Here is a 70,451-nt window from a genome sequence, read left to right on the forward strand (position 1 = left end):
TAGCGGTAAATCAGTAAGAGACATCATAGATCGCACCATATCTAGTAAAGTACGATTACGACGTTCGGACACACCATTACGCTGTGGTGTTCCGGGTGGCGTGAGTTGCGAAACTATTCCACAGTTTTTCAAATGTACACCAAACTCATAACTCAAATATTCTCCTCCACGATCAGATCGTAGAAACTTTATTTTCTTGTTACGATGATTTTCAACTTCACTCTAAAATTCTTTGAACTTTTCAAATGTTTCAGATTTATGTTTCATTAAGTAGATATATCCATATCTTCTTAAATCATCTATGAAGGTGAGAAAATAACGATATCCGCCACGAGCCTCAATATTCATCGGACCACATACATCGGTATGTATGATTTCCAACAAATCCGTTGCTCTCTCCATAGTACCGGAGAACGGTGTTTTAGTCATCTTGCCCATGAGGCACGGTTCGCAAGTACCAAGTGATTCATAATCAAGTGGTTCCAAAAGTCCATCAGTATGGAGTTTCTTCATGCGCTTTACACCGATATGACCTAAACGACAGTGCCACAAATAAGTTGCACTTTCATTATCAACTCTGCATCTTTTGGCTTCAACATTATGAATATGTGTATTACTACTATCGAGATTCAATAAAAATAGACCACTCTTCAAGGGTGCATGACCATAAAAGATATTACTCATATAAATAGAACAACCATTATTCTCTGATTTAAATGAATAACTGTCTCGCATTAAACAAGATCCAGATATAATGTTCATGCTCAACGCTGGCACCAAATAACAATTATTTAGGTCTAATATTAATCCCGAAGGTAGATGTAGAGGTAGCGTGCCGACCGCGATCACATCGACTTTGGAACCGTTTCCCACGCGCATCGTCACCTCGTCCTTAGCCAATCTTCGCTTAATCCGTAGCCCCTGTTTCGAGTTGCAAATATTAGCAACAGAACCAGTATCAAATACCCAGGTGCTACTGTGATCATTAGTAAGGTACACATCAATAACATGTATATCACATATACCTTTGTTCACCTTGCCATCCTTCTTATCCGCCAAATAATTGGGGCAGTTCCGCTTCCAGTGACCAGTCTGCTTGCAGTAGAAGCACTCAGTTTCAGGCTTAGGTCCAGACTTGGGTTTCTTCTCTTGAGCAGCAACTTGCTTGCCGTTCTTCTTGAAGTTCCCCTTCTTCTTCCCTTTGCCCTTTTTCTTGAAACTAGTGGTTTTGTTAACCATCAACACTTGATGCTCCTTTTTGATTTCTACCTCCGCAGCTTTCAGCATTGCGAAGAGCTCGGGAATAGTCTTGTTCATCCCTTGCATATTATAGTTCATCGCGAAGCTCTTGTAGCTTGGTGGCAGTGATTGGAGAATTCTGTCAATGACGCAATCATCTGGAAGATTAACTCCCAATTGAATCAAGTGATTATTATACCCAGACATTTTGAGTATATGCTCACTGACAGAACTGTTCTCCTCCATCTTGCAGCTATAGAACTTATTGGAGACTTCATATCTCTCAATCCGGGCATTTGCTTGAAATATCAACTTCAACTCCTGGAACATCTCATATGCTCCATGACGTTCAAAACGTCGTTGAAGTCCCGATTCTAAGCCGTAAAGCATGGCACACTGAACTATCGAGTAGTCATCAACTTTGCTCTGCCAGACGTTCATAACATCTGGTGTTGCTCCAGCAGCAGGCCTGGCACCCAGCGGTGCTTCCAGGACGTAATTCTTCTGTGCAGCAATGAGGATAATCCTCAAGTTACGGACCCAGTCCGTGTAATTGCTACCATCATCTTTCAACTTTGCTTTCTCAAGGAACGCATTAAAATTCAACGGAACAACATCACGAGCCATCTATCTACAATCAACATAAACAAGCAAGATACTATCAGGTACTAAGTTCATGATAAATTTAAGTTCAATTAATCATATTACTGAAGAACTCCCACTTAGATAGACATCCCTCTAATCCTCTAAGTGATCACGTGATCCAAATCAACTAAACCATGTCCGATCATCACGTGAGATGGAGTAGTTTCATCGGTGAACATCATTATGTTGATCATATCTACTATATGATTCACGCTCGACCTTTCGGTCTCCATGTTCCGAGGCCATATCTGTATATGCTTGGCTCGTCAAGTATAACCTGAGTATTCCGCGTGTGCAACTGTTTTGCACCCGTTGTATTTGAACGTAGAGCCTATCACACCCGATCATCACGTGGTGTCTCGGCACGAAGAACTTTCGCAACGGTGCATACTTAGGGAGAACACTTCTTGAGAATTTAGTGAGAGATCATCTTATAATGCTACCGTCAATCAAAGCAAGATAAGATGCATAAAAAGATAAACATCACATGCAATCAATATAAGTGATATGATATGGCCATCATCATCTTGTGCTTGTGATCTCCATCTCCGAAGCACCGTCATGATCACCAACGTCACCGGCGCGACACCTTGATCTCCATCGTAGCATCGTTGTCGTCTCGCCAATCTTATGCTTCCACGACTATCACTACCGTTTAGTAATAAAGTAAAGCATTACATCGCGATTGCATTGCATACAATAAAGCGACAACCATATGGCTCCTGCCAGTTGCCGATAACTTGGTTACAAAACATGATCATCTCATACAATAAAATTCAGCATCATGCCTTGACCATATCACATCACAACATGCCCTGCAAAAACAAGTTAGACGTCCTCTACTTTGTTGTTGCAAGTTTTACGTGGCTGCTACGGGCTTAAGTAAGAACCAATCTCACCTACGCATCAAAACCACAATGATAGTTTGTCAAATAGACTCCGTTTTAACCTTCGCAAGGACCGGGCGTAGCCATACTTGGTTCAACTAAAGTTGAAGAGACAGTCGCCCGCAAGCCACCTGTGTGCAAAGCACGTCGGGAGAACCGGTCTCGCGTAAGCGTACGCGTAATGTTGGTCCGGGTCGTCTCGTCCAACAATACCGCCGAACCAAAGTATGACATGCTGGTAGGCAGTATGACTTGTATCGTCCACAACTCACTTGTGTTCTACTCGTGCATATAACATCAACATAAATAACCAGGCTCGGATGCCACTGTTGGGTTTCGTAGTAATTTCAAAAAATTTCCTACGCACACGCAAGATCATGTGATGCATAGCAACGAGGGGGAGAGTGTTGTCTACGTACCCAACGCAGACCGACTGCGGAAGCGATGACACGACGTAGAGGAAGTAGTCGTACGTCTTCACGATCCAACCGATCAAGCACCGAAACTACGGCACCTCCGAGTTCGAGCACACGTTCAGCTCGATGACGATCCCCGGACTCCGATCCAGCAAAGTGTCGGGGAAGAGTTCCGTCAGCACGACGGCGTGGTGACGATCTTGATGTACTACAGCAGCAGGGCTTCGCCTAAACTCCGCTACAGTATTATCGAGGTATATGGTGGCAGGGGGCACCGCACACGGCTAAGGAATAGATCACGTGGATCAACTTGTGTGTCTAGAGGTGTCCCCTGCCTCCGTATATAAAGGAGTAGAGGGGGGAGGCTGGCCGGCCAAGGAGGGAGGCGCAGGAGGAGTCCTACTCCTTCCGGGAGTAGGACTCCCCTCCAATCCTATTCCAGCTAGGATTCCCCAAAGGGGGAAAGAGGGAGAGGGGGGCCGGCCACCTTCTCCTAGTCCTAATAGGACTAGGGGAGGGGGAAGTGGCGCAGACACCTTGGGCTGCCCCTTTCTCCTTTCCACTAAGGCCCATGAAGGCCCATATGGCTCCCGGGGGGTTCCGGCAACCTCCCGGTAACCCGGTAAAATCCCGATTTCACCCGGAACACTTCCGATGTCCAAACATAGGCTTCCAATATATCAATCTTTACGTCTCGACCATTTCGAGACTCCTCGTCATGTCCGTGATCACATCCGGGACTCCGAACAACCTTCGGTACATCAAAATGCATAAACTCATAATATAACTGTCATCGTAACCTTAAGCGTGCGGACCCTACGGGTTCGAGAACAATGTAGACATGACCGAGACATGTCTCCGGTCAATAACCAATAGCGGGACCTGGATGCCCATATTGGCTCCTACATATTCTACGAAGATCTTTATCGGTCAGACCGCATAACAACATACGTTGTTCCCTTTGTCATCGGTATGTTACTTGCCCGAGATTCGATCGTCGGTATCCAATACCTAGTTCAATCTCGTTACCGGCAAGTCTCTTTACTCGTTCCGTAATACATCATCTCACAACTAACATATTAGTTGTAATGCTTGCAAGGCTTATGTGATGTGTATTACCGAGAGGGCCCAGAGATACCTCTCCGACAATCGGAGTGACAAATCCTAATCTCGAAATACGCCAACCCAACATGTACCTTTGGAGACACCTGTAATGCTCCTTTATAATCACCCAGTTACGTTGTGACGTTTGGTAGCACCCAAAGTGTTCCTCCGGCAAACGGGAGTTGCATAATCTCATAGTCATAGGAACATGTATAAGTCATGAAGAAAGCAACAGCAACATACTAAACGATCGGGTGCTAAGCTAATGGAATGGGTCGTGTCAATCAGATCATTCAACTAATGATGTGACCTCGTTAATCAAATAACTACTCATTGTTCATGGTTAGGAAACATAACCATCTTTGATTAACGAGCTAGTCAAGTAGAGGCATACTAGTGACACTTTGTTTGTCTATGTATTCACACATGTATTATGTTTCCGGTTAATACAATTCTAGCATGAATAATAAACATTTATCATGATTATAAGGAAATAAATAATAACTTTATTATTGCCTCTAGGGCATATTTCCTTCATCTTGGCCACCTGCCGGAGTATCCAACATGCTCTAAGGCAGTGAGTTGGTGTGGCGTCCTCTGTATTGTGAATTTTACAGGGTCCGTTAAGCCATCCTTCCAGTACGGTTCCATGCCCTATAGAGAGTTTTTGCTTTTTGGTATCTGACCTGGGTGTCTGGTTATGCTGCACCCTTTTATTTCGGACTGGGTTTGTATTTAGGGCCGGATTGTCCCAAAATTTTATTTTGGTTTTCCAGGCGCTTTCCATCGCACAATACTTTCGTACAATGGACGCCAAGTCAGTGAAGTGTGTGATATCACGGCGACTTATGGCGTTGAGTATTCCCTTGTCCGTGCAATTATTGCAGAAGATTAAGATTGCGTCTTCCTCGTGGCAGTCCCTTAGCCTGTTCTTAACCAGGAGGAATCTAGCCCAGTAATGATGTACTGTTTCGTCGGGCTCTTGCCTGATTTTGGATAGATCGCATATGTTGGGGTGGGTGGGTGGAGTTAAATCCGAAGCCTCACCCCGTCTGCGGCTAAGAGGCCAAGGAATTTATGAACTCGAAAATTTGGATCCCTGGGTGTTGTCCAATGAATCCAGCTCGTCGCCTGACTCTAAGTTCAGGTCTTGAGTGATATCCTCCCCTCCGCGGGTATCCGGCTTGGAGGGATCGGGAATCCGGAAGTAGCGAGTCCTTAAGATAGACGAGGGGCCGCCGCACCGTCCCTCTACCACGGCAACGTGATGGGTGACTTGGGGAGAGTTAATCTCTCTCAGATCGGTTCTAGGCCCAATCTGGTCGTAATCCGTAGCGACTCCCAGGGCGGCGAAGCGATCCAAGAGCTCGTTTACGGAGGAAAGCTCCATTGGATCTAACTGCTCGGCGAGTTCTGAACTGACATGAAGATTGTTTTCGATGGCTCGAGAGGTCATCGTCGGCGTAGAAGCCGAACAGGCGGTCATAAGAAAACCACCTAGCCAGAGGGTTTGGCCCACAATCAAAGCTCCCTTAGCAACGGTGCCGTCTTTAAAGACGGGGCGAGGAATCCTTCCTGATGGCGACGACACAGAGGAACTCTCAATGAAAGCACCAATGTCGGTGTCAAAACCGGCGGATCTCGGGTAGGGGGTCCCGAACTGTGCATCTAGGCCGGATGGTAACAGGAGGCAGGGGACACGAAGTTTTACCCAGGTTCGGGCCCTCTCGATGGAGGTAAAACCCTATGTCCTGCTTGACTAATATTGATGGTATGGGTATTACAAGAGTTGATCTACCACGAGATCAGAGAGGCTAAACCCTAGAAGCTAGCCTATGGTATGATTGTTGATGTGTATGTTGTCCTACGGACTAAAACCCTCCAGTTTATATAGGCATCGGATAGGGTTAGGGTTACATAGAGTCGGTTACAATGGTAGGAGATCTGAATATCCGTATCGCCAAGCTTGCCTTCCACGCCAAGGAAAGTCACTTCCGGATACGGGACAGAGTCTTCAATCTTGTATCTTCATAGTCCAGGAGTCCGGCTGAAGGTATAGTCCGGCCATCCGGACACCCCCTAATCCAGGACTCCCTCAGCTAGCCTCCCTAGTATCGCGCAACTTTCACCGATACCATAAATCCACCATATACCTTCCTCAAAACAGCCACAATACCTACCTATTATGGCATTTCCATAGCCATTCCGAGATATATTGCCATGCAACTTTCCACCGTTCTGTTATTATGACATGCTTCATCATTGTCATATTGCTTGCATGATCATGTAGTTGACATCGTATTTGTGGCAAAGCCAACGTTCATAATTTTCGTACATGTCACTCATGCATCATTGCACATCCCGGTACACCACCGGAGGCATTCACATAGAGTCATATCTTGTTCTAAGTATCGAGTTGTAATTTTTGAGTTGTAAGTAAATAAAGTGTGGTGATCATCATTATTAGAGAACTGTCCTAGTGAGGAAAGGATGCTGGAGACTATGATTCCCCCACAAGTCGGGATGAGACTCCGAACGAGAAAAAAAGGGAAAAAAAGAAAAGAGGCCAAAAAAAAGAAGGCCCAAAGAAAAAAAAGAAAATGAGAGAAAAAGAGAGAAGGGACAATGTTACTATCCTTTTTCCACACTTGTGCTTGAAAGTAGCACCATGATCTTCATGATAGAGAGTCTCCTATGATATCACTTTCTTATACTAGTGGGAATTTTTCATTATAGAACTTGGCTTGTATATTCCAATGACGGGCTTCCTCAAATTGCCCTAGGTCTTCATGAGCAAGCAAGTTGGATGCACACCCACTTAGTTTCTTTTGTTGAGCTTTCATATACTTATAGCTCTAGTGCATCCGTTGCATGGCAATCCCTACTCACTCATATTGATATCTATTAATGAGCATCTCCATAGCTCGTTGATACGCCTAGTTGATGTGAGACTATCTTCTCCTTTTTGTCTTCTCCACAACCACCATTCTATTCCACCATATAGTGCTATATCCATGGCTCACGCTCATGTATTGCGTGAAGATTGAAAAAGTTTGTGAACATCAAAAGTATGAAACAATTGCTTGGCTTGTCATCGGGGTTGTGCATGATTTAAATATTTTGTGTGGTGAAGATAGAGCATAGCCAGACTATATGATTTTGTAGGGATAACTTTCTTTGGCCATGTTATTTTGAGAAGACATGATTGCTTAGTTAGTATGCTTGAAGTATTATTATTTTTATGTCAATATTAAACTTTTGTCTTGAATCTTATGGATCTGAACATTCATGCCACAATAAATAAAAATTACATTGAGAAATATGTTAGAAAGCATTCCACATCAAAAATTCTTCTTTTATCATTTACCTACTCGAGGACGAGCAGGAATTAAGCTTGGGGATGCTTGATACGTCTCCAAGGTATCTATAATTTTTGATTGCTCCATGCTATTATATTATCTATAGTTATTAGCTAGATGGCTTCTTCTCTCTCTTTGGATCTCAATACAAAGTTCTCCTCGATCATCTTGGAGATCTATTCGATGTAATCTTCTTTTGCGGTGTGTTTGTCGAGATCCGATGAATTGTGGGTTTATGATCCAGATTATCTATGAACAATATTTGTTTCTCCTCTGAATTCGTTTATGTATGATTGGTTTATCTTTGCAAGTCTCTTCGAATTATCAGTTTGGTTTGGCCTACTAGATTGATCTTTCTTGCAATGGGAGAAGTGCTTAGCTTTGGGTTCAATCTTGCGGTGTTCGATCCCAGTGACAGAAAGGGAACCGACACATATTGTATTGTTGCCATCAAGGATAAAAATATGGGGTTTATATCATATTGCATGAGTCTATCCCTCTACATCATGTCATCTTCCTTAAAGCATTATCTGTTCTTATGAACTCAATACTCTAGATGCATGTTGGATAGCGGTCGATGTGTGGAGTAATAGTAGTAGATGCAGAATCGTTTCGGTCTACTTGTCTTGGACGTGATGCCTATATACATGATCATACCTAGATATTCTCATAACTATGCTCAATTCTATCAATTGCTCGACAGTAATTCGTTTACCCACCGTAATACTTATGCTCTTGAGAGAAGCCACTAGTGAAACCTATGGCCCCCGGGTCTATCTTCCATCATATTAATCTTCCAATAATTAGTTATTTCCTTTGTCGTTTATTTTACTTTGCAGCTTTATTTCTCTTTATCATAAAAATACCAAAAATATTATCTTAGCATATCTATCAGATCTCACTCTCGTAAGTGACCATGAAGGGATTGACAACCCCTTTATCGCGTTGGTTGCGAGGTTCTTATTTGTTTGCATAGGTGTGTGGGACTCGAGCATGATCTCCTACTGGATTGATACCTTGGTTCTCAAAAACTGAGGGAAATACTTATGCTACTTTACTGCATCACCCTTTCCTCTTCAAGGGAAAACTAACGCAGTGCTCAAGAGGTAGCAGGGCACAGGTCAGTTATCAGGGTAGATGGTGTCGTTTCATACGAGCACTTGCTCTCATATGGGCAGTCGTTTTGACCCCTGGCGGCTCCAATAAGCCCAAGAAAGAAGGTAAATCACCCCATCTCTTCTTCTTCTTCTTCTTCTTCTTATTCTTATTCTTCTTCTTCTTCTTCTTCTTCCTCCAAACCCTAGTAAAACTTCACCCGATTTTTTCTCGTCCGATTTCGGTTCAAATCATTCCGTGTGATCGATCTACAACATGTTTCTCCTATGATCCCCAATTTATTTTTCACGAATCCACGTTCTTCATGCCTAGCATTGCCATGACTAGGATATTGATCCAAATTTGATTTTGGCTTGGATTCGTTGATGCTTTTAGAGGAGTATGATGTTGTGACTACCGTAGGATCAATAGTGTTTAATTGTATTGGACTGAAAAACTGTTTTGTAGATGTTTACAAGGATATCTACTCACGTACGAGGTGCTTCACACCGCACCGCCACAAGAAGTTCTCACTCAAGGGGTCGTTTTCACCGACCATGAAGAAGGAAGAAATTCCAAAAACTCAATAAAAGGAATATCAAAGCATCCAACTGGGCTTATGTGACAACACTCGCCAAGCTAGGTATTACTAATGCTTACAATTTGCTTTGTCATAATGTCAGGTTGCATCATTTTTTTTATCAGGGATGTGAGTATATGAATGCACGACGTTTGAGTTTCTCAGCACTCTCTCGCACAATGTTGGTTTGGTGCTAAATGCATATGAGGAAGAGAGGATCACTTTCCGTCTCCTGAATCAAGATTTCAACATTACTCTCAATGAGTGGTGTAATTACTTTGTCTTCCCCAACAACGATGATGATCTTCGACATGTTTATGTTTTCACTGACCCGCACCCAAGGCTTCTACCGTATGGGTCGTCATGGCTTAAGGCAAAGAGCCAGTTGCATTGAAAGTATAGGTTATTTCTATTATGTTATCACAAACTCGTTGCAAGCACAAGGAGAAGTTTCAAAGGTGAATGATGAGAACATGGTAGTTCTCGGGAAAGGAGCAAACATTGACGTCGGTCATTCGCCCAACCTAGGGGCAATGCTTTTGCTACACCTCACGCATCAAGTAAACAATGCACAAGGAGTTACCGTGTGTGGAGGAGCGATCGCCATGTTGTCCAACTCCCATGGCCTCAACTACAATCACCTTCACCCCATTTTCGGTAACACCCTTGTTAATATTCTTGTTCTTTCTAGATCTGGAATGGTAATAGTTCGTAATGGTCGTCATTATATCAGAATTCCTAGAGTGGCATACTTGTTGCCCACTCCTATGCCTAACCGTTTTTTCCATAGAATATGGACAACTGCATTATGTCGCACAGGAAGGAGATGCAATTTTTGACCAAGAAGGGCCAGAAGCAAAACAAGTTGACGAAGAATATCTCGCCACAAGAAGAGGAGCAGCCTCAAGGGCAGCCACAACAAGGAGACTACACCACCTATGCGGACCTCAGCAGCCTCCACAACTCTATTAATGATATGAGCAACCTCGTTGTGTCCCATCGAGTCACATCCGCCTGCATGAACATGAACTTCTCCAACTGGAGCGAAGGATGGTCTCCTACCCAACTACCACAATGATGCCATCGGTTTGAGCTAAGCTTGGGGGGGGGGGTCATAACCACTTCTACATCAAGATGTGGCAGTATTACTTGAATAAATTATAATGATGTTGTACTTAAGCTCATGAAGCTTCAAAACACTCGTGTTGGTTTTTTCCAACACTTTACTTTTTATTTTCTTTCGTTTTTCTGTTTGTATTTGCAATTTTTTGTTTGGAAGTTAGTTTTCAAAAACTCAAAAATAAAAAATAGAATGATTTTTGCTCTTACTCTTTATTAGGCTCCTTGGAGCTCATTTTGCATTTTTGTTTTCAAAGGAGTTGATCTACGTCGGACAACGAGGAATGCAAGAGTAAGGAAAAGAAGTGTGTAAATTCGCAACCGTGAACGTATGTCCTACGACTCCCGTCTTTTGCACTTGAAATACTTAGAGTAGATGTAGTACTATATGTGATATGTGCAAATGGTAGTAAGTCTTGATAATTAAGACAAATGTTTTGTTCTAGTAGTTGCAGTAATTTTGTAGCCTTTGTACTTTTTAGTTTAGACAACCAAGACTTGTTGTGGGACTGCTTTTCATTGAAATGATCTTAACTAAGAATAACCATGCACAAGAGAAAGTCTTCAAAGACTTGGGAGTTGATAAAAAATGTAGAAGAAATGATGTTTGAAATGCTCAACCCCGTGTTGTTAATTTTAATATAATTGATAGCACTTGTGGATTAACTTGTCTAGAGGAACTTAGTTGAAAGTAAACGAGATTGTGCCAGAAATATGTGTTGTATGTGTTACATGGTGCTTCGGCTCCTTGTTGGTTCCATGGCCCTGCTACTATATGCATGTGTACATGTGTAAATGTGGCTTTGTCACCTTTCTTGATATTATGCTGAGGACTCTGCTAGCCAATGAACGATCCACCAAGAGAGAAAGCTCGAATTTTGGCTATGAGTTTGTTACCGTATGTAGTGGCAACACTACAAACGCATATTATTTGGCTTTCTTTTGAATGGGTGTGTATGTGGTAAATAAAGGGGGCTGATCAAATGACCTCGAAAGATACAAATAAGGTCCATAGTTCCCAAACATTAAGTCACAGCCCAACTCTATGCACGATCACTTATTTGGCATAATCCCTTTACGTGAAAACAAAAGTTCTAGCAAACAATGATTGAAATAAAGTGCTTAAGAGCCTTGAGGATGAAATAATTGTGGGTGTGTTTATGAGCATTAGAGCATCGATCATATGCTTCTACATGCTTTTCACTCCCTAATATATGGTTTCATGGCTCCATCAAAGAAAACTCTTTCGTGCATTCTCGGTAAGCAAGTGTTGTCTAGAATAAATAGAATGAAGTGTTGCAAAGTTATTTTATCTAGTAGATCGTGAACTTTGTATTGATTATCTTTGCTTCACCAACGATCGCACAATAACCATGCCACCACTACAACTAAGCTACGCTTTCAGGTCAAGAAGCGGAGGTCTATCTAGTCGTACCGATCATAAATGGACCATAACCTTCTCGTTATTTTGGTTTAAACAACTGATTTTCTTATGATTCAGATTTCTCTCTATGTTGCTCGAGGACGATCAAACGTGTCAAGTGGTGAGTCCAGCTGTCACCACATGTCACGTGTTAGACGCTTCATGTGGAATGTTTTTAACATGCGTTTTCGGATTTTAGATATGTTTTTGGCTTCTGACTGTTTTTTCTAGGTTTTAGAGATTCCTTCTCGTGGAGCACATCTGTGTTTCATGGGAAAAAACTGTGTTTCCATGAGAAGCATGGTTGTGTTTCTCGTGGTCATGGAAGCACATATTTGCTTCCGTGAGAAGCATTATTTGTTTTTTCATCAGAAGCATAGTTTGTGCTAGAAGCACAACCTATGCACCCCCCCCCCCCCTCCAAAGGAAAAAAACACAATATGTGGCTTAAAAAAGCGAAAACCGCAACCGTGCTTTTGGGCTACATGTTTTTTCTTCCATTTTGCCCTTTTTTGTTTTTGTTTTCCTGGATTTTGGTTTTTTTACTGGTATTTTTGTTTCCGGGTTTTATTTCCGGTTTATGTTTTTTTTCTTAAAAAGTTTGTTGAAACCTATTAACACTGGGCTAGTTTTAAAGAACTCGACGCGAGAAATCCAACAGTTTAAGAGATAAACCATTTTAAATAACGTACATACAATGCGCCATTTGTCAGCATCTGAGAAGACGAGGAGTGATTTAAGTGATTTCAGCTACCTGCACGTGAAATTTTTCTTGTTGACAACCTACACGTCAAATAGGAGCCCCGTTTTTTTTTTGTTTTTTTTTTGAGAAGAGGAGCCCCGCTGTAAGAAGCTGTAGAGCAGCTGCAAACTAGATAAAAGCCCAACAAAAGCCCAACACAGCAACACTCCTCGTTCACTTCGCCTGTCTTCCAGTTCCACGCCGCACATCGCCTCTTCTCGCCGCCGCCGCGGCACACCCAAAGCCTCGCCGGCGGGGATGGGAGCACCTCAAACGGGCTCCCTGGCTGTCACTCGCTTCTCCTCCGGTACGTACGCCACATACGTCGTAGATCCCCTCTTGTTTCCTTCCTGCTCCCTTCACCGATGGCGATGGATCTCCAATCTCTCCCTCATCCTCCTCCGCCCCCGTTTGCAGATTGACCGCCTCCTCTCTCCGCGGCGATGGTGGACGGCTCCAGGGACATCAGCAGGCGGCGGAATCCAGCGGACAAGCTCACCAAAGACCTCGTCGTCGAGATCCTGTCGCGCGTGCCGTACAAGTCGCTGTGCCGGTTCAAGTGCGTCTCCAAGCGGTGGCGCGGCATCATCTCCCACCCCGACCACCGCAAGGCGCTGCCGCAGCACCATCTCCATGACCTCGCCGGATTCCTCTACTCGAGCCTGCAACGGCCTGCTCCTCTGCCGCCGCTTCGAGACCGCTTATTCGCGGGCATTCGACTACGTGGTGTGCAATCCTGCCACGGAGAAATGGGTTGCTTTGCCCGGCTTCTTCAGCAAGATGCAGGCAGCTCGCTTGGGGTTCGACCCGGCCGTGTCCTCGCACTTCCATGTGTTCCAGTTCGTGGAGGATGGGGCTGCAGATGCAAATGCCGATACAGACGACGACGATGATGGCGATAGTTTTGGGCACGTCAGAGCGGTTGACATCTACTCGTCCAAAACCGGGGCCTGGACTCACAAGGACAGCGGTTGGGACTTCCTACCTAGGATAGTGAGTGATTCTAGAAGTGTCTTTGTCAATGGTTTTCTGCATTTGCTCGCCATCGAGTCTGCGGTGGTGGCAATGGATGTGGAGGGAACTACTTGGAGGGCTATTCCTATGCCGGACGATGAGGATGCCCCCATAATAGATGTTGATGTCGGGTTCATTGACCTGTCTCGAGGGCGTTTGTATCTGGCAAATAGTGATCAGCATGATTTTGATAAACTGTCGATCTGGGTTCTCGAGGACTACGGCAGTGAAGCGTGGGTCTTGGAGCACAGTGTCAGGTATGTGAATCTATTTGGAGTGAAGAATGTCCGGCTGGGACACGAGTACCATATTGTCGCCCTCCACCCACAACGAAACACAATTTTCCTAGTTTATGGGCATGAGAAGGTACTGATGTCTTATGAAATGGATACTGGGAAAGTGCAGTTCATCCACGATCTTGGACAGGGTTCCATGGAGCCTTATCTTCCTTATGTTCCCTTGTACTCAGAGGCATTGGCAGATTGGCACTGATAATCTGGCTCGCATTTTGCTGTTCCATTGTTGGCTTTTTAGATAATGGTGAATCATAGGTCTTACTCCCAGGTAATATCGGCAGCTATTCCCTTTTGTTCTCGAGTGTACTCTGTAACCTACTTTATGGGGCTATCTGTCCAGTTAACTTAGTAATGCTAGCTGCTTCTCTTATGTAAACATATATGTGACATATGTGTTTATGGTTGATAGCAGCGTACGTGCGACAGCATTTACTATTTAACTTCATGGAGCTATCATTAATTTGTATCATTGTTGATGGTTGTGATTGTCCAGATCGTTGGGTTGGGCCGTTGGCATATGTGCAGTGAAATATGGGAGGGAATATATGTTCTATTCCTCTTGCCATTGTAATGAACAATAAAGCATGTGAGTTTATGTTCCTTTGCTCCTGTCAATGTTGAAATTATCAGCACTAGTGAAGCAAAGCTATTCTTTTTCTGTTAGATGTTGTCTAGAGTTTAAATGATCATAAGTAAAACTTTCTTGATTCCATCAATAAAACTGCTTGATTCACTCTGTGTCATATTCAGTTCCAGTGTCGGTTCAGATCCTAAGTCTGAAACTAACCCTTTGTCGATTTGGTCTAGAAAATTGCCTGATTCACTTCAGGCTGTATTTAGTTGCAATGCCTGATTCACTTCAGGCTGTATTTAGTTGCAATGCCTAGACAACAGACTTTGCAGATTGTGAGTTCAGGTGCAAATGGGTACTAAATTACAGTACAATGAATTATATGTGTCAGAAATCCGAGGCGCGTGTTGATACGAGGGCAATGAATCACAACATGGGCTGTTCCTATCATCTCTATGACAGGCGTTTGGACCGTCCTCGATTCCTCGTAGTGTTGATGAAGCTCCAAGTGGGGTGACCAGACCCAGAATCCATCTTCAGGTCAGGTGCTGATGAGCGCATTGAACTATCCATATGGTGATGACATTGCTCTCTAGCTACCCGGATGGATCTCTTTACTTCTTGAAAAATGATGGGAGTTTCTCTGGAAATATGATGCAACAAAACCAATCCTACTCTCTCAACCTAGATGCGAAGTTGCAGACAGGATGACATTACTACTATCTTGCACCCAACCAAACCCTATCACCACACATAGGTACAACCACTGCCTCATAGACAAAACCACCGCCGCACAGGAGTAACTTATATAAACAAAACCCACGAGAAGCATAGTTGTGCTTCTCGAAAAATAATTATGCACCCATGAGAAGCACAGTTGTGTTTCTTGTGTAAACACATATTTGCTTCTGCGAGAAACACAACCTTTGTTTTTGCCAGAGCTCAATATGTGCTTCTACGATAAATACAGTTGTGCTTCAACTTTAAAAGGGAAAAATATATAGTATGTGCTTCATCGTAAAAAGAGAAAAGCATAGTCTATGCCAAAAAAATGATGAAAACCCCAACCACGCTTCTGGGCTTCGGGTTTTTTCCTTACTTTTTTTAGTTCATTTTTATTTTTTATTTTTGTTTTTTGTTTTTTTTGTGAAAAAAAATTGTCCAAAACTATTAATATGAGATCTAGTTTTGAAGAACTTGACAAAAAATTCAACGGCTAGAATGGTTCAGTATATACACCCACGATTTAAGAGATACAATATTTTGAATAAAAAATTGATAGAAAAAAGAAAACTTACGACAAGTGGTGCACACACATTATATGAGCATTTGAGAAGATGAGGAGTGACCTTTACAAGGACAACTCTTAAGAAATCTCTAGCAGATCCCGCAAACTGGATCATCCGGCAAAATAACTGCCGGTTTGCGGGACGGAGCCCGTAAACCCGGCTTGAATAGACCCCCAAATTAAGCCGTCCTGGATTTTTTTTGTGGGATCCCGAATCTGCGTGGTCATTTCCTCCATATCTACGGGATTGAGGGCATTTCTTGCAGCGATCTGGAAAATAAAAACCGATTGGCGGGAGGGAACTTTCAGCTCCAGCCATAGTCTTTCCTAAGTGCGACCTCGCCGAAACAAAAGTCGTACTGTATGCAGTTTTGCCAGGATAATTGAATATTTTACGGGATCTGTTCTGCTGGAACAAAAGTCATGCTGTAAAAATGCGAAAAAAACGTTTTGCGGCCGACTTTTGCAGGGCAGGGTATACCCGTGCTCTAACCAGTGATTTCAGCAAAAATAAGCACCTTTATTTTTAGGCAATGCTCTTTTTTTCCCTTTTTCTTTTTGAGGATCCTTAGGCAATGCTCTTATAGAACAGCTGAAGTGCAGGCTGAAATCTGGACACACCGCTATCCTCCTCCGCTATCCTCTGCCTGTACAGCCCAGATAAAAGCCCAGCCCAGCATACCCCTCAAAAAAAAGCCCAGCACGCCACAGCATACTCCTCATTCACTTCCCCCGTCTTCCAGTTCCACGCCAGTTGTCTCAAAAAAAAAAAAGTTCCACGCCACACCTCACCTCACCTCGCCGCCGCGTACCCAAACCCTCGCCGGCGGGGACGGGAGCACCTCAAACGGGCTCCCTCGCCGTCACTCGCTTCTAGCCCGGTACGTGCGCCCCATTCTCCGTAAATCTCTCTTCCTTCCTTGCTGCTCTCCTCGCCGATGTCGATGGATCTCAAATCCCTCCTCCTCCGCCCCCCTTCGCAGGTTGACCGCCTTCTCTCCCCACGGCAATGGCGGACGACTGCAAGGACATCAGCAGGCTTCTGAATCCAGCGGACAAGCTCACCGAAGACCTCCTCATCGAGATCCTGTCGCGCGTGCCGTACAAGTCGCTGTGCCGGTTCAAGTGCGTCTCCAAGCGGTGGCGCGGCATCATCTCCCACCCCGACCACCGCAAGGCGCTGCCGCAGCACCATCTCCATGACCTCGCCGGATTCCTCTACTCGAGCCGCAGCCCTGACTATTTATTGATTCGCAATTTCACCCATGTCTCCACGGGAGGCCGCCCTCCTATCGCTATCGACCCTTCGCTCGCCTTCCTGCCCGACTGTGACAGGTTCCACCTTCTGGACAGCTGCAACGGCCTACTCCTCTGCAGCCGCTTCGAGACCGCTGATTCGCAGGCATTTGATTACGTCGTGTGCAATCCTGCCACGGAGAAATGGGTTGCCTTGCCATTGCCGGGCTTCTTCAGCAAGATACAGACAGCTCGCCTGGGGTTCGACCCGGCCGTCTCCTCGCACTTCCATGTGTTCCAGTTCCTGAAGGACGGGGATGGCCACGTCAAAGGGGTTGAGATCTACTCGTCCAAAACCGGCGTCTGGAGTCACAAGGACAGCGGTTGGGGCTTCCCGGCTAGATTAACGAGTTTAAGTGCCTTTGGCAATGGTTTTCTTTATTTTGTTGCCATCTGGTCTGCGGTGGTGGCAGTGGATGTGGAGGGAACTGCTTGGAGGGTTATTCCTATGCCATGCAATCCGTTTGGCCCTGAAATAGATCTTGCTGTCGGGTTCACTGATCCGTCTCAAGGGCGTTTGTATTTAGCAAATATTGATCATCATGATGGTCACAGACTATTGATCTGGGTTCTTGAGGACTACGGCAGTGAAGTGTGGGTCTTGAAGCACAGCATTAGTCCTTTTGATCTACTTGGAGAGAAGTATGTACATCGGGGAATCAGGTTTCACATTGTCGCCCACCACCCGCGACGAAACATGATTTTCTTTGTTTATGGGCATGACAAAGAACTCGTGTCTTATGAAATGGATAGTGGAAAAGTGCAGTTCATCGGCGTTCTTGGAAATGGTTCCATGGGACCCTACCTTCCTTATGTTCCCTTGTACTCGGAGGAATTGGCAGATTGGAACTGATACTCTGGCTTGCATATCGCCGTTCCATTGTCGACCTTTCAGATAATGTTGAAACATAGGTCCCTTTGTAATATCAGCAGCTATCCGGTTTGATCCTTCTGATGTTGTGTTACTCCTCTTTTGTTGTTGGGTGTACTCTGTAACCTCACTTTATGGGGCTAACTGTTCCCGTTAACTTAGTAGTGCTAGCTGCTTGTCTTGTGTAAACATATACTATGTGTTTATGGTTGGTAGCAGCATACGGGCAGCAGACTTTGCTATTTAAAATTTACGGAGCTACCATTTATTTGTACCATGATTGCTGTTTGTGATGTCCAGATTGTTGTGTTGGGCTGTTAGTGGATGCCCTCTTTTACAAATAGTGTATGTGTATCCTATGTTGAAGTTTATTGTGCATTTTAGATATGTAATTGTATGGGCAGTAAAACATGGGAGGGAATTTATGTTTTATTCCTCTTGTCATTGTAGTGAACAGTAGAGCATGTCAGTTTATGGTCCTTTGCTCCTGTCATGTTGAAATGATCTGCACTAGTGAAGCAAAGCTATTCTTTTCTGTGAGATGCTGTTTAGTCTGGAGTTTACAGCATCAAAGGTAAAAAATTCTTCATTCCATCAATATAACAGTTTGATTCACTCTGTTTAATCTGTCGGATCTCAAGACTGAAACTAACCTTGTGTTGATTTGATCTAGAAAAATTGTCTGATTCACTTCCTGCTGTACTTAGTTGCAATGTCTGATCTTTGCCAGCAGATGCTTTGAACTGTCGTTTAATTTGATACAGAAGGATAGGTGCCATCTTTTTCAGAGCCTCTACGGTATATTCATATTATTTATTGGGTTATTTACAGTAGAACTCTCTGAATTTTTAGCCTCCATGCGCCCTGACCTTGTCCCTGCTGGTGCCTCACGTCCAAATAGGTATTAAATAAACAGATTTTGCAGCGTCCAAATGGGTATTAAATAACAGCTTTTGCAGATTGCGAGTTCAGGTGCAACTTCAGAATGAATTCTACGCGTTAGAAATCCAAGGTGCATCTCGATCGGATGAGGGCAAGCAATTGCAACATTGCTGGTTCGATCATCTCCACGACGGGCATTCGGGCCGTTCTATCATCTCTATGACATCCGACCATCCTCATAATGTTGAGGAAGCTCGGGAGCGAGTAAACCACAAGGCTCTATCCAGACGACATTATTTGGACGATTTGCAGCCGACGATTGAATCCAAAGCTCTTCGTGTGTGGAGCAGTTTTGGCTCGAAAACAAACGCCGAATGATGTAACTTCTCCAAGTGAGGTGACCAGACCCAGAATCCATCTTCGGGACAGGCGCTGATGAGCACATTGAACTATCCATGTGGCTCTCTAGCTACCCGGATGGATCTTTTTACTTCCTGAAAAATGATGGAGTTTCTCTGAAAACATGATCCAACAAAACCAATCCTACTCTCTCAACCTAGATGCGAAGTTGCAGACAGGATGCCATCACTACCATCTTGTAACCAACCAAACCCTAACACCACACATAGGTACAACCACTGCCTCATAGACAAAACCACCGCCGCGCAAGAGAGTAACTTATATAAACAAAACCGAAGCTGAAACAGGTTCCTTATATATACTGCTAGTACATGTTTATTGTTCTTCAGCAGAACAGTAAATACAGGCTTTTTAGCTGCAGGAGCAGGAAAATGGTTCGCCGGAGTCAGGCCTTGTACACGGCGCATGCCTTCTTTGGGATCCTGGTCCTCGCCCTCTTGGCGTCGACGGTGATGCGGCACGTCACGTGCACCTTGTGCGTCACCCGCACCAGCTTGCCGATGACGTACCCCCGGGAGACGAGCTCGAAGTCCACCGTCAGCGGCACCGTCACGTCGTTCCCCGACAGCGAGAGCCCGCCCCCCGCGCCGTAGAGGGGCACCTTCTCGCCGTGGATCACCGCCGACACCAGCCGGTGGCTCTTGCTCGGTTGGTAGTACTTGTGAACCTGCATTCATAGGAGAGGTGTTAACATCAGATTCTTGAATTTGCCAGTGATTGTGAGTCAAACCAGTACATCACATATCTTGATGAACATACTATCCTGCTACTCTTTATACTAAATGCCCATCCCCCTTTCTTGACTCAAACTTACTGCCTTTTCTAGTTTAAATCTGCAGGACCTTCGATCCGATACTCCGAGAAGGATAACAAGAGTACAACATATTGGAAAATGCTTCAAGGATTCAGTATTTGAATGCAGTTTGCAAATTCACCCTTCACTTGAGTGGTGAAATGCAGAGGTAAAATGAGTATGGCTTATTCACCACTCAAGCTGTTCACATACTCCACATGGTAAGATGTGGAGCACCATTATTCAGAAATGGACAAATGACTTGCCAGGAAGAAGAAGCGCCGACAACACCTCTCTCTAGGCTGTTACCCAGAAACCAAAAAGGGGCAGGGGATGCTGATGATGGGCATACCTGTCCGACCCCGATGGCGATCTCCGAATAGAGCAGGCGAACAGGGCCCGAAGAGACATGAATTCCGAACATTGACGCAGGGTTGTACACAATCATGTTCAGGGAGCAGTTCAGCGTGACCATCTTGGTTGGAACCCCACTGTGGTCTGTGCCCTCTCCGGCATAGAAGTTGTCCATGGCTATGCTCTGCGCAAAAACAGAGTAAAAAGAAGTTCTTGGTTAGTAGTAGAACAGTTTTTACAGAACCTTCATACTGAGAAATTCAGATCCGCAGCACAAGTTCACCGTACCAGAATAGTACAAAGGTACATTGTACTGTGTTTTATAACTACTGTAAAACTTTTTTGTGAACAGGGGGAGGTTTGGAAATGTGAGTGAGACAGTCGACAAGCTGGGCTGACTGCAGTGGCAGCCGACAACATCTCTATCAAAAAACAGAAGAAAAATGTAATAAATTATTTTGCCTCGTGGTCATTGTTTTATGTTTCTTTCTCTATGTAGTAAGTATACTTATTTAGTGGCCTATCACTAAATTCCAACGGAGTTTGGTTTTTCGAAGAGGGGGTCGGAAAATGCCCAGCGAAGCTGTTTCAGCTGATTTGGCTCTTCTTCAGTCAGCGGCGCTTTGCCTTAGATTAACATGATTTACACTACTAATGGTAAAAAGATAAATACCCTTTGATTTCGAGTTCAGAGCAAGGAGCCACGGTGAATAAGCGCCGATTCTAGAGAAAACAGAGCTCAAATGGATCTACCAGCACAAATTTTGCCTGCACAATTCGGAGTCTTTGCTGACCATTCTACCAGGAGATTTGAATTAAATTAGTGATGTAGTTGGTGTTTAAATTCAATCTACCCGGAGTCACAAGTGAAACTGGAGCAATTGATGTTTGAATTCATGTCATATTATCGTGTAGGAAAAATTCAGTTCAGAGTGTGCTGAGGAAGTGAAACAAGCAGGGTGGGTGCACGAGATGAATGGATATGGATACGGGTGTGCTACCTTGACGAGGACGTCGGGCTCGTAGGGGCGGGCGGCGCCCCAGACGATGAGGCAGACGACGGTGAAGAGCAGGAGGAAGCTGACGAAGGCGAGCGCGAGCTTGCAGCGGCCGGAGAGGCCGCTGTCGCCGCCGGAGAGGCCCTCGTAGGAGCCCTCCTCCTCGATGACGCTGCACTCGGGCCACCCCTTGGCGTTCACGGCCTTGAGGCCCCCGCCCCCGCCGCCGCCCTTGCGCCCGCTGCCGCCGCGGAGGATGCCGGAGAAGCGGCTGACGGAGGAGGCCCGGGAGTGGCGGCCGTAGGACGGGTGCGAGGGGGACTCGTTGGGGCTGTTGTACACGGGCGTCGCCTGCATCGACGACGACTTGTACCCGCCCGCGCCCCCGCCGTCGTGCGCCGAGTCCCGCGACGGGCTCTGCACGTAGTAGGCGCCGCCGCCGGCGGCACCTCGCTTCGGCGACCGCGGCGGCGACGACGCCGCCAGGCTCGTGATGTCCGAGTCCGACTTGCCGTGCATCATCTCCACCGACTTGAATCCTGCCCGAGCCACCGGCGAGCGCCCACGATCAAGAAAACCGGAAGAGCGAAAATGGAAAGAAACGGGAAGCGGAGCGGCTCTGCGGGAGGGTTTTGGGCTCCGGCCCGGCCGGATCGTACCTGCGGCGGGAGGAAGCAGATGAGAGCTCCGGGAGGCGGCGGCAGGGGAGTGAAGGTGGTGGTGGTGGGGCGGCGGGGAGGTGGAGGCAGAGCGGGGGTGGGGGGTGGGGGGTGGGGTGCAGTGGAGCAGTGGCAGGGGAGGGAGCACTAAAAGAAAGAGGGGGACGGAGCGGTAACGCGCCGGAAAGGGCCGGGCCAACCTCCGCGCGCGGGATCCTCTGCGGCGTGGCGGCGGTGTGCGGTGGCGCGTGCGCGTGCGGGGAGCAGGTGATGGATGGATCGGGGCAGTAGGTAGGTGGTGGTGGTGCGATTTGCTTTCACGGCGGACGCCGTGGGGTGAATGGTTTATTGGAGTGTCGGCAGCGCAGAGAATGTATGTCTCCTCCCGCGCCGGGACCGAGGCCGCGCGTGCGTCTCACCCAGCCTCCGCTCACACACCAAAGCCCTTTCCACACACTCTCCTTCTAAAAAAAGTTACCGTGCACGCGTCCATCTTAAATCGTGTGCGTCGATCGGTGCAGAGCTTGGGGCTCGACGATGCAAAAGAGCTAGCTTGCACGCGTGCATCTTAAGCTCTGTGTGTCGATCGATGCAGAGGTTGGGGCTTGGCGACGTGAAAGAGTTAGCTTGCACGCGTCCATCTTAAGTCGTGTGTGTTGATCGGTGCAGAGGTTGGGGCTCGCAGACACAAAAGAGCTAGCATGCACACATCCATCTCTTTTTTTCCATCTTAAGTCGTGCATGTATGCATCGATCGATGCAGATGTTGGGGTTCGGCGACACCTACCGCATAGGGTACGTGGTGTTTGCGTCGATGAGTCTTATATGTATCGTCCGGTGGGATCTCTATCCCCGGATAGCTCTCTCGTGCTCTCGGCGTCATGTTTCGAGTGATTTCCACATCGTCCAAGTTATCCCTTAGCTGGTGTTTTGGCTCGACATTCGTAATGTCAGGAGTACACGTAGATGTTGTTCACACTGTTGGTGGAAGCAAAATATATTGGGCGATGGTTGAAACTTACTCGGTTTACTATATGGAGTGAAATGCCAATCATTACAAGTGGAGTTTTGGTTTGCGGAGAAAGCATTTTATTTAGTGGCATATGCGCTTCTGACTCCATGAGTAAGAATTTCAATGGGCATATCCCATTCAATTCAGGAATCCTCATGCCTCTCTGCTAGTCGATCTTTCACTTTATGATTCTAGTCTCTCTTTGATACACAATCCTCTTCGACAAGAAGGATTTTCTCGTGTGTTTCAAGCTTGATTAAGCTTCTGGTGAATGGTGACACAGTTATGTGAGGTCAATTCGCTAGACAGGTTGATGAATATGGCTCGATGTAGACTGGTGTGATAGCCTTCCACGTTTCATGTTCCTCTCCCGAGTTATAACTATTTTTCTAACTTCAAGATCTTGAACCGGTTTGCACCAAAGTCAACTTTATCTCTCGTGCTCTCTACGTCATGTTTCGAGACATTTCCATGCCATCCAAGTTATCTCTTAGTTGGCATTTGGCTCGACGTTCACAATGCCATGCATACACGTTAAGGTTTTGCACTGTCAGTGCAAAGCCTATATTGGACGGTAATGGAAACTTATTTGGTTTACTATGGAATGCAATGATAGCCATCATGGGTGGAGTTTGGGTTGCATTGAGAAAACATTTTCTCTAGTGATATGCACTTCCAACTCCATTATTACGATTCCAATGGGCATACCTCATTCAATTAGAGAATCCTTTTGGCTTTCTGCTAGTCTATCGTTTACTTTATGATTCAAGTCTCCCTTTGATGCACGATCCTCTTCAACAAGAAGGATTTTCTTGTGTTTTCAAGGCTAATCAAACTTTTGGTGAATAGTGAAAAAATGTGAGGTCACTTTGATGGACGGATTGATGTAGACTGGTGGGATAGCCTTCCACATTTCATGTTCCTCTCCTGAGTGATAACTATTTTCTAACTTCGGGATCTTGAACCGGTTTGCTTCAAAGACTTTATCTCTCATATGCTCTATGCGTCATGTTTCGAGTCATTTCCACATCTCGAGTTTATCTCTTAGTTGGCACTTGGCTCGACATTCACAATGCCATACGTATACGTTAAGGTTTTGCACTATCGGTGCAAACCCTATATTGGACCGTAGTGGAAACTTACTTGGTTTACTATAGAATGCAATGACAGTCATTACGAGTGGAGCTTAGGTTGCCTTGAGAAAACATTTCCTCTAGTAATATGCACTTCCGGCCCCATTGTACGATTCAAATGGGCATATCTCAGTCAAGCAGGGAATTTTTGGCTCTCTGCTAGTCGATCACTTACTTTATGATTCGAGTCTCCCTTTGACACCCAATCCTCTTCGACAAGAAGGATTTTCTTGTGTTTTCAAGGCTGGTTAAGCTTCTGGTGAATAGTGAAAAAATGTGAGGTCAATTTTCTTGATGGATTGATGAATCATGTGCCTTTCCTGAGTGATAACTATTTTCTAACTTCGGGATCTTGAACCGATTTACTCCAAAGACTTTATCTCTCATGATCTTCACGTCATGTTTTGAGTCATTTCTAAATTCACAGTGCAAGATGTGAACGCAACATCTTCACACTGTTCGTTTAAATCGCTATAGTTGAAGTTTTTTTTTCTTTTTGGTTAATATGGAAGTTTTTTTTGCAGGAATGGTTAATATGGAAGTTGAAGTTTATTGATATCAGAGGAGTTTGGGAAACCTGCTAGCATTCTACTAGTCAAGCTATGGTCGATCAATCCATTTGCGATCAAAATCTTGCTTGATACACAGTTTATTGTACAAAGAGGGGTTCTCTTGAATTTTTAGGGTTGATCAAGTGCCTGGTGAAACATGGAAGCATTATATTGTGCGAGGCCAAATCAGCTAACAGATTGACGAATATGGCACGATAGACTAGTCCACTTATACTATACAATCTTGAACCAATAGGGCAGCCTTCTGCATATATCATGTTCCTCCCTTGATTGGTAAGTCTTTTCCAACCATAGACACAAGTCATCTGGCAAAATTTTACCTCGAAATCTAAAGAAACAAAAGATATCTTCTCATGGTTGGCATCAAACTTAAGTTACCTTGTGAATGCACAACAAGTTTCCGTTTTTGTTAGTTTGTCGAAACGTGGGCTGAACATGGTCTTGAAAAACAGTGGCATGGTAGATACATGTGCAATCCAATATTCTGTAAGTTGTTGATATCCTAGAACTAGAAGTAACAATTAAAAAAAGAACACTCTAAACGAAGCTATCTAATCCGCGTAATGCCCATCTCCAAACAGCGCGGGGAGATATCCTAAGATAGTGCAAGTAGGCACAACAAATGAAATGTACTCCCTCCGTTTCAAATTACTCGTCGCAGAAATGAATGTATCTAGATACATTCATACATGCGACAAGTAATTCAGAACGGAGGGAGTAATATTGTAGTGTTGATAGCACTATATATATCCTAGAGCTAGAAGGAACATATAAGTCTAAAAGGAAAGCTTTCTAATTCTTATAATGGTGCCACAAAAATATGAACAATATAAGTAAGTAGGTGCAGTGCGCACATCGATCGACAAGTGAAACTTCCGAAAGGAGTCCGATCGACCAATGCATGGGGAGACCGGGACTGACAGAGACCCCCCAAAAACCGTCCGGTCCCTTTCGCGAAGCCGACACGTTGGTTGGACAAACCGGGAAATAAACCGTCCGGTTGTTGCCTTGCCTGCACGAGATTCATTTCACTTCGTGTCTGAGAACTCTGCGTGGAGTGTCTACGTTAACCGCTGCTTCGATTTGCGTACGGATGAGCAATCGCGCGCGCTGCTAAGCAATCAGCCCGCTGGGTGGAAGCGACCGGGACGTGCGAGTGAGTGGGAGAGCGATGCTCGGGCGCCTTTTCTCCGCACTGGCGAGAAAATCGGGCTCTTGGATTGGATGTCACTTTTGGGTAAAGCTTTCGCCATTGTGTGCCGTGTGTCGGTGATGGCTATCCAGGCTAAGTACTCTAGCATTAGTTTAACTCGCCTTTGCCACCTTGTCTTAGTAGCATCGCCATCATGGATGGATTTGTTGCGCCGGACCGAGTGTATCTCTTATTTGTGATCTAGTTCCAATAATTAAGATCTCCCATTCATCGGTGGCACGTCGTGTATAGTATAGATCCCGTCTAACGTCTATACTATACAGCTCATCGATATAACGTTTTCGGTGTTATTTAGCCGAAATTCGTATTTTATAGTATCAACTAATTAATTGATTGCGACATACTCCCCTCTTTCCTAAATGTAAGTCTTTTTATAGATCTTAATATAAAGTACATACGGATGTATATTACATATAGACGTAATTTAGAGTGTAGATTCACTCATTTTGCTCCGTATGTACTCCCTCCGTAAACTAATATAAAAGCATTTAGATTACTACATTTTGTGATCTAAACACTTCTATATTAATTACTAAACGCTCTTATATTAGTTTACAGAGGGAGTAGTCTACATTGAAATCTTTACAAAGACTTATATTAAGAAACAGACGGAGTACATATGAATGGTGAGGTGAACGAGACCAACGGAAATGTCGGTGTATATTGTGTATGTAGGAGTATCATGTTGTACAACCCATTATCAAGCACGCGTGGTTGATCGAATTAGCTGGGGGCGGAACGGGACAAGAAGGGAATTAGCGTGGCGAGTTATGCATGGACAGCACAGCACGGAGGATATCTAACTAACTAAAAGCATCTTGTGTGCACGCAGAGGAGAATGAATAATTAAGGGTGGCCGGAAAATGACCTCGCAACAGACCATGTATGTAGATATCAAGCCGTCCGTTGCGCCGTGGACGTTCCCGGCGTCAGAGCGACGCGCCGCCCACTGCCCGGACGACGAATGCGCCGGAGCATGACCCGCCAACACACTACTCGTTCGTCGGCCGTCCTGATTTGCTCTTGTTTTCATTCTAGACTCTAGACTAGATCTTCTTCTAATTAAATTGAATAGTTATAATCTGGTATATGTACAGTAATTCGTGGTTGAGAAGCGTTCCCACTATGTGCTCGAGACAGCGTGGGTCCGTTCTCGGCGCTTTGATGCCTTCCGCGCACCAAGAACTTTGAACAAAACGGTGCGCGAAAGGGAAAGATTTGACCCAGGTTCTAATCCGGGTGCTCACCTGTTAAATGCATGTTCCCTTCGTCCCGAAATACTTGTCAAAAAAATAATAAAAACAAATGTAATTAGAACTAAAATAGGTCTGAATGCATTTATTTCTCCGACAAGCATTTCAGAATGGAGGGAGTATAATTATAAAAAAAAAGTTGCTTCTATCCCCAGTCTTGGCCCCCATCCCGGCGGTGTGCGTCGGAGGGTGTGTGAAGGTGTCTTTTCGATGGATCTCGCATAATTCGGTCAGTGGTTGTCTTTGCAAGATCCGCTCAGATCCGGTCTTCGCTCGTCAATGTTGGTGTGCCTTTATGTTGGATTTTTTTCGATCTATACTTCTCTTCATCGGCGGCGGTTTTTTTTTTTGGTGCGCTGGTTTCATGGGGCCTTAGCATAATGATTTCTCGACTGTCTATTACAACGAGTTTCGCCCGGCTCCAGCGAGGGAGGTGTGATGACGGCGGCGCGTCTTTCGCTCACTTCGGTATTTACAGTCGTCGCTAGATGTCTACGGATATAATATTTAATATCTTTTGTGCTCGCTGTACTGTTATCAATGAATAGATCGAAAATTTTACGCAAACCTCAGCCTTAGCCATTCTAGTGTAGTAGTGTGTGTGGTTAGGAGACGCGCCACCTCGTGAACACGTATGCATTGCGCATCATGAGGGCCAGTGTCGTCTATACAGTACGTGCTCGCTCTTTTTCGACAATAAAATATGCAAGAAAACGACCACGTCCCCGTGACTGCTTTCACGTCAAGATAAAATAAAATAATACGGCAAGTAGGAAAGTCCTGGAGACGCTCGCGACGGCGTGCCGGCTTGCGATTCCGCTGGAGAGTACCGGTATAAGAGCATCTCCAACAGGCGTCCCAAAACGCGTGCCCGCGTGGTAAAAGCAGTTTTTTGCGCGCGTCGGTTGGTTTCACACGCTTCAGCGGTGACGGAAAGTTACCGCACGCGGGAAGCGTTTGCGCGCGCGAGGGAGAAAGCGGCGCGGTAGATTTGGCGCGCCGCTTCACGCGCGTTTATAAAGTCCCGCGCTTCGCCACGCGCACAGAACAGCCACGCGCCTTCCTCCTCGCAACCTCGTCGCTTCGCCGCTTTCTGCGTCACCACCGCGTTACCATGCCGCCGCGCCGCCGGGGTGCTTCGGGCTTTCGCGGCGTCCGCGAGCGCCCCAACGGCTGGTACTCCGTCGAGATACGGTCCGGCGACGTCCGGCTCGGCCTCGGGACGTTTCAGAGCGCGCGCGAGGCGGCCCGCGCGTACGACGCGGCGGCGTGGCGCTTGGAGAGGCCCCGGTCGCAGATGAATTTCCGGGACGTCTTCACGCGCGAGGAGGCGCAGCGCCTCGCCCCTCCGCCGCGTCTCATCACGGACATGGACCGTGCCGACCACTCTCGGCGGCAGCGCCGTCTCCTCGTCGCCGAGGACGAGCGAGCCATGGCGGAGTGGCGTCGTCGTCACCCAGAGGACGTCGACGTCGAGCGTGCCTACTGGGCGGAGAGGACGGCAAGGCGCCGCTCGGAGCGGGCGGACCGGCGTCAGCGGAAGGCAGTGGCGAACGAGCAGTGGGACATCGTCTCCGCAGGTGGGAGGTCGTTCTTCACCTCGGACGATGAACGTTGGGACGACATATGGCTCTTAACCTCGGACAACACCGACGAGAGTGATGATGGTGATGGTAGCGGCTTGAAGTAGTTTTCTATCTATATATGCCATGGTAGTTTCTATCTATCTATCTATGCCCTAGTATCTATCTATCTATCTATCTATGTGTGTCGAACTATCTATCTATCTATGCCGTAGTAGTTTCACCGATGTAAAATATCTTTGTATCATTTTTTATCTATGTAATTTTAATTTAAAAAATATTGTAGAATGAGTACGCGCTGCATTTTACCACGCCTGCTGAAGCTGTGCGCGCGGCCTTTCAGCGCGGCTGCTGAAGCAAACGCTGCACGCCACACCAAACCAAGCAATGGACGCGCGTCAAATCCGTTTTTAACGCGCGGCGCGTTGGGCGCCTGTTGGAGATGCTCTAAATGCCGACTCCGACGCATCACGCAGCTCACGCGTACGTTGGCCCGGCCACACCGACCAGACCAGCAGCAGTATTGTACCAACGTCTACCGGGTCCATGTCACCTGATTATACTACTAGTATATACCAGTGGACCATCTGCCCCTGTAGCCGTTGACATGTCGCCCACAGCAGTCTCGTCGTCTCGTTCGTTCATTCATTCATTCATGCAGGGCGACGGGGCACCACGTGAGCACGGGGACAAATTAATTTCTTCTGATGAAACTCGCCGTACGGACGGACCGTATACACGGTAGATACGGTTCGGTAAATGCGGAGTCCGTGAAAAAATACGGTCTGAGAAACAAGATACTAGCACAAGATAAAACTGCGGCCACCCACAGATCAGCTGTGCGCTCCCAGTTTGAGAAATACAGGAGCACAATTCTGTTCCACGTCTGACCAGCATTAGAGATTAGGTAGTGGAAGTAATGATGATCAAGCTGGGCTAACTGATTCCGGTCTCGGTCAGCAGGAATGCAACCCAAATCAGAGGGCAATTTATTGAGGGCATGCACTTCATTAGGCATGCATGGTACAAGGTGCCATGTTCATTTGGAACCGCCTTCTACAGGAAGCGGTCGAACCAGTCGCTCGCTTCCTTCACCATGCTCGCGGTCATCCTGTGCCCAACACCCGGCTCCGCGATGAACTGAACATGCAGCAGCAGATAAAAGATGCTGTTAGCGACCCAAAAAAGCCAACCTTTGTTTTTCTGGATAATACCTTTGCCCTTATCCTCCTAGATCTACACAATCATGCACTTGTCGCGGAGAAGATGGACACTTATCAACGGAATAAAGCTGAAAAGCGAAAAATTTAAAAAGGAAAAGTTGCAATGCAACCTATGCTACAGAGAAAGCATCAATCAACCAGGCCAAGATACTTCATCGGGGGATAATGATTACGGGTTACCGCATTGGTGAAGAAGAATTTGAGCATTCGATTCCCCACTCGTTCTGGTATGTGGCGCCTGAGCGCCGCAGCCCCACATGGTTTCAGCGTTTAGGACATGGAGAGAGGTGGTCCTCTCCTTGGAATGAGAACGATTATTGGATTGAAAGTCCAGGTCTGGCTTGGTTTCCAAAACAGACGGTGGACCAGGCGCATGTGTAGCTGGCGGTCAGTGCCATCTCCCCATCGCTTACCAGCAGTAATCGGTTGGTTTTCTGCGCATTGCTTCCAAGAATATGCTGGCCGGCCGGCTTAAATACAAAACGGAGGAAGAGTCTGAAAAGGCTCGGCTGAATGAGCCACCGACATCGCCTCTCCATGCAGCACAGCCATTTCCAGGTGGAGATTTTTTTCAAGTTCATTATGTTCTTGGATAGAGTTGGTTTGCGAGCAGATCAAATCTGTTACTCCCTCCATCCATCCGGAAATAAGTGACGCAATTGTTGCCATTGCTGTTTATTTTTAAATGTGCATCCCCTATTTTGAAAGCTGAAGTTGCCGCGATGTACAAAGTGATAACATATGTTAACAAAGACGGTCCCGGTTGAGCCCCTCTCATTTTTAGTATGCATCTAAAACCAAGAGTTTTTATGAATCAATACTAAAAATGAGAGAAGTTCATCCATGAACATCTTTTTTAAAACGACAAAAATAACGAGCGAACGTTCGGACCTTGGCAATAGATCCGAATGATGCTCCAGGGCTTCACCTCCTTGTCGCTCGCTTTTATTTTTTTCTCAAAAAAGTGATCCTGCCGTTGGATTCGAACCTTCCACCTCTTGAGCGTGCTATCCTCAAGCTAACCACCCGACCTAACGCTGTTATGTGCTTAGCTCTGATCTGATTTGATATTCTTTTCTCTGTTTTTCTCGCGTACTTTGATTGAAGTGCAAAAACTATCGTGACGAGCAGGAATCGAATGTGTACCTCTTAGGTAGATTACTCAGCTAGTGAGCCACCTGACCTACATTCTTTCTCTTGAAATAATGAAACCAAATATGCTATTTAACTCGTTTACTCTTCTACGTTTGCACACAAACAACTTATTTCAGTTTCCCATTTTTTCGCACTTACGTACTATTTTTTAACCGAACCTAGTGAATCGATGAACCAACAACGCTCGTCCATTCACCCCTTTGAATTTTAGAAGTTATTTGGTGAATATATTGATTTTGGGAGCTCTGTTGAACATCTTGCTTTGAGTTGCTATTTAATTCCATTGGCTGCTCTCTCGGTTGAGATAATGACGGAGCAGTCGCTCCATTACATGGGCCCGTCGCAGCCATCGCCGGCGCGTGTGAAGGAGGAGCTGCTGTCCCCGCGCACACCACCGCATGAAGTACGAGCCGACGTCCCCGCTCCGACCTGTGAAGGAGGAGTCGGCCTCGCCCCGGCACAATCATGGCGTCCAGGTCAGACGCCACGTGAAGGAGGAGCCAGCCTCACCCCGGCACCACCGCGACATCTAGATTGGATGCCGGGTCAAGGAGGAGTTGGCGTCCCCGCCACGCAGCCGGTACGGCCGCATGCACACGCCACCGCCACCGTCTCGCCGTCAAGGAGGAGTTTTCGCCCGCGATCAAGAAGGTGCGAAGCCGCTCCCTCCACTACCTCGGAGGAGGCGGGGTGGGGGGAGGTTGATGAAATATACTCCCAGTAACTTTCTTGTGAATAGCATGGTAACTTACACGTCATAGACCTGGCAACTTTTGTACACTGGTCCTAATTACTTTGGCCGGGGGGAGGGGGGTTGATGAAATATCCCCTGGTAACTTTTATGTGAATAGCATGGTAACTCACACATTGAGACCTGATAACTTATGTACCTCGGTCTTGATAACTTTGACATGGGGGAGGGGGGGGGGGAGGGGTTGATGAAATACCCCCAGGTAACTTTTGCGTGAATAGCATGGTAGTTCACACATCATATACCTGAATACCTGATAACCTTTGTGCCTCGGTGCTGATAACTTTGGCGAGGGGGTGATAAAATGTACCCATGGTAACTTTAATGTTAATGGCATGGCAACTCACTAATCGTAGACCTGATAACTTATGTACCCCGGTCCTCGTAACTTTTCCTCCAGTGGGGGAGGGGCAGGGGTGGTTGATGAAATATTCTCCTGGTAACGTTTATGTGAATAGCATGGTAACTCACACATCGCTGACCTGATAACTTATGTACCTCGGTCTTGATAACTTTGGCATGGAGGGGGGGGGGGGTTGATGAAATATCCCCCGTTAACTTTTTTGTGTGAATCACTTAGTAACTCATCATCGAAGACCTGATAACTTATGTGTCTCGGTCCTGATAACTCGGTCCTGATATACCCCATTTTTATGGCCTGGCAATTTCTATATAAACAAGATGGTAACTTATATACCACAAACGTGGTAACTTATTTAGCATGGGCGTGATAACTTTTGACCCGAAAAAAAGTCGTCGGAACATATCAACATGGGATCTACTTTTGAAGGTTTCATTGCGACAAATCTTTTATGTGAAAATGGTTTTTCAATCGGAGCGACGGTTTGAGCTACAAAACATTTTAAAGTTTGAAATAGGGGGAAATCTAGCATGACATCAGCTTTTCGTCTTTTAGTGCATATATGCATGTAATTAGAGGTAGGAGTGCACATGAAAGGAAAATTAGTCATTTTAATGCATGCATGTATATAATTAAAATGAAGTAAGGATCGTTCTTGCCTATTGCTAAAATACGAACATTTGGTAGTTATAAAACTCCTTTTTAAAATATATTATCACTTTGTACATCCAACAATTTCCGAATTTTGGCTTTCAAAATTGGGGAAGCATATTTATAAAATAAACAACAATGGCATCTACTGTATCCTCGGTCTCACTTTTCTTCGAGCTATAGTAAAGAATATTAAACCACTACCCACTGATTAAGCTTATTCATTATAGTAAAAAATAAACAACAATAACTGGCACTAAACGATGCCCTCCTTCAGATGACAAAGAAGAATTTTCCAATTTAAGTGCACTGACGTTTTCCTTTTTCTTCTACTGATATATAAACAAATATAGATTCAAGTGAAACACACCTTTCTGAGGCCATGGAACAGTGGAGTTCGGGCACCCAGGCTTAGAAACAGGTCGGCGCTTGCAATGAGAATTGGAAAACGGGAGGGAGGGAGGATCAGAGATAGAGTCAGCAGTTGTGGCACTGGATGCGTGCGGGTCGAAGGAGTCCGGGCGGCGATGGTTGCAGGAAGAAACTAGGCGGACGGTTGCAGCACGGGTATGGGTGGCAATGTTGGACGCGTAAGGCACAGACGTGGTGCAATCAGAGGAGAAACTAATCATATTTCTTATCCAAGTATTGGAGGCGCGGCGAGATGCGGTAGGAGACCTGGCGGCAGGATTGCAGTGAGTCCAGGTGGTGGCCTTGGGCGTGGAGCTCGCGCGGCAGCGCTCAAAGAGGAGATCGCACGGGGGAACAGATTGGAAGCTGAGGGCACCGTGGACTCGTTCTTGCATGGGCTTTGCTTTGGGCACTTGCACTTGGAGTTACGAAGCCCCTATCTAATTAGGATTACTAATATGCCCTTAGAATAACCACTGTGATTGCTTTGGGATTCATGCAAAAAAAGTCCGGGCAAACATAGAACCACACCTCATGGTGCAAAGTAAACATGTTGCATGTCAAGAAATAGACAACTTTTATTTGAATGGCATTTTAAATCCAGATGGCACCCATTTCTGTATCTCGTACCCTTTTTTGCCCAAGTTAGATAATTACTCCGTCCGTCCAAAAATACTTGTCATCAAAATGGATAAAAAGGGATGTATGTCGAACTAAAATACGCCTAGATACATCCCCTTTTGTTCATTTTGATGACAAGTATTTCCGGACGGAAGGAGTACATTGTTAGCTAGCTCTAAGCCTAAATCAGATCTAAATTTCCCGGAGAAAGTTTGTATTTAAACTTGTACCAAACCCATTGAAAAGCATAATTCCGATGTTTTATCTTATTATTTTACATTGTAGGATTGAAGTCTCATCTTTTTCCAGGTTTGTATAAATGTTTGCTATCTTAGTAGTTAGCACTGCCCAGATTGATCCATAGCTTTAAATTAGAAGAACTTCTTGATTTTTCTCCCTCCAGGAGAGAATACCTTTAAATGACAAATTTACAAACATATTGATGTACGTATAATGCAAGATTATTAGTACTAACAATTATTATTTTTCCAGCAGGTTTAGCCATATAGCCTGACAAAAATGAATACAAGTTTGAGAAGTAAAACTTCCGTCCGGAATTAACTGTCGCTTAAATGAGTGCATCTAGAGTTCTAGACATGTTTCAGTGTGTAGATACACTCATTTCAGTGACAGTTAATTCTGGATGGAGGGAGTATTAAACCAAGCTCGTTACAATATTTAAAGAAAATCTCGTCTTCATAGGTTTTAACTAGTGAGAGTTCATGTGTGGCCTCAAAAGAGCGGTGAAAAGATAGTAGATTGCATGTTACCTTGAACTTATCTGCAGAACCAGCTTTTTCGTAAGCCTCAGCAGCTTTGGAGGCAGGTTCTTGTAGACCAAGGACTGGGCAACGAGGGTCGTCAGCACCTGCATGGTAATTTGTAAATGAAGCTCCAGCAGCAAGAAACATGCTCAATTAACATTAATTTTCAAACGAAGGGTTAACAACAGTTCTGCCTCAACCATAAAAGAATAAAACAAAAATATACACTGAAGGCTGGAAGCCCAGCCCTGACAAGTGCTCATTGAACTCATAAAAGAGAAGTGAGACTTTTGAATATGTTGGGTTATGCAACAACTATTGGACGAAGCAGAAGCACTGAATAAGAAATATGATTTGGTTTTACCATTTAGGAGGAGGAGCGGGCGTGGTGCAATCAGAGGAACTGAGTAGGGAGCATCAAACTGTGAAGCCATACCAGGTGCTATCTTGTCCCAAACCTGGTAAAAATATGTCAATACACGATCATGAAACATTTCTAATGGAACAATCAGAAATAAATGTCAACTAAATCAGATAGTCACCTTTTTCACAACCTCTGCATCTATTTCACTCTTCCCTGAATCAATTCTTGCTTCTACAGGAAAGACAAAACGGCATAGATACTTACATGTAAATGTTCTGAACTGATACAGTATATTTCAGTTGTCATCTATATGTTTCAATGGTGTGTGCCCAATCTTAAAGAGGATGCATGGTATCTAACCTTCAAATAAAGGCTTAATGCTATCAACTCTAGCTTGCCACTTGTCATTATCTATTGCCCATTGAAATCCCTGTAGCCACCAAAGAGCATTGCTTTACTTAGATGGGACAAATCACAAAACTATGTGCACCCATATCGACAAATTACTGTTGTGTGTACCTGAACACCAATTATTGGAACAACAACACTGTACCGTGTATCCACAAAGGCAGCAAACCATGCATGCATTCCTGTATTCAGCTCCAAATAAAAAAGATAAATTTTCCAAAACTGAAGTCTACGTATTAATTCAGTATCATGATGCAATCATGATCTATAATACCTCCAAGCGATTCACCAGTAATCCCTATCCTAGAGGGATCGACATCCTCCCTTGCACTAAGATAATCTCCAAGCTTTATCAAGTCCCACACCTGCACATGTTCCTCACTGAGTATCGCAAAAAAACAGTCGTAACATGTTTTGAAGTATGATATACCAAGGCATACAGTAGAAGACAATCATAAGGACAGAACCAGACAAGGAGAATAAATCCAGAATTCAACTGAAGTGCCAACCCAGATAGTGCAGTTATGGCACCAGTACAGCTGGACTAACACCAACAACAGTGGCTTACCCATCAGGTTAGTTAAAGAGTAGACCACCAGCCACCAGGCATGGCACTGGGCCAGCCCAACTAAAGGCATGTGCTATACATGTCCGGTTTGACATTTATTGGTACAGAACCAATCCATTTATTAAAAAAAATGTATTTGGTGGGCAAATTGAAGAACACTGTTGACAGAACTTAGAACAATCAAAACATCAATTGTAACAGGTGGAAATAACATTTGGTACCGTGTCAAAAATAAAAGGCATAGTGTCCCCATTCCTCCAAGCTGAATTCAGTGCCTGTGTTTAAACCATGAAAGTAGGGATGATCAGACCAACTGTGGATACTACAGTTGTCGAACGTTTCATGAAATCGGTGGCACATAAATGGAAGTAAGTAGATTACCTCTATGTAAGTAGTCTTGCTGCTGGCCCTTTCACCGTGATAACGAGAATCGATGGCGACAGCAATATAACCCCTGGAGGCATATGCCTGCAAATGTGCAAGCAAGTTTTAAGAACAATAACCAGCGTTAAACATTGATGCGCACTTCGTATGGGCATGCTGGTATGGTTGAAATGAGAGGTAATTTTACCTCAAGCAGTGGACGCAACCATTCCTTGCATTTGTAAGAGCTGTGCAGTATTACAACAACGGGCTTCCTTTCAGGAGCAGTGTCATTAAGTTTCAGTAGAAGCACAGGTAGGCGTCCCTGTTCACCTGACTGTTGGGAGAAAAAAGGTGTAACAAATTCTGCTGTTCAGGGGACAAGAGGCACAATAAAGCCAAGCCAGTGCGCGTTAACTGTAGACTCAACTGGAGCTGGATCTCGGAACCACATTTACCCACATTTAATACACCAACTATCAGGGCCTCCACAAGTGGGTGCTTCAGACAGAGGGTCTGGGTGGAAACATGGCAGCAATGTGCTAATAAGTGAAGCACATGTACTGTACTGAGATGCAATATCAATCTGTCTATGGCGAGCACTGAGATGCAACGGACACGCCTAGACAAAATGCACACTACTGTTGCTCCTCTACTACCTTTTGAGCTGCTCAGATCAAATGTATAGTTGGTTTTCACTGATCTCAAGTTAAACTGCAAAGATGTAGGCAGGCAGTCTGCAGTGTAATATTCAGAAACAAACAATGTGCAATGTATCCACTTAACACCTACGACGAATCAATCTGTTGATCATATAACTGACTACATGGCCAAAAAAGTACCTCGGTCATCAGGTAGAAATTTTCTTCAATCAGCTTCTCCTGGAAGTCCTCCACCTCCTTCCTCGGGCACGACTCCATGGCCTGGGGAAAAAAATTCAGACACTGTGGAGTCAACACGGTGGCCGCGATCTGGAAGGCGGACTGTGTTTGCTCGGATCGATGGAGGATCCTCCCGGCAAAAACCAAAAAATTATCGATGGAGGATCCTGACCTCTCTGAGCCCCAGAGGCCCGTTGCCTTGGTACAGCGGCTCCTTCACCGGGCTCCCTTGCTCCACGGTCATAGGCACTGCCACGAGCAGATTCGGAGCAAAGCCATTGATGAATATGCTGCAAACCCACGGCGCGCGGGAGAGAGAAAGGGAGTGGGGGTGGGGCCGGCTGACCTTGGCGGTCGCGACGGCGGCTGAGCAGCACCTCGAGGAACTCCGACCTGAGGTCTCCGGCGGCATCGGCGGCGGCCATTGGGGCTCCGGTGGCGTCGGTGCGGTCCCGCCTGGAACTGCGCGTGGTGGACTTGGAAGCGGAAGTGGAACTGGCGGAGTGGCAGCCGGGCCCCACCGCCCCCACGAGGCGTCCCTTCGAGTGGGCGCTCGTCACGTGCGGCACGCGGCCGGCGGCGGAGGAGCACGCGTGGCCGGTGCGCGGCGGGGCCCACATGGCAGCCGCGGCGAGGGTCAGCGCCAGCGCCATGGCCCGCCTCAGCATCGGCGCGCGAGGCAGAGGCGGCGGATAAGGCTCGCCAGCTGGCCGCTCGCCGGCACGCGGCACACATCGTGGGACGTGGGGGGAGGATGCTCCGCCGGAATGGAATCCCTCCCCCCGTCGCCGTCGAACCCGCGGGTGGGAAGATTCCAGGGCACTATTGGACTGAAAGTTTCCAGGATAGATAGACGGGCATACAAATTGTGAAAGCGACTTACATTCATAAGTTGCTTTGATTGATTGGAAGATTAATGTTGACTAGAAGAACGCCCGTGCGTTGCAACGGAGTCACATTAATTTTAAGAGTTCAATATTAATATTGTCATACATATCAATCCGGCAGGGCGTGGTCGGATTACCGGGAAGTTGTGGAGTTTGGTGCGTCCGTCCGGAGCAGGGGACGTGCAAGCCGGGACGTGGAGCAAGGGACGCACAACCGTACATGCCCTAAATACAGCAGAATTCTTTCAGTCGTGAGCACATGACGAAAAAACAAACTTGCGATGGGGCTTGTGGAGTTGTGGAGGTTGTTACCTGATGCAGTGGCCACACACGCGGGGCTCACGGTGCACGCCGCACAGTGACTTGGACCTTGGAGGGCCTTGGCTCTGTCAGGAGGAGGTCTCGAGTTCCTGCCGAGGACAGCCTGACGGGGGAGACGCACGGCCACTCGCGCTGCCCGCAACGCGACCACGCCCTGCCCTAGGGTTCCGCGACGGCGGCAGCGTCGTCCACAGCCACACCCTCCCTGAGTCCTTCCCTGAACTGGGCTTCCGAGATGGCGGCGGTGGCGGAGGTCTCTGAGGTTGGAGAGGGGCAAGATGTAGGACGGCGGAGGCTGGAGCCTGGAGCGATGGCGGCGTTTCGGGATTGCAGGCAGGGGGACGTGCGAGGTGAGTGTTTTTTTTCACCGGTTTATGTTGTGTTGCCTGCACGGATATATAGGAGAACAAATAGGTGGATTATAATTCTTTCCATTGTATCAGTGCTGGGAAAGGAAGCGAGGGACAAAAATCAATCGAGGGGCCTTTAAGAGTAGAGATTAGTTAATTGGATTTTTCTTTAAAGTCTGTTATTTGTTTCCTTAAAATTTATTATATGTTTCCTAAATCAAATTGCATTGATGGGATGGATCGGTTGATTTGGGTAGTCTGTTATTTGTTTCCTTCACATCCATTATATGTTTCCTAAAGCAAATTGCATTGATGAGATGGATCGTTTGATTTAGGTAATTTAGTAAAGTTAGATCTATGTCTTTTTGTACGGTAGAAAAGTGTTTGTTTAGAAGGAAATAGTGAAAAAATAAACCGATGGGGTGGGGGAGGGGGACGAAAAAACCCAGACGAAAATGGTGGGAGGATGACGAAAATAAAACGGAGGTGGGAGGATGACGAAAAAAAACCAGCGAAAAAAAACCACGCAGACTATTCACGAAGTCGTCTATTAGGAATAGAGATTTCTGGTTTATTGGTCCTCATTGTAATCTGTGTTTAATTTTGATCATAAATTTAACTAACAAAATGTTCATGCATGTCATAAAAAATTATATCATCAAAAACTAGCTCAAATACAAATTCAATGATATAATTTTTGTTGACATGCACTAACATTTTGTCAGTTAAATCTTTGGTCAAAATTTAACACAAATCACATAGGAGACTAATAAACCAGGACGGAGGTAATACCGTTCAAGTCTCAGAGTTTGGTTGTGGGATATCCATTTATCTTCAGAGTATATATATACAACAAAAGAAATAGTTATAGGGTAAAGAAAAATAAACATCACAACAATTGATTTACTTCCTTCATTTTTATTTAGTCTGCATATAGATTTGACTGAAAACAAACTTTGCAAAATTTGATCAAGTTTAGAGAAAAAATATAAATATTTATCATAACAAATCTATATGATGTGAAAGTACATTCAATAATGAATCTAATGGTATTAATTTGTTATTATATATATTAATATTTTTTGTCTCTTAACTTTGTTAAGCTTTATAAAGCTTGACTTTGATCAAAGCTAATACGCGGAGTAAATACAAACAGAGGGAGTACTTTGCGATTGCCCCTAAAAGCCTCTCTTTAAATCCACGAAGGCTGTCATAGCACCTCATCAGATATTAAGTTTTCACAAAGAGAGTCTCTAAAATGATAGGCTGATGCAATATAAAGATCCGGTAAGCATGCATGAAACTCCACTTCCTTCATATTTGGGTGAAAAACCAAAGACAATGACAAGAGAACCCCCGCCATCGTGATCTCTAGGGGGAGGATACTCCCACTCTGCATGAATTTGAATGGAATCTTGCGTCACTACTCCATGGCATATGCTATTCTGTGGTATTTTGCCAGGGCATTATTTTAAAAAAGAATTTTATAGGCATATCATGTGAAAGCGACTTTTTTAGGAACTGTGGGAGGGGTGGATTTCGCCACCTGACTATATTGCTCAGAGTTGGCCATATGCGAAGAGACTGATCCAAATTGTAAGGGAAACATAAAAAAACGTCAACAAGTTGACTCGGTGTATAAGAGAAACCTAGGCGAAAGCCATATATAACAAGGTAAATACATAGAACCAGCTGTTGCATCCCACATGAAACGCTACTGGGAAAAGAGAGACGCATCCATGTGTTTGCCAAAGAGCTCTTTTATGATACCCTGGGGTAAATTCTGACCGTCAGATCATGAAATCGTATGGTGTGTGGTGGCATATACTGCTCCAGTTCTCGCAAGCGGTAGACCATGCACTGGTGAGCTCCCGTCCTCCAGTATAGATATCCTGAGGGCATTTTGGGAAGAAAAAAATCGACAGAGGTAATCAGCCCGGCCGCGTGTCGAACAGGCCCATCCGTCCCTCGTGTCCAACTAGCCCACCCCGCTCTCCCCATCCAATTTTGTTCCCTCCCCTCAAAAAAAAAAATCCGATTTCGTCCCCATCGTTTGGCCCCGATCTCCACCGCGCTCTAGGGTTCCGGCCGCCGCCGGCGAGGGCCTGCCATTTGAGGCGTTCCTTCGTTCTCCACCGCGCTCAATAGGCTCCCGGCCGCCGCCGGCGAGGGCCTGCCATTTGAGGCGCTCGAGGAGGATTCGCCGTCCCCCGACGCCGCTGCTCCCCTGGACCCCGTCGCGCTCCGGGACAGGCCTGCGCTCACCCCTTCCGGCCGCCGCCGGCGAGGGCCTGCCATTTGAGGCGCTCGAGGAGGACTCGCCGTCCCCCGACGCCGCTGCTCCCCTGGACCCCGTCGCGCTCCGGGAGAAGCCGGCGCTCACCCCCGACTTCTCTCGCCTCGTCTTCTCCATGGAGCTCCCCTGCCGACGGCCCACGCCGGAGCTTTGGGCCGACCTCCCCTCCGGCAGCACGCGCCGCCCGAACCCAGTTGGCCGCGTCGGCAATTTCAATATTGCGCTCTCACAGTCCGGCTCTGCTCGTGCCAAGCTCTAGGTATACGTTCTAATCCTCCTTGCAAATCTTAGGCTGAAATTGGATGTGATTTGCTTAATTCCAGTAGTAGTTTCTGAGAAATATATATTTCATAGCACGAGCACGTAGTATGAGAGATTATTAGAGCAGTAGTTGTACCTACTACGACATGTATTTTGCCGTTGATTGTACAAGTTCACATGTACATCTCTGAATAAAGAAAAACCTTATTGCTGAAGTTATAGAACAGAGGTGGTGTTGTTCGACTTCCATTATGCAGTACCATTTCTTGCAAAATACTTCCAATTTGAATAGTTGTCGTTCAGTATTTGCCTACCTCTAATACCATTCCTCACAAAATACATACACCTTTTTTAGTGTCTGAATTTTATTATCTGTTGGTGATCAGTTTTTCGTACTCCAACTCTTGGATGTGCTATCCTCCCTTCTCACTCTCGGGCTCCAGCAGCAAATGGACGAAAAGCATCACGAAGCAGCTCAGCTCCATCTTCTATAGTTATTTCTTGAATCTGTGATATACTATATAATGCATTCTGTAGAAAACAGAATGATGTTCATTGGAGCCTCTCTCTTGCTATGTTTCTTCCATTTGTTTCTGCTCTAAGAAAACTCCATACTTGGAAAATGTCTCTTCATGACTTCTTCGAAGTTTTTTCTGTAGTTTTCAGTCTTGGGTGCGTGCAGTTTCTTCATGTCACATCTGAAATTTGGGGCCATGTATGTACATTGTAATTAGCAGGGCCTTCCCTGTTTGTGATACTAAATGAGGTACCTCTATATATAGGTTTGCACCGTGTCATTTTTTCCTGTCATTAATTGATCTTCATACCAAGAAAATCCTGTTGGAGGGATATCGTGCATACTCTGGTTTTCAATGCTTTTTATGAGAAGAGGGTTTTCAAGTAATTATTTTTATCGTTGATCTGAACAACAATAATACTTTAGGATTGATCAACACCTGTGTAATATGTAGCCTGAGTTGTGGCTCATGGTAGTACACCACATGGTTGAGTACCTGAGATGGAAAGCCAATCATTAAGATTTTTTTTTCCATAGACAATTACTAAGTATTTTGAACATATTTTTCCTGCCATCTATTTTTTTGAAATTGGTTGCTTGATTAGAAATACTGACTGTTAGTATATACTCCCTCGTCCCAAAATTCTTGTTTTATTCTATTTGCAACAATTGGCGATTGGTATGAGTACTTATTGACATATCAGTCTAAGGTTTGAGCTTGTGATGCAACTGTGACTGAACAGTGTCGAATGAATTCGTCAGTTAGAGCGTGCATGTACTAGAGTGTTTGGTAGATTTCTTCTCTCTGGTCTTCAAAAATACCCAAATCGACGCGTATTTTGTCATGCTAGTACTTATCAAGAAGGTGTTGACTTGTACATTCAGTTCACATGGCCGAGATATTCACTTGTTTAACTTCACACTTATTAATTACAGTCCAGGATCTGCTAAACCTTGCAAGTACAGGAGGATGAGTGCTCTCTGTCCTACAAGTCAAAGAGGCCTCCAGGTCAAACAATGCTTGCTGTCACTAGAAACCGATCAAACTTAAAATTCTGTGCGAAACCATGTGCTTGAGATTTCCCACTGAAATACTCATGTACATGCTTTATAATTATAAGTTTCTCCAGTTGAGTCTGTCTACTTTGTCATGACTAAATGATTCAAAAATAGGGATTGCACCCCATGACTGCCTTCTATTTAGTTTAGATCAAGCTAAAACTTGTTCCTGAATTTCGTAGCCACTTATATTTCAGTTGTGTGATTTGCAGGCTGAGACCTTGCTAGGTTACTTGCGTGAGCAACGAGAAGGGGGCGGCTCCAGAGCTGGACCAGGCGGCGCAGCTACGAGCATGGCTCGGTAACACACTGGTCATGCGACAAAGCTACGAGCTTGGCTAGGCAATGCAACACTGATATGGTGAAATGCAGAAAGTACTGATTGGTTTGTACTAGCAGGTAAACATAAATTCATCGTTGCAGTATCTGTTCCCACTTTGTAATGATGTCTACAACATTTTATTCACAACATCTGTTCCCACTTTGTATCTGTTCCCACTGATTACCTGATTGACCATACGAATTACAGCAACACCAACACTAGGTTATGACTTGAACATGCCTTGTGTGGAGAAGGGTGGTGATATGGAAGCTTGCCCAAGGCATGCGTTTTAAAATACATGATAGAGCATTACAGAAAGCCTAGAAATGCAATAGTTCATAGACAAATTTAGTTCATCTCCCAAAGTAAGCTGCAATCCTACAAGTGGATGGTTCAAAGTGGCAATTTCTAAATTGTAAAACTTTCTAAAGTTCAATCAGAACTTCAAAAATACAAGCGTAAAGTTTAAACAAATCATAATCCAAATTTTATTCTAGAAAAAGTAGCAAATTGTAACAGCATTCAGCTCTCTTCATCCTTCCTTCACGACTTTCACTATCTTAGTCCTCGCCATTTCGCCGTCCTTTCATGTTCAGTGGAGACTTCACTAGGAGGGCAGTGAGTTGTTTCCTGAACCCGGGGATGTCATCCTGCGTAATAGGTTGAGTCAGTCTTATAGTTGTAACAACGGGAATGGTATGGTTAAATTAAGTGTGGACATCGTACCACTGTGTAGGCTCCATCTAGATTGTTGCCTGTAAACTTTTCCATATTCTTTACCGCAAAAAGCCCACATGACATGCTGCAATCATATGGATTGTTTATAAATATTTTTTTACTATGAATACTAAATGTGTGATTTTAAGTGATGTGTACAGTACCTGTCTTTCTGTTGTGGTATGTTTTTGATAACTTGAACTTTCCAAGTGCTGATGTTGAAATCCTTCCAAGTATCGACTTTTCGGCCACCATGCCGATATGCTGCTTCCATATGGAGTTGCATGCCTTTGAGCTATAATAAAATAAGAAGCATAAGACATATAATATGAGAATTAACTCTCGGTATGTAGTTACTAAGCATTGAAAAATGTACCATGTTTTCTAGTTCCGGGTGGCCTTTCTTAAACTGTTTTATTGGTGATGACATCGAATCCAGAACTTGCACCGCTCTTTTTTTGGCATTGACAACCGCCACGTACCAATGCTTATTCATCATATTCACAGGAAGAGAAACCTGCATTTTAGACATAATTAGTTATGTACCATTTAGTAATTGACTTAGACTACTGTGACTTACCATATCATGGGAAAGGTACTTTTTGCCTAAAGTACTAGTAGACGTTTTGTTCCGTAAAGCATGGGTATAACTTGGAACGCTTCCGTCTCTGACTAGCACACCGCTTACTGATGCTCTCTCTAGGAAGATATTCCCGTCGGCCCGTACATCTGGATTGGGGCGCATGTGGCGTACCCATGTTATGGCTGCATCCAAGATCTGAATCGCAAAGAAGTAAGGAATCGAAATAGAAAATAACAATTTGTTAACTATTTAAGATGTTAGCACATACCTTGCATTGCAGCCATCCGTCCGTACTACTTGGAAAGGTTGGTGCTGTCAAGCATCTAAAATCAGCACGATATAGATGAATTTCATCAATTTGTACCAACACTTTCGAAGAGGAGGACGTATTGACATAGTCAATGACCTCTTCAACAATCTTCTCATCTGGAGCATCTTCCGTTCCTGTTCTGGGAGTACTCATGTCTTTTGGAGTTTTCTTGCCTCTTTTAGGTTTTTTGGGTTCATCAAAATAAATAAAATCCTCATTATTTGCAAATGCGGATTTCCTGTCTCTCTTCTTCTGCCCTCTCATTGTAGACCCTCCTGTTCCCTGCGTGTCCAAGGTAGGAGATTTAATAAAAAAATAGTGACTCGCACAATTAATATACTTACTTACGTCTGATTTTCATGCATCGTCTCTCTCAAACTCCTTTTGCACAGTAGTGATGTCATCCTGAGCAGCTTGCAAGTTTTTGTCACTAGTGATGTCATCTTGAGCACCCTGGAAGTTTTGCTCACTAGTGATGTCATCCTGAGCACCCTGCAAGTGGTAGGGAGGAGCTTGTAAAATGAGAAAAATAACTCATATAATAAATATAGTTACTAAATTACATCAAAGTCTGAGGCCAAGTCACGGCCATGAAGGGGCGACGCAACAAATTTGTCGCTGTCATTGTACTCGTATTCTGGTCGGCTCCAATAGTCCTGCATAGGTACCTAGTTGTCATTATTTTGTACATAGGAAGGAAAGAGTGATTAAGTGCGTGTTTGGATGGTAGGGAACTTACATTGCCGTTCAGGTTTGTGTATAGCCAGTTCCTCATATTTGCATTTTCCTGCTCTAGGTGCCTGAATTTGCGCAATATTTGTACGCGGGTCTGAAGGTGCTGCTCCATCAAGTCTCTTCTCACTTGGCAAACGAGATCATGAAGCATCATCACCATCTATAGGCATATTAATGAGAAAATTATTAACCCTTTGGTGCACGAAGAAGTACAAAACTGAAGAATAACAAATTACCTTTGAATCTGTCGGTGGCAATTCATCAAACAACTCAGGTGTCGGCGACCTTGGTACCTCCCATGGCTCCTTTAGGTCATGTACGGTCTGAAATAAATTGATGAAATTGGTTCCTATTTTCTAATGAAAATAAATATGGAAGAATAAATACAAATGTTGTACAATACGTAATTTATGTACCTCTCCGGCCTCAAGGCCGTGCTTATCAAAAATAGCACAGACTTTGCGCACCTTCAGCTCGTCCCAGTATTGGACGAGTGGTCTATCTCGTTTGCTGTAATCAATTGTTCTGTCTAATCTATCTAGACGACGCTTCTCCCAGAACCAAAACTGCAAAATGTGGACGTTAGTCATTGTACAATATTGTGCTACAATCATACATCTATATGATTAGTGTGAGGGTCAACCTGCAGCAAGGGAAGGTTCCCCTCAAGGTTGACTGTACCCTGGAGTGCTGTTCTTTCAGGATTTTTTCTCGCTTCATTATACTTGATAATACACTTCATTAGATGATCACGTGTGAGCTTCGCAAAGTTTATGGCCTTGATACTTTCCTTTGTCTGCACAAGCGGCACATAAGTTGAGCTAACATATCTTTGAGTTGTTGGGCACAGTATGATCCCAATTGAATATAAAATAAAGGTTTGGAGGAACTCTATTCCATGTGTGTTTGTCTTTATATGTGATTTTAACATATTCTGCAGCTCTGCAATTTGTATTCTCCGCTCTCCATATTCTCGGGAGACACTGTATGCCCGGTTCACTTCTATTCCTTCGGGTTCAACCCCTATCTCCCTTGTAGGTATACCAAATATGTGCTCCACATCCCATGTGGTTATCGACAGTGGTTCCCCATCAATGATGAAGGCGTCACAGGTGGGGTCGTATAGCTCCGCTATTGATCTGCACATGTTCCGATGAATTTTGATAGGAAGGATCCTCAGTAGGCCATCTAGGTCGACCTCTTCTATGGCTTTTATCTGGTCTGCAGTGAAATCTTTAGTAATTCGATGATATGCTACAATGGAACAGACTTGTGTTTCCTGATCATTGGATCAAAAAGGATATCAATTAGTATTATTACATAATAAATATAGTAGCAGTTAACCATGCATCTTTACTGTACAATTCCTTCAACCCAAGTTTGATTGCACATCTGACAACTATGAAATAAGGACTAAATAGTCCAAAAATACTTTGGGAAACATAGGCTTGGATATTAATCTGTCAGAACCTACGAAACAAAATACTTTGCTCCAATATACAAATCTAAGAAACGAAATACTCTGATATAATACGCACATCTACGTAACAGAATACTCTGCCGTAATATTGATCAGGTACTGAATTTCCTTACAGTGTTCCTTTTTGCTTGTGATTTCCCTTGTGCTGTTGTTGACTTCGCCTTGTCGTTCGTGTTCCGAGGTGGCGGATTCCTTGGTGCCGGGTACCTTGGTGGCAGGTTCTGTGCTGGCTGGTTCGCAGGTGGCGGGTTGGCTGCTGGCGGTGGTGGCGGCATCACTGATGGAGGTGGTGGCGGGTTCGCTGATGGCTGGTTCGCTGGTGGCAGGTTGGCTGATGACGGTGGTGGCAGGTTCGCTGATGGCTGGTTCGCAGGTGACGGGTTCACTGATGGCGGTGGTGGCGGGTTCCCTCGTGGTGTCTTCCGTGGTGGTGGATGATAAGAGAGATGCTCCATGAACGAACTATGCAGTGTCACACAGGCAACTTTGTGGAGGACGTCGTGGAAACGGCGGTGGCGGAAACTGGAGGGAGATTAGATCGAGCGTATTAGTAGTACGATGGGTTTCTGTTATTTCTTTCTCTGGATATTGGCAGCTTAACTCCCTTTATTTGCGGGACAGCTATACCTAACTCCCGTGCATGGCAGTCTGCAATACATATCTCAAGTGTCAAAAAAGTTAAATAAAAACTCCAATATATATCCCCTCACTGTGGTAGCAAATCGGGTACTAACCAATTTCATATCTCCAGTATCCCTCATTTTTTTCATATCTCAAGTATTTTTTTATTTCTTACAAAATTTTCATTCAACAATTCCAACACCAAGAAGCAGCACTCTCGACCGAGACGGATCCCTTGTATCAGGCTCAAAAGTCCAGGTTGATCGGGCATGCACACATGGTGGGCAAAATTTGATGCCATTTCATGCAACGCCATCACGTACATCATGTGCAACTAAGACCGTTCGGGTCTGCCGGAGATGAAGTTTGAAAGGCGTTTTCTTTTCCAACTTAATCAAATGAGCTCAATCTTTTTCCACGCCCTCACAGCACCAAGCATGCATGCCAATTTTTGTTGATTTCCGATGTTCGATGTATTCTTTTAATGGTTTTTGGCTGAAAAACCATAAACACCGTCTGGACTGACGCAACGTGCGATCGGTGTCCGAATTCGTTCAAATCTTGTGTGGGGGTACAGAATGGGCATGCGCACATGCTGGCAAAAGTTTGTGTCATTTTATGCATGCCATCATGTATTTTTTCAACTCAACGAAATGAGCCCGAACTTTTTCCACACCCTCACAACACCATGGCAAGAATGCATGCCATTTTTCGTTGATTCCCGACGTTTGATGCATTTTCTAGGGTTTTCCCGGTGAAAAAACCCTAAAACACTGTTCAGATGTGACGCAACATGCGTTAGGTGTCCGGCTTCATCCAAATTTTACGTGGGGGGTATAGATAGGGCATGCACACGTGCTGGAAAAAAATTGATGTCATTTCATTCATGCCATCACGTACATCATGTGCAATCAGGACCGTTCGGGTCTGCCGGAAGTCAAGTCTCAAAGGCATTTTCTTTTCTAACTCAACCAAAAATGAGCCCAAACTTTTTCCACACCCTCACAGCACCATGGCAATAATGCATGCCAATTTTTGTTGATTCCCGACGTTCGATGCATATTTTAGGGTTTTCCCGGTGAAAAAACCCTAAAACACCGCCCGGACGTGACGCAACGTGCGTTTAGTGTCCGTTATCGTCCAAATCATGCGTGGAGGGATAGATTGGGCATGCACACATGCTGGCAAAATTTGGTGTCATTTCATCCATGTCATCACGTACATCATGTGCAATTAGGACCGTTCGGGTCTGGCGGAGGCCAAGTCTCAAAGGCATTTTCTTTTCCAACTCAACCAAATGAGCCCAAACTTTTTACACACCCTCACAGCACCATGGCAATAATGCATGCCAATTTTCGTTGATTCCCGACGTTCGATGCATATTTTAGGATTTCCCCACTGAAAAAACCCTAAAACACCGCCCGGACGTGACGCAACGTGCGTTCACTGTCCGTTTTCGTCCAAATCATGCATGGGGGAATACATTGGGCATGCACACATGCTGGCAAAATTTGGTGTCATTTCATCCATATCATCACGTACATCATGTGCAATCAGGACCGTTCGGGTCTGCCGGAGGCCAAGTCTCAAAGGCATTTTCTTTTCCAACTCAACCAAATGAGCCCAAACTTTTTACACACCCTCACAGCACCATGGCAATAATGCATGCCAATTTTCGTTGATTCCCGACGTTCGATGCATATTTTAGGATTTCCCCGCTGAAAAAACCCTAAAACACCGCCCGGACGTGACGCAACGTGCGTTCACTGTCCGTTTTCGTCCAAATCATGCATGGGGGAATACATTGGGCATGCACACATGCTGGCAAAATTTGGTGTCATTTCATCCATATCATCACGTACATCATGTGCAATCAGGACCGTTCGGGTCTGCCGGAGGCCAAGTCTCAAAGGCATTTTCTTTTCCAACTCAACCAAATGAGCCCAAACTTTTTACACACCCTCACAGCACCATGGCAATAATGCATGCCAATTTTCGTTGATTCCCGACGTTCGATGCATATTTTAGGATTTTCCCGCTGAAAAAACCCTAAAACACCGCCCGGACGTGACGCAACGTGCGTTCACTGTCTGTTTTCGTTCAAATCATGCATGGGGGAATACATTGGGCATGCACACATGCTGACAAAATTTGGTGTCATTTCATCCATATCATCACGTACATCATGTGCAATCAGGACCGTTCGGGTCTGCCGGAGGCCAAGTCTCAAAGGCATTTTCTTTTCCAACTCAACCAAATGAGCTCAAACTTTTTCCAATTTTTAGGATGTACAGAAGGATATTAGGTGACTCCAATTATCTGTAGAAAATAATTTCCGACCCTAGTTATAATATTTTCCAAATATAGGGTGTATAGTTTTTGGCACAAAAATTAAAGAACGCACTGGAGTGAAAATTTCACAAGTTTTGGGCGAGATTACACCTGACTAATTGACATGAGAAAATAGAGGAGTTTGCCTAATATAAGTAAATGTAATCAAATCCCTAAAAAAATATTCAAACGAATGGGGCAACGCAAGACACCTTATATTTCGAACTTTTTCTAAAAGATCTATACACCTTATATCAAGGAACGGAGGGAGTATTTTTTTTATTGCGAGCTATCTGAAGTGACATAAATAACTATATATCTGAAAAGTTACATAAAAAATATTTGTTCATTTGGTTACGTTGTCTAGTAATGTCCTCAAGGTCACGGGTTCGAATCCCATTATGGACATTATTTATATTTTGCTTGTAATTATTTTTTACTATCTGTAGCCCAAAACGGTAATTCATTTTATGATTTTCACCTATTACCTCCTTTTCAGTGTATACTTTGCATATATGTGCAACCATCCGTCCAGATACCGCCATAGCCAACTTTTCAGCTCAAGAACAAAATATATAACTCACCCAAGAAATTAGAAATTGACTCGCGAGATCATATGAACACGCTTACTATGCACTTCCTAATCCCAATAAAATGACCTTCATGCGATAAGATAAATCATTCAGGAAACACCAACACAATAAATCTTCTGCCACACAACGCAACAAAATAATGGTTTCAGGAGATGCATCAATAGCATGAGTAGACGAGTACATGAGCGGCACCACCACTAAAAAAATCAATTCATATAAGTCTGGCATTATAAAAGTCAGGCATTATAAAAATAAAATTCACTTCTTCGGAACATTGTTTTCATTCCAAATCTCGTTAAACGGCTTCCACCTCTTGTTGGATGTCTTGGATGGAGCACCTTTCGGTTTAATTATTTTTGGATTCCGGACATTTCCTGGACATGCTTGGCTTGACCCTGAAAAATATGCTGGAAGAGGGCCCAGTGATGCCGCCTCATTTTCCCCACCATCTTCGCCCCCTTCAGCTATAATACCCTTGAGAAAATCCACCACCTTCTGTGACGTCTCCTGGCTGTTTGAAGTTTTGAATAAATACAAACTACAAATGTTCCGGAGTTCATGGTAACGATCCATCCGCTCAGACCATTCATGCATATTACCATTCCTCTCTGAGTCAAATGCGGACTTGCCTACCATCGTCCATCTTGTTGAGACACAACACCTAGGAATGCTGACTAAGCCAAGGTATTTTAGAACAGAAAAAATGTGAGCGCACGGGATCTCCTCCGATTCCATCTTCAGACAACGGCAATTCAAGCTCTAAAGCAACGGGCCTGCCATGACAAACCTCACATCATACATCACATGCCTACTCTCTTTGCGACCTACTGTATACAGAACAAAGGCATCATTCTTGGTCACTTCTGCTACTTCCCATTTTGACAACTGCATGATTTGATGTTTTACCTTCTTGAACATCACTGGAGTATAAATGAGAGCAGCACTTCTCTCAAGTGGATCAGCTGTTAATTCAGTAAAAGGCACTGTCAGTGAAGCTGTAGCATCCAACTCGGCCTCATTCTTGCGGATACGCGATAAACAGTGATCTGAGTGCTCTAGCAAATCAACAAGTGACATTCTCCTATCCAGATTCTTATGAAGCCTAGAGTTTAGGCTTTCGCTACGCTGATTGCTCTGCATGCCAAGGAAATATCTACCTTTCGTATAGGCCCTAGACCACTTCTTCCTCAGCTCGTACATCGTCATAATCCAAGCATCTTTTTCAGAGATATCATAATCCACCATAAACTCAACCCAACGTCTCTCAAACTCATTGACATCCCAGATGTGATAAACAAATTTCCTAAAATCCTTGAGCTTTTGCTTATGTAGGTGTCGTATCATGTTTTGCTCAATGTGCCAGCTGCACAACCGGTGATCTGTATTGGGAAAAACCGCCGCTATTGCCTTCGCCATTGCATGGTCACCATCTGTGATAACTGATCTAGGATGTTTCTGCTGCGTTGACTCCAAAAATGCTTCAAGCAACCACACAAAAGATGCCTCGGTCTCAGCTGAGACAATACCGAAGCCAAACACGGTCGTGCTGCGATGGTGATTCACTCCTATGAAGGGGACAAACGGCAGGTTGTATTTGTTCACACGGTAAGTGCTATCAAAGATCACGACGCCACCAAAGGCATCGTAGTCAATCCGAGACTGTGCGTCTGCCCAAAAGATGTTCAGCAGATGCCCTTCACTATCAGTTGTGTACTTGTAAAAAAATTCGCCATCCATGTCCTTTCGGGCTGCCATATAACGGAGCACAAATTTGGCATCACGGCCTTCTATCCTTTCCTTCTTGTACTTGGCAACAAAATTATACAGGTCCCGAGGTATAAAGCCTACCTTGCTGAAACCACCACTATCCTTCTCCATTACTTCCATTATTTGATGTGTTCGAAGGCCACCAATTCCATACTCAATGACATCAGCCTTTTGCACGTCACTCAGCCCACGATGTGACCTTATGTAAGTTGTCTGCTCAGGCTTAGCGAGTGGATGGTTATGTTCGTCCACAAAATCTTTTACAAACCATTCACCATTATCCATACGAAGCTCGATCTCCATCCGAGCGCCACATCCACAACGTGACAGCGGCCTAGGAGTTCGCACCCGTTTAGTCTTCTCAAAGTGCTTCCTCGCCCGATATCCTTCTTTAGAGCAGACATAGAGGCGCCGAAAAGCTATGTTCGTGTCCGACTTCCTAGTCAGTTCTTCCTTTCTAACACCAAAACCCTTTGACCGAGCATATGCATTATAGTAATTGTAACCTTCTTCCTCGCTGCCAAAAATTTGACTGACTACCGTGTCATATTCTGCAATGTCCTCCAGGGTGGCACTCCCATATTCCATGTCAAACACTGCAATTAATAAAGAATCAAATCTCACTTATTTGAATTCCACTTGTGAAACTGAAACTCGTTTCAGTATGAAGAATAAGATAGCCTTAGTATGTCGTGCTAAAAGTATGAACAATAAGATCAAAATGCATCAGTAACAATGCTTGCGTATATAATCAAACAGAACATTACATATACTCCAGTATGTCATTGAACAACATTTGGTACTATTTTTGTTATTGTCCGAAACTGAGCCATGATGTTTTGTCGTTCATAGACAGCAGTACACAGGCATATGAATTCTAGCACAAAACAACATTACACTTAATAAACCGTGGCTACCCCCCCCCCCCCCCTCCCCCCACTATCCAGCACAAATGACCCACTGGTAAACACCATGTACCAGATGACAATGCATTCCGTAAGAACATTTCTTTTGACGAGCATGCACTGCAGGATCTAATTAACTCTGATTTTCCCCATCATGCAAGATCTAATTAACTGTGATTTTTTCCATCCTGCAGCACTACTCAACATGATTTGTCCATGAACTGAAGACATGCCAATTCTACTTTAGTGTTCACAAGAGTAATCCTTACCACGTCCAGATACAGGGACGCGCCGCAGAGGTCCACGACGGCGAGCGTGGATATACAAGGGCGGAAGCAGCTTTGTCGACTAGGGTGGCGCGGCCGCAGGAGCAGGGCTGTGCGTGGGAGAGTGGCAGCAACTGCCGGCGGCGCCCACGGCAGGGAGAAGGAGGCGAGCGGCGGCGACTGGCGGGGTGGCGGCGGCCGCGCGAGCAGGGCTGTGCGTGGGAGAGTGGCAGCGACTGCCGGCGGCGCCCACGGCAGGGAGAAGGAGGCGAGCGGCGGCGACTGGCGGCGGCGGCGACTGGCGGCGGCGGCAAGGAGAAGGAGGCGAATGACTGGGTGTGCCGTGTGCGTACAAAATGGGCTGAAACCTAGGCCCGTGGCAAAAATAAAACATGTCGCCCTTAATTTTGATGCCTATCCTACCCTCAAGAATTCAATGGTCAGATTTAGTTATACTGGTCTATCCTGCTTCAGCAGTATAGGGTACCGTAAAAAAGCCCTTGCCAAATGTGCAGCAACTGAAGAGGTCGAACAGTCTGAAGCTAAAAAAGGGGAGCTTGAAGGAACTGCAACCAAAGGCGTTGAAGCCATTGTCGAGCCTGGCGAAATTGAAGCCGGAGGAAGTTGTAATTCCATGAGCAATAGCTTACTATGGATAAAGAGCCATGAGTTGGGCCCTGTAGGTCACAGAGAACCTTCATACCATCAAAGAAGCATGCGGGACCCGAATGGGTTAAGTTCCAAAGTTAGGCCTACCTGTAAGTGAGAGGCTTGGATGTGTTGTTAAATATGATGGTGCTAGGTTGCAGAGGGCATCACAAATGGATTATTTGAAAAGTTGAACATGAGGAGGGCGAACTACTTTACTTCTTTTCTAAGTTGTAATCCAGATCTGAGTGACTGATTTCTGTAGATCGGACTCGCCTTGGTGTGTGAATTCAGAATTGTCCTGAGACATATATTTAGGATCGTAAAACCAAGTACAAAGTTACAACATAACACATGGTTATGTCATGAGCATATACATGCCAACACAAGCAGAAGAGAGACTAGAAGGCAGGACAATGCGCCAGAGGAAAAAATGGAGGCAAATTCACCGGTCACCCAGTGAGCACACCAACAACAGCAACACCGAAACCACAAATATTGGATAACACAGGTTCATCATCGGGAGCTACACCAAAACCAACTCCGAGCCATCCAACACCAAACATTAGGGTGGTCTTTCTCTGGCGAGGTGAGAATGACCAAGCGGAAAACTCTGGCTCAACTGCATAGAGAGAATGTCAATTCACCATGTCGGGGGGTGGGGGGGGGGGGGGTCAATTGGTGGGAAGTAGCAAAGTAACATGCTCACAAAGACTGCCTTAGAAGAACATATCTCTACCAAGGCCGGTCATAGACCATGGCGGAGTGCAAATGGAGGTCACATCCAACTTCAAACAGACAAAAACAAAGGACCCAAGTAGATGGCAGACAAATAATTCTTGGTAGCTCATTTGGTGAGAAGAGGAATCGCTGGGTTACCGTGTAGAAGAACATCACGAGGAACATCACGAGGGGGAACAAATGGCAGCACTGCGGCACCAAAGGCACTGCCGGCAAACCCCAAAGGAACACCACTGCAGAAGAGACACGAAGAAGCATTTGGCCGCTCGACAACACCAAATAGTGTCTTTGCCAGGTCCTGAGAAGACGACACCACCGTCGACCCCCATCTGGTCGCACCACCACCACCAAGCACACCCAGTCCAACCACATGCAGCAACGGTAGCCATCGTATGGGTCTCCAAGATGACACCTTCAAGAAGGAAGTGATGTGAGGACACGCCCTGTCATCTGACCGGGCAAGGCCGATCATAGGTTCCCACCGGGTAACCATGAAACAAGATGGTGGAGTTGAAACGAGATCCATGATGGCACCTCCATGAGGAAAACGACGTCCACATACGCCATTGTTATCGGCGTCAGCAAGACCGTTATCACAAGGAAAACGACTATATTTATAATTTGCTTCAAAAGATACTTTTGGGTTACTAACATTCACATAAGTGATGATTCAAATGAATGAAGTATATCTCCTATCTTTTGTTTTATCTCTGATTGGTTTGGTATTGCTTAAGGCATCTCCAACACCATCCCTTAAACGAGCGTCCTCAAATGTCCGCGGATGGACAGCCAACCAGGTGGAGGCCCTCCAACGACATCCCTCGTTTTAAACTATCGGTTCTCACTGACAGTGTGCGGGGCAGACCGAGATGAGTAGGGAGTCGTGAGTAGCCTCCTAACCGATTTATCGGTGGAATAACTAAATTAACCCCCTATTTATCAGCTAACTGGGCAGTTTTTTTTAGAACGAAGGCTCGCGAAGAGCCCGGCTTTAAATTAACAAAGCCATCAACCGGTCAGGAATTACAAACATACACCAAACCACATCGGCCCAACGATACAAGGGAGCACTCTAGGAAGCTTACAACTCAACGCAGCGCACAAGCACGAAAGGAATACAACCGAGCCCATAGCATGTACTAGCCGAAGACAGCAGCAAAACTGATAACAAAGGTAGCGACTGGCAGAGCAGGATGAAGACCTGCTAGAACAGAGTGTGGGCATGAACTAGGCTGACTCGCAGGATGAAGAAAACCAGGCGTCTTCCTCCTCTCGCGCCGCAGAGGGACCCTTCCCTCTCGCCTTAGATCGAAAGGCATCGAAACAGCGGACCTGAGAAGCGCTCACCCTAGAGCAGAAGCGATGGCAACCTCGGAGCCAGGAGCAACCGCAGAGCACACCACCATGGACAATGAGCACACAACATCCACTATACCACCGCAACCAAGGACACCAGTAGACTGCCGGAAAGCCACCGGGAGCAGCTGCTGAAGAAGGGCGGCAAGGACATCAAGGAAGACCGCAGAACGTCGAGGAGCAAGACCCGTCGGCCGTTGAAGAAGAGCACCGGGAGCCCACCGCCGGGGCCGTGTTGCTAATGCTGGGAAGGGGAACCCTATCCCCTACCGCCGGATCGAAGGCGCCGTACCGCTAGCCTTGAGCCAAACACGCCACACCCAGTGGGCACCACCCTTGAGGGGAACGGGGACAATGTCGGCCAAGCAAATCCCGACGAAACCGCCGCCGCCAGACAACCAGAGCCGCCCAAAGCTCGGACCTTTGACACACCTCACCCGAACACGAGCCCTCCCCAGGCGGCACCTCCAAGGAGGAGCACGACACGAAACGCGCCGTTGCCGCCCAATCCTAGCCGGATTTTGGGCTTTCACCCGGGAGGGGAACGAGGGTGGAGAGGGGAGGACCTCGGCGGCACCTCCAGGGAGGAAGAACGGCGCCAAGGCGTCGCTGCCGCCGGGCCGGACAAGCCAACCAAACGGTTTCCCGTAGTCCCAAGCCTCACCACCGAGCACACATCATCTCCAGATCCAGCGCACGAGACGCAAGCAGCAGGGGACGGCCAGAAGGAGTCAAGGAGGAGGGAGCCAAACCTCAGATCCGGCAAGGAGGGGAAAACTCCGCGCCGCAGCCAGCCCCCGCCGGCGGCTCACCACCCGCGTGGTCGAGCAATCCGGCCAGAATCACCCGCAGCCGGCGCCAGCCGAGAGGACGCCGCTGCCTCGCCAAACAGGGCCGCCGCCCCAGATCCGAAGACCTCCGCCATGGACGAAGCGTCAGAGGCCTCACCGCCACCTTCCCCGGCGTCCGCGGGCAATATCCGGGCGAGACCCTCAGGTGGCGGCGAGGGAGAACGGGGAAAAGGGGGTGGCGGCGCAGGGGGAACCCTAGTCGCCACCCGAGTCGCCCAGGAGGACGACGCGGGGGCAGGTGGGGGGGGGTGATGTGACGGCGGCCCGATCTTTCGATGAGAGTGGGGATAATTATCGATTTGGTGGATTTTGACCTTGACGATGCGGCTATACCGTACCCGACGATACGCCTCGACAATCGCTAAACCAATCTCCGATGGTTATTGACCTTGCCGTAGGCACGATCAACCTGAACAACGAGGTTCAAGTTCCTGCAAGCAACCGAAGAACCGGAAAGAACAAAGGTGAATTGCAACTGAAATTGCGGATAATAAACTGAGCACACGAACTAGATGAAAAGTTGGGGTTCCACTGTGGATCTGACAAGGCGGTAGTCCTACACGTCTCGTAGATGCGAATTGTAGCGATGACTAGACAATACAATAAAACCCGAGATCTAAACCTAACAGTAGCTAACTATTTATTAGAGTACGGCCGCCTGCGCGTAGACGAATCCTGGTCGGCTACGACTTGAAAGAAATCAGAATCATGAGCCGGCCCACATGTAGTTTATTTCCTTGTTTAGCTGTTGACGGTGTGGGCTGCACGCGGACGTGGCCTTCTCCGGTCCAGGAAGCCTAATACTCCTTCTCCTCCTTTTGCACTTCAGCACGTACGTGGCTAGGTACCTTCTTGCATGTCAATAGTGTTGCTGCTTGTGGAATCAACGTGCAACATTTTTCATCTTCCATCTGTATGCGGCTTTTCCTCCTTATCTCTCCAACACCTTCATTCCTGAGTACAAGTAAATCCAAACATGAGTGTAATATAATATTCTCATTAGTTAAATCATATGTACAAAGGAGCGATAGTACCTGGTCATTTATCTGTCTCGCTCGTGCTCTAGTCATAGGTCCAGATGGAATAACTGATGTCGCGGTGGGTGCAACTGTGGCAGAGATGTCCTCATCATCCCCCCCTTCTTGAATTGAAGTCGCCCTCGACGGTACCTCTTAATGCTCTCCCAAATAAGGTTTTAAGTCTGCAACATTAAATGTGGGACTAACCCGAAATTCTGCAGGCAGATCAAGCTTATACGCATTCTCATTAATTTTTTCTATCACCTTAAAAGGTCCATCTGCACGAGGCATTAATTTTGACTTTCGTAAATCAAGGAAACGGTCTTTTCACAAATGTAACCATACTAAATCACCTAGTTCAAACACAAGACTTTTCCTACCCTGACTACCAACAAGTTTATACTTGGCATTCATGCGTTCAATATTTTTCTTAGTCATCTCATGCATTTTCAATACGAGCTCAGCACGTTCTTTAGCATCAAGGTTTACCTTCTCCGAAGATGGAATGGGTAATAAATCAATAGGCGCACGAGGTATAAATCCATAAACAATCTCAAAAGGGCATAACTTTGTGGTAGAATGAACTGAACGATTATAAGCAAACTCTACATAGGCAGGCAATCTTCCCACATTTTTAAGTTCTTTTTCAAAACAGCCCTAAGCATAGTAGACAATGTTCGATTAACCACTTCAGTTTGACCATCTGTTTGAGGATGACATGTAGTACTAAATAAAAGCTTAGTCCCCAATTTTGTCCACAACACCCTCCAAAAGTGGCTAAGAAATTTTGTGTCACGATCAGAAACAATTGTATTTGGCACACCATGTAAACGAACTACTTCTCTGAAGAACAAATCAGCAATGTAAGTAGCATCGTCACTTTTATGACAAGGTATAAAATGTGCCATCTTAGAGAATCTATCGACAACAACAAATATACTATCCCTCCCCCGTCGTGTTCTAGGCAGTCCTAATACAAAGTCCATAGATATATCTTCCCAAGGAGTGCTAGGAACAGGAAGAGGCATATATAAACCATGTGGGTTCAAGCGTGACTTAGCTTTTTGGCATGTCGTGCAGCGTGCAACATATCTCTCCACACCCCTTCTCATTTTTGGCCAAAAGAAATGACTAGCAAGGATGTCTTCTGTCTTCTTGACGCCAAAATGTCCCATAAGTCCTCCTCCATGCGACTCATGTAACAACAAAAGACGAATAGAGCTATCTAGGATGCATAGCTTGTTAGCGCGAAAAACAAATCCGTCATTAATGACGAACTTGTTCCAAGTTCTACCCTCTCTGCAATTGAGCAATATATCTTTAAAGTCAACATCATTAGCGTATTGCTCTTTTATAGTTTCAAGTCCAAAAAATTTGAAGTCAAGTTGTGATAACATAGTATAGCGTCTAGACAAGGCATCGGCAATAACATTCTCCTTCCCTTTCTTGTGTTTAATAACATAAGGAAAGGATTCAATAAATTCAACCCATTTTGCGTGTCTACGATTCAGTTTGCTTTGACTTCTAATATGCTTGAGGGATTCATGATCAGAATGTATGACAAACTCCTTAGGCCATAAATAATGTTAACATGTCTCCAAAGTCCGAACTAGTGCATAAAGTTCTTTATCATATGTTGAATAATTCAGACTAGGCCCACTGAGCTTTTCACTAAAGTATGCTACTGGTTTTCCTTCTTGCAATAAAACACCACCTAAACCAATGCCGCTAGCATCACATTCTAATTCAAACATCTTATTAAAATCAGGTAATTACAGCAAAGGGGCGTGTGTAAGCTTATCTTTAAGAATAGTGAAGGCTTCCTCTTGTGCGTCGCTCCAAACAAATGGCACATTTTTCTTTGTGAGCTCGTTGAGCGGCGCTGCGATGGTACTAAAATCTTTCACGAACCGCCGGTAGAACCCAGCAAGTCCGAGAAAACTTCGTACCTGTGTGACCGAGTTAGGGGTCGGCCAACTCTGGATCGCTTCAACCTTGGCTCTATCAACTTCAATTCCCTGCGCTGTCACAACATAGCCAAGAAAAGCGACTCTATCCGTGCAAAAAGTGCACTTCTCGATATTACCAAATAAACGTGCATCACGCAGAGCAAAAAAAAACAGCACGCAAATGGTCTAAGTGTTCCTCTAGTGACTTGCTATAAATCAAAATATCATCGAAATATACTACCACAAATCGTCCAATAAAAGCTCGCAAAACTTCATTCATTAGTCTCATGAAAGTACTAGGTGCATTAGTCAATCCAAAAGGCATAACTAACCACTCATATAAACCAAATTTAGTTTTGAAAGCAGTTTTCCATTCATCACCTAGTTTCATACGAATTTGATGGTAGCCACTACGCAAGTCCACTTTAGAAAACACAACTGAGCCACTGAGTTCATCAAGCATGTCATCTAATCTAGGAATAGGATGACGATATCGAATTGTAATATTATTGATGGCTCTACAATCAACACACATATGCGAAGTACCATCTTTTTTAGGAACAAGTAAAATTGGTACAACACATGGACTAAGGGATTCACGAATGTAACCTTTTTCAAGTAGTTCGTGAACTTGTCGCTGAATCTCCTTAGTCTCCTCTGGATTAGTCCGGTACGGCGCACTGTTGGGTAATGAGGCGCCAGGGATCAAGTCAATTTGATGTTCAATTCCTCTCATAGGTGGCAGCCCCGGTGGTACTTCCTTTGGAAAAACATCATGATACTCCTGCAAAAGGTTAGCGACAACAGGAGGCAAAGAAGAAGGCATATCCTCAAATGAAAACAAAACTTCTTTGCAAATAAGAGCATAACATTCATCAGTATGAGCATCTAACTCAAGAATTTCAGCACGTGTAGCTAAGAAAGATACACCTTTCAATTTAATTTCTTTAGATGTGCTAGGATCAGATTTGTGCAGCTTATTAAATTGTTCTAACTCATCAACAACTTTCTGATTTTCAGATTGAGTACGCTCAATATTTGTGTTTCTACTAGCCCTAGCAAGATCATCTTTTAAAATTTGCTCAGGAGACATAGGGTGTAGAATGATTTTCTTTCCTTTATGTGTGAGAGTGTACTGATTAGTTCTATCATCATGTAAACATTATTTATCATATTGCCATGGCCTTCCTAGTAACATAGAACAAGCTTGCATAGGCACAATATCGCAATCAATAGTGTCATGGTATGAACCTAAAGAAAAAGAAACTCTCACCATGCGTGTTACTTTTACCTTTCCACCATCATTAAACCATTGAATGTAGTATGGTTGTGGATGTTGTCGCGAAGGTAGGGAGAGCTTCTCCACCATGTCAATGCTTGCTAAATTGTTACAACTCCCTCCATCAATGATTATGCGAACGGAACGCTCCTTGACGACTCCTTTGATGTGGAAGAGGTTGTGACGTTGATCCTTCTTTGCTTTGACAATCTGAGCACTAAGTACACGATGTGATATAAGACTCATGTACTTATCGGCGTCGTCAGCGGTCACATGTTCTTCCTCTTGCTCCGGTCTTGTGTCATCGTCTTCATGTGTAGCAAGCAAGGCATATGTGTCTTCATCAAAATCACTAGCAGAGTCGTACTCGCCGTCTTCACGAATGATCAATACACGCTTATTAGGACACTCCTTCATGACATGGCCAAATCCCTTGCAAGTGTGGCATTGGATATCCTTTGTTCTTTTGAAGGAAGCGGACGATGACGATGAACTTTTTGTTGGAATTTGTGTATTACTCTTCAGTGGTGCCGAAGTGTGTGATGCTGAAGTTGATGAAGAAGGCCCCAGTCGAGAGGTTGCAGGTGCTGTTGTAGAGGTGCGAGTGGACGGGGCAGCAGGAGTGCGCGACGCCCATGTGGAAGTACGACCTGCAGAAAAATTAGGACGCAGTCTGGAACGACCCTGCACTTCATGTTCAGCATGTATAGCAAGATGGAATAAACGGGTCATTGAATGATAATCTTTATAAGCAAGTATGTCATAAATTTCTCTATTCAATCCACCCAAGAACCTAGCCATAGAGGCTTCCTCAGTCTCAACTAAACCACAACGTAACATGCCCATTTGCAATTCTTGATAATAGTCTTCCACATATTTAGATCCTTGGTTCAAGCGTTGTAGTTTATTTAGCAAGTCACGTTCATAATATCCAGGAACAAAACGGTGACGCATTACTAATTTCAAAGCTTCCCAAGTGGCAGGAATATTATTAGGATGTTTACGACAATGTGCTCTCCACCAAACAGAAGCAAAAGCACTAAACTCACTAGTTGCAGCCCTAACTCTTTTATCATCAGGAAAATCATGGCAAGCAAATTTTTGATCAACTAGTAATTCCCAGTCAAGATAAACATCTGGATCATATTTCCCATCAAAAGGAGGCATGACAAATTTAATTCTACCCAAAGAATCGTCATGGCCACGTACCTGAGGACGCTGGTGTCGTCCCATACCTTGTTGATTATTGCGTAGTCGACGATGATCACGATCATTGTTATCATTAACTGCATCAGGATCCTCAGAATCACCATCATAGTTGTCATCTTGGATGTCGTCGGCTATCGAGTTGGCATTGCGAGGACGGGGCTGGTCGACGGCATCGGTGTATGAAAGAGGGTGCCCCGGGTCTCCTGGGAGTACCCGACGAGCTCGTTGCAGACCTGTGTTGGTGGCTGGAAGATGCGGAGCGGAAGTGGAGGCGGCACCTAGACGGGCATCCTGGGCATCAAGACGTTTCATAATAGATGCAAGTGTTTGGGTGAACGTCTCATTGCTATCCTCGATCGACTTGAGACGCTTATCAAGTGCGCCCTCGAACGATGTGAACCGCTCGGTGTATGCATGCACATCCTCCTCAAGGCGTGCCACCGTGGCTTTCATGTTGTCTTCGTCACCTGCCATGGTTAGGACGGAACAAGAACAAAATCACAAGTATATTGCTCCTACAGTAACTATAGTGAGGCGGTGGAAAATGTCTCGCAACTCTCGAGCAATTACCAAGCTCTTTACCAGTTCTTACCGTGCTGCAGTGGTTGTCGGCCGTTGGCGATGTCAAAAGTGATCAAAAGATTGATATAGCGATTACCAAGGGACCGAACAAGATACGATATAGGAAGTGGAGCTTGGTGAAGGTTTCCTCAACTCACAATATGTGGCACAATTAAGCAAAAAGTAATGCAAGCTGAATAATTGCTCAAACTCTTAACTAGTGCTGGCAGTCGACTAGTAAGAGATAAAACAATCTAAGCCTAGATACTGAAACAAGTGAGTGGAAACCGATGAAAAATATGATAGCTCTAAGTAGCTAGATATAAGTGAGGTATAAATGCCGTGTATAATAAAGCTCGAAAGCAGATGATAAATGACGCGGCGATGAACACTGTAGCAGTAAAATAATGTCCAGAAAAGAAAATATCAGCCCAAAACAGATGCTAGCCGGCCTGATTTTTTTGCAACTTTTTCTTTTAACTTTTCTTTTGATTTTTTTCACTCTTTTTTTGATTTTTTTCTTTTTTTTCCCTTTTTTTTGAGGCCGGTTGCTAGCAGACGTCAGGGACACAAAGCAAGGCTACTGGACAAAGGTGCTACGAGAGCTAGCTATACGTGCACTGGTGTTGAGATTACCTAAAACTAGTAGTACTAATGCACAGAAACAGTAGGCTGCTGGTGGAGAGTGTTGGTTGTGGCGCGTGTGGAGGCAGACAAAGAGATTTGAATGTCTGGCGTGGTGCGTGTGGTGAAGCGGCGCTGGCGGGCTCTAGCAAAGCAAGCGCGTGAATGGATGGGCGGATGTATGGTGTCAGACACGGATGATTGTCTGTCTGGCCGTAAGCTGCTGCTGTGCGACGGTGATTTTGTGTGATCAAATCATCGACTGATAAAAATATAGCAAAGAAAAACACAGGCGTCCGGAGGTAATAAGAATCGGAAACAATCGATCGCAATATTTATTTATTTTTGATCGTGAACGAGCGGAAGGGATTATGTGGGTGGACAAAAACAGATTGATCTAGTAGATAATTTTACATCCTAACCAATCTAAACCAGCACTAATTCTAGGATGAATGTAACCAAAAATTCAACGATGCAAATACTAGATGCAAAAACTGCTAAAGGCTAAAAAAGGTAGGTGTGATGGATGAACTAATCTAATTTTTTTTGCTTCTTTTTGTGGGTCTATGGGACAGAAAATAACTAATCTAATAAAACTGTAAATCTCTCACCGATGAACCTGAAAACTGATACCACTTGATGTGACGGCGGCCCGATCTTTCGATGAGAGTGGGGATAATTATCGATTTGGTGGATTTTGACCTTGACGATCCGGCTATACCGTACCCGACGATATGCCTCGACAATCGCTAAACCAATCTCCGATGGTTATTGACCTTGCCGTAGGCACGATCAACCTGAACAACGAGGTTCAAGTTCCTGCAAGCAACCGAAGAACCGGCAAGAACAAAGGTGAATTGCAACTGAAATTGCGGATAATAAACTGAGCACACGAACTAGATGAAAAGTTGGGGTTCCACTGTGGATCTGACAAGGCGGTAGTCCTACACGTCTCGTAGATGCGAATTGTAGCGATGGCTAGACAATACAATAAAACCCGAGATCTAAACCTAACAGTAGCTAACTATTTATTAGAGTACGGCCGCCTGCGCGTAGACGAATCCTGGTCGGCTACGACTTGAAAGAAATCAGAATCATGAGCCGGCCCACATGTAGTTTATTTCCTTGTTTAGCTGTTGACGGTGTGGGCTGCACGCGGACGTGGCCTTCTCCGGTCCAGGAAGCCTAATACTCCTTCTCCTCCTTTTGCACTTCAGCACGTACGTGGCTAGGTACCTTCTTGCATGTCAATAGTGTTGCTGCTTGTGGAATCAACGTGCAACATTTTTCATCTTCCATCTGCATGCGGCTTTTCCTCCTTATCTCTCCAACACCTTCGTTCCTGAGTACAAGTAAATCCAAACATGAGTGTAATATAATATTCTCATTAGTTAAATCATATGTACAAAGGAGCGATAGTACCTGGTCATTTATCTGTCTCGCTCGTGCTCTAGTCATAGGTCCAGATGGAATAACTGATGTCGCGGTGGGTGCAATTGTGGCAGAGATGTCCTCATCACGGGGGGGAGGGGGGGGGGGGGCACTGTCAGGTTGGAGTGTCGCCACTAACTGGGCAGTTACGAGTCAACGATTTTCTTGAACAATGGTAAATACAGTTCAGTATATGCAGAGCTCCCCAGGAAACATGATGGTGCATGATAAAAAAACTGCTCACATATGCTGTGTCGTTTCAAATGGAGAAATATAGCGTAGCGATTAGCTAGATAATGATGGAACAAATCAAGTCTGTGGAGCACACAGAATTTGTGCTGCGTAAAACCTCACGGCTTTTCACTGCACTCCTCTTGTTATTAGTAGCAACGACAGAAAAATGGCCACGAGATCGCGCAGTACCCGGCCTCCTTGCGGACCGCGCCATCCCACGATCCAACGAGTGCCGAGCGCGGTCACCGTGGTCTAGGCGAACTCGCCGCGCACGCACCATCACGGCGAAGGGATTTATTCAACAACGACAGTGATCCGAAAGTGAGGACAATTTATTGAGGCCGTGCACTCCATGAAGCATCCCGAACCCCGAGCTACTGCAGGAATCGGTCGAACCATTCGCTCGCTTCCTTCACCATGTTCGCCGTTAACATATGTTCAACTCCCGGCTCCACGATGAACTGAACAGCATACAGCAGATCAAAAAATGGCGTTAGCAATCCAAGAGGCACCCTGTGTTTTACCAGGATCACAGCTCCCTGTCATCCTAGGTCAATAGTCAACAGTCAACACAATCACGTATTTGCCACGGAAGAGGACACAAATCATCAATGGAATGAAGTGAAAAAAAGCACAAAGGAAAAAGCCTTTGACCCAGTATAAGATCTAAATTTCCTGGACAAAGTTTGTATTCTAAAATATCTGGCTCTTTTACATTGTAGGAACAGAGTCTCATTTTTTCTGTGCTTGTACTATGATTACTCCATCTTAGCACTGCCCATATTGATCTATAGCTTTAACTCTACAGGAGAGAATACCTTAAACAAAAACTTTACAAATTTATACTCCCACCGTTCCATAATTCCATAATTTGAGCTAAACCAGGACAAGAATTATGGAACGAATTCTTGTCGTGGTTTTATTTCAAATTTGAACTAAAACCTCGACAAGAATTCTAGAACAAAGGGGTTCATAGTACTAATAATAATTATTACTATCAGCAGGATTAGCCATTTAACCCGAAAAGATTAATACAAGTATAAAGTATAAACGGGTTCCATGGCACCCGGTGAATAGTAAAATAAAAATAAAAAAATCTGAAATTTTGTGACATTATTTATGTCCAAATGTCTTAGATGCTTGCAAAATTTGGGGTCCATATGACATCCGACGGGCTAACAAAAAAAGTTCTGCTCAACAGTGCACACAAGTTTGAGCACAAATTGTTGTTTTCTGTATGAGCTCCTAGAATGTTATTTGGACACAAAACTTTGCAAGCAGCTGCAACATTTGGTCATAATAAATCACACGAAGTTTCAGATTTTTTTTACTAATTATTTTCGATTTTACTGTTCACAGGGGTACCATGGAGCTCGAGCTCTGAAAAACACTCTAACCAAGCCCGTACAATTTTGAAAGAAAGTCTCATCTTCATCGTGATAAGAAAATACTCCCTCCGTCTGGAATTACTTGTCAGAGTGACAAGTAATTCCGGACGGAGGTTGTAGTAGTTTGCATGTTACCTTGAACTTCTCCGCAGAACCAGCTTTTTCATAAGCTTCAGCAACTCTGGAAGCAGGCTCTTGTAGACCAGCGATAGGGCAACAAGGGTCTTCAGCGCCTGCATCATAATTGGTAAATGAAGCACCAGAAGCAGGAAACATGTTCAATTAGCAAAATAAATGAATAAAAATTAACGAAGGGCCAACAACAGTTCTGGCTCAACAATAAAACTAAAATATATACTGAAGAGTGAGAGACAGTTCTATATGTGGGGTTATGAACAAGTATTGGACAAAACAGAAGCACTCAATACGGAATATATGCTTCACAGTTTTACCATTTAGGAGGAGGAGCGGACGTGGTGCAATCAGGGGAACCGAGTAAGGTGCATCAAACCGTGAAGCAAGCCCAGGTGCTATCCTGTCCCAAACCTGGTAAAAATATGTCAACACATGATCATGAAACTTTTCTACATGAATAATCAGAAATAAAGGCCAGATAAATCAGATAGTCACCTTCTCCACAACCTCCGAATCTATTTCACTCTTCCCTAAATCAGTTGCTGCCTCTACAGGAAAGAAAAAAGAATAAAACGACATGGATATTTACATGTAAATGTTCTGAACTGATATGCTATATTTCAGTTGTGATATATATTTTTTCAATGGTGTGAGCATAAACTTAAAAGAGGATGCATCATGCATGGTATCTCACCTTCAAATACAGGCCTGATGCTGTTAACTCTGGCTTCCCACATGTTATTGTCTATTGCCCACCGAAATCCCTGTAGTCACCACAAAGAGATTAGCTTTACATGGAACAAATCACAAAATCATCGACAAAACATAAATAACATGCTGCTGTGTGTACCTGAAAACCAACTATCGGAACAACAACACTGTACCGTGTATCCACGAAAGCACCAAACCATGAATGCATTCCTGTATTCAGCTCCAAATAAAAAATGTAAAATTTCTAAAAGTGAAACCTATGCATTAATTCTAGTATCATGATGCAACCATGATAATAATACCTCCGAGTGATTCACCAGTAATCCCAATCCTTGAGGGATCGACATCCTTCCTTGCACTAAGATGATCTGCAAGCTTTATCAAGTCCCATGCCTGCACATATTACTTGCTGAGTATGGTAAAAATCGAAAGGCCAATCATATTTTGAAGTACTATAAATCAGGTCATATGGTAGAAGACAATCACACAGAAACCCAAAATCCAGCTGAGGCGCTAATCCAGCCGGTCTAACACCAACACCAGTGGCTTACCAATCAGATTAGTTTAAGAGTAGAACCACATCCTGTATATATTCGGCTTGACATTTTTTCGTACAAATAACCATCGACTTGTTAAGAAGGAGCAAAAGATTAACAGTAACAAGTTGAAATAACATATGGTACCGTGTCAAAAATAAAAGGCATCGTGTCCCCATTCCTCCAAGCTGCTTTCAGTGCCTGTGTTCAAACCATGAAAGTAGCCAGTAGGGATGGTTGGGTCAGTTGAAATCTATGGATACCATAATTAATTGTCGAACATTTCATGGAATTGGTAGGAGAAGAAAGGAAGTAATAAGTAGATTACATCGGTGTAAGTATTCTTGTGGCTGGCCCTTTCACCATGATAGCGAGAATCGATGGAAACAGCAATATAACCCCTGGAGGCATATGCCTGCAAATGTCAACAAGTTTAGGAGCCAATAACTAGCAGTGTTAAAAGCTGATGTAATGTACGTATGGTTGAAATGAGAAGCAATTCTACCTCTAGCAGTGGACGCACCCATTCCTTGCATTTGTAAGAGCTGTGCAGTATCACAACAACCGGCTTCCTTTCGGGAGCAGTACTGTCGTTGAGTTTCAGCAGAAGTACAGGTACACGCCCCTGCTCACCTGACTGTTCGTTGAAGAGCCAAGTGAAGCACATGTATGTAATAGCATCAATCTGTTGGTAAGTATACCTCCGTAATCAGGAAGAAATTCTCCTCGACCAGCTTCTCGTGGAAGTCCTCCACCTCCTTCCTCGGGCACGACTCCATGGCCTGGGAAAAGTTCACGAGAGACACGGTTGAGCTGACATTGACACACACACAGCAAGCGCATCGCTCTTCAAATCGGAACGGATCCTGACCTCTCTGGGCCCCAGAGGCCAGTCGCCCTGGAACAGCGGCTTCGTCACCGGAGTCCCTTGCTCCACGGACAGAGGCACTGGCGCGACGATGGAGCAGATTCAGAACAAGCCACTGATCGACTCAAGCTCCGCGCGCGGGAGACAGAAGGAGACACGTACGGAGGGGGGGGGGGGGGGGGGGGGGGGGGCTGGCTGACCTTGGGGTTCGCGGCGGCGGCTGAGCAGGACCTGGAGGTACTCCGACCTGAGGTCTCCGGCGGCGGCCATTGGGGCTCCGGTGGGCGGTGGCGTCGGTGTGGAAGCCGCTGGAACTGGAGCTTGATGCACCGGGAACTGGAGTGGCAGCCGAGCCGAGCCCCATCCCTACTAGTAGGAGTAGTAGTTTCTTCAAGCGGCCGCGTACTCTCGTCACGTGCGTGTGGCCACGTCTCACGTCTCGCTGTCTCGACAACGACGACGAATCTCTGGCCCCGCGCATTGCATGCAGAAATTTGACCTTTTTTTTAAGTTCCATGCAGTTTGGTCGCTATCGCGTGTGTCGCGTGCCACATAAAAAACGATCGCTCAAATCGCTATCCCTGTCCCATCTTCCCTCTCACATTAAGAGCTTTTCTTTTGAAGGATCAGACCTATTAAAATTCACTAGAAAAACATATCGAGCATAATAAAATTACATTGAAATTCCGAGACCACGGAACGAACACTACTGCACTCAGAACGAGCCGCCGACGCGCTACCTATCGCCGCTTCTCTACCGGAGCTGGCTTGACCTTTGTTAATGCCAACTATAAAGTCTTGGTGCACGTGTCCTAACCAACGTCTTGTAGCCGCAGTCGTCGTTCTTGAACCCCTACATAGATCTGAAATACATGACACCAAATCTCGCCACATGACGAGAAACCCGCTTCAAGGAGACGACAGAAATCTGCGCCGGACCTCCATCGACTATGTCCAGACGGATGAACTTAAGAAGGATTGGGGCCCTGAAGAAAAATTGAAGCGCCGCCATCCGCCCCAACGAAGCACCTGTGATGACTAGAAAGACCTAATCTAAACTATTTACCAGAGCGAAGGCATCGGGATTCCCCTTCCCTGCAACGGGCTGCCGGAGCGACATTTAGAGGGGAGATGAATCCATAGTCCCACTGATAAAATCTGGATGGGAGAGTTTACCCTAGCAGCCTAGGATTAGGGGAGAAAAATGACAGAAAGTCTATCTGACATTAAGAGCGTCTTTGATTCATAGAAC

At 45.1% G+C, this 70,451-nt stretch overlaps 6 protein-coding genes and 2 pseudogenes across 7 annotated transcripts; 3 read left to right on the forward strand and 5 right to left on the reverse strand.

The window, feature by feature from the left end:
* The first annotated feature begins 12,760 nt into the window (after positions 1 to 12,760).
* On the forward strand, positions 12,761 to 14,520 carry LOC125524066 (F-box protein At5g07610-like; annotated as a pseudogene). The gene is made up of 2 exons (XR_015611933.1): positions 12,761 to 12,916; positions 13,027 to 14,520. The product of XR_015611933.1 is annotated as an F-box protein At5g07610-like (transcript).
* Positions 14,521 to 16,502: 1,982 nt separating this feature from the next.
* Positions 16,503 to 18,722, forward strand: LOC125524065 (F-box protein At5g07610-like). Its single transcript, XM_048689139.2, has 2 exons — positions 16,503 to 16,659; positions 16,762 to 18,722. The coding sequence occupies exon 2, from the start codon at positions 16,788 to 16,790 to the stop codon at positions 17,925 to 17,927; it is 1,140 nt and encodes a 379-aa protein (XP_048545096.1). The 5' UTR covers positions 16,503 to 16,659; positions 16,762 to 16,787; the 3' UTR covers positions 17,928 to 18,722.
* A 799-nt stretch (positions 18,723 to 19,521) lies between these two features.
* LOC125522358 (uncharacterized) lies at positions 19,522 to 22,195 on the reverse strand. Its single transcript, XM_048687422.2, has 4 exons — positions 22,052 to 22,195; positions 21,396 to 21,931; positions 20,393 to 20,578; positions 19,522 to 19,914 (listed from the first exon to the last, which is right to left on the reverse strand). Exons 2-4 carry the CDS (start codon positions 21,912 to 21,914, stop codon positions 19,633 to 19,635), a joined length of 987 nt encoding a protein of 328 aa, XP_048543379.1. The 5' UTR covers positions 21,915 to 21,931; positions 22,052 to 22,195; the 3' UTR covers positions 19,522 to 19,632.
* A 6,153-nt stretch (positions 22,196 to 28,348) lies between these two features.
* Positions 28,349 to 28,924, forward strand: LOC125518414 (uncharacterized). The gene has a single exon (XM_048683265.1). It carries the CDS (start codon positions 28,349 to 28,351, stop codon positions 28,922 to 28,924), a length of 576 nt encoding a protein of 191 aa, XP_048539222.1.
* Positions 28,925 to 29,625: 701 nt separating this feature from the next.
* On the reverse strand, positions 29,626 to 38,150 carry LOC125518417 (uncharacterized). Its single transcript, XM_048683266.2, has 13 exons — positions 37,685 to 38,150; positions 37,511 to 37,587; positions 37,300 to 37,380; positions 36,666 to 36,794; positions 36,476 to 36,562; positions 36,316 to 36,369; positions 35,801 to 35,891; positions 35,638 to 35,708; positions 35,479 to 35,548; positions 35,297 to 35,349; positions 35,119 to 35,212; positions 34,761 to 34,858; positions 29,626 to 29,957 (listed from the first exon to the last, which is right to left on the reverse strand). The coding sequence occupies exons 1-13, from the start codon at positions 38,004 to 38,006 to the stop codon at positions 29,874 to 29,876; spliced, it is 1,311 nt and encodes a 436-aa protein (XP_048539223.1). The 5' UTR covers positions 38,007 to 38,150; the 3' UTR covers positions 29,626 to 29,873.
* Positions 38,151 to 50,979: 12,829 nt separating this feature from the next.
* LOC147958252 (protein FAR1-RELATED SEQUENCE 5-like) lies at positions 50,980 to 53,076 on the reverse strand (annotated as a pseudogene).
* An 8,309-nt stretch (positions 53,077 to 61,385) lies between these two features.
* LOC147958253 (uncharacterized) lies at positions 61,386 to 63,185 on the reverse strand. Its single transcript, XM_087532013.1, has 4 exons — positions 62,925 to 63,185; positions 62,712 to 62,788; positions 62,021 to 62,152; positions 61,386 to 61,965 (listed from the first exon to the last, which is right to left on the reverse strand). Exons 1-4 carry the CDS (start codon positions 63,183 to 63,185, stop codon positions 61,386 to 61,388), a joined length of 1,050 nt encoding a protein of 349 aa, XP_087388139.1.
* Positions 63,186 to 65,548: 2,363 nt separating this feature from the next.
* Positions 65,549 to 69,568, reverse strand: LOC125518418 (uncharacterized). The gene is made up of 13 exons (XM_048683267.2): positions 69,400 to 69,568; positions 69,203 to 69,279; positions 69,033 to 69,113; positions 68,837 to 68,968; positions 68,660 to 68,746; positions 68,479 to 68,532; positions 68,098 to 68,188; positions 67,935 to 68,005; positions 67,779 to 67,848; positions 67,580 to 67,632; positions 67,402 to 67,495; positions 67,085 to 67,182; positions 65,549 to 66,022 (listed from the first exon to the last, which is right to left on the reverse strand). Exons 1-13 carry the CDS (start codon positions 69,467 to 69,469, stop codon positions 65,936 to 65,938), a joined length of 1,065 nt encoding a protein of 354 aa, XP_048539224.1. The 5' UTR covers positions 69,470 to 69,568; the 3' UTR covers positions 65,549 to 65,935.
* Positions 69,569 to 70,451: the final 883 nt, after the last annotated feature.

Source organism: Triticum urartu, chromosome 7A, assembly GCF_056163025.1.
Source record: "Triticum urartu cultivar PI428250 chromosome 7A, HENAU_Tu73, whole genome shotgun sequence".
Classification (NCBI taxonomy): Eukaryota; Viridiplantae; Streptophyta; class Magnoliopsida; order Poales; family Poaceae; genus Triticum; species Triticum urartu.

Excerpts from the sequence above, each read along its gene's own strand:
- LOC125524065 (XM_048689139.2), top strand. The coding sequence starts at position 16,788 with ATGGCGGACGACTGCAAGGACATCAGCAGGCTTCTGAATCCAGCGGAC.
- LOC125522358 (XM_048687422.2), bottom strand. The coding sequence starts at position 21,914 with ATGATGCACGGCAAGTCGGACTCGGACATCACGAGCCTGGCGGCGTCG. Across the intron at positions 20,579-21,395 it reads AGCCCGACGTCCTCGTCAAG|AGCATAGCCATGGACAACTT; the intron begins GTAGCACACCCG and ends GTTTTTGCGCAG. Across the intron at positions 19,915-20,392 it reads TCGCCATCGGGGTCGGACAG|GTTCACAAGTACTACCAACC; the intron begins GTATGCCCATCA and ends CTATGAATGCAG.
- LOC125518414 (XM_048683265.1), top strand. The coding sequence starts at position 28,349 with ATGCCGCCGCGCCGCCGGGGTGCTTCGGGCTTTCGCGGCGTCCGCGAG.
- LOC125518417 (XM_048683266.2), bottom strand. The coding sequence starts at position 38,006 with ATGCTGAGGCGGGCCATGGCGCTGGCGCTGACCCTCGCCGCGGCTGCC. Across the intron at positions 35,709-35,800 it reads TACTGGTGAATCGCTTGGAG|GAATGCATGCATGGTTTGCT; the intron begins GTATTATAGATC and ends AGCTGAATACAG. Across the intron at positions 29,958-34,760 it reads GTTCTGCAGATAAGTTCAAG|TTCATCGCGGAGCCGGGTGT; the intron begins GTAACATGCAAT and ends CTGCATGTTCAG.
- LOC147958253 (XM_087532013.1), bottom strand. The coding sequence starts at position 63,185 with ATGGCAGGTGACGAAGACAACATGAAAGCCACGGTGGCACGCCTTGAG. Across the intron at positions 62,789-62,924 it reads GTCTGCAACGAGCTCGTCGG|TTAATGATAACAATGATCGT; the intron begins GTACTCCCAGGA and ends ATCCTGATGCAG. Across the intron at positions 62,153-62,711 it reads GACGACACCAGCGTCCTCAG|GTCGTACTTCCACATGGGCG; the intron begins GTACGTGGCCAT and ends ATTTTTCTGCAG.
- LOC125518418 (XM_048683267.2), bottom strand. The coding sequence starts at position 69,469 with ATGGCCGCCGCCGGAGACCTCAGGTCGGAGTACCTCCAGGTCCTGCTC. Across the intron at positions 68,533-68,659 it reads ACAAGAATACTTACACCGAT|GCACTGAAAGCAGCTTGGAG; the intron begins GTAATCTACTTA and ends GTTTGAACACAG. Across the intron at positions 68,189-68,478 it reads TGCCTTTTATTTTTGACACG|GCATGGGACTTGATAAAGCT; the intron begins GTACCATATGTT and ends TAATATGTGCAG.